This window comes from Amphiprion ocellaris, chromosome 9 (assembly GCF_022539595.1).
Source record: "Amphiprion ocellaris isolate individual 3 ecotype Okinawa chromosome 9, ASM2253959v1, whole genome shotgun sequence".
NCBI classification, from domain to species: domain Eukaryota; kingdom Metazoa; phylum Chordata; class Actinopteri; family Pomacentridae; genus Amphiprion; species Amphiprion ocellaris.
Genome location: NC_072774.1, coordinates 3,525,958 through 3,597,142, shown reverse-complemented (window position 1 = coordinate 3,597,142; position 71,185 = coordinate 3,525,958). Strand labels below are relative to the sequence as shown.

Below are 71,185 nucleotides of genomic sequence, written 5' to 3'. Positions count from 1 at the left end.
ATACTGTAAAAACACACTTAGTTGTACTTACTTCAAGCAGGTTTAACATTTAACAGCTAGACTGGATATTTATTGCAGATATTTGTAATTTAATTAGTCAAAAAGAACATTATCATTAGCATTATTTAATAAAAATAAAGACACTTTCACAGTTTAAGTGTTTCTGTAGCTGAACTGTGACTGGTTTTAATTCCACTTTGATATTTGTACAGTTTAACTCTAAGTTTTTTGACTTTTTGACCATAACGCAGATAAAAAAAAAAGCTATTATATTTAGCTATTTTCATTCTTCTTGCTTTTTTTTGTTTTCACTATTTATTGTGATTCTACAGACCAGACAACTAAACAGTTAATCCAGAATATTACTTACAGGTAAATCGATGTCCCCTTTTCCTTTGTTTTCATGTTTAGTTAAGGAGATGTGGTGCAAAAATACTTAATGTACTTATAGAAAAGAGTCTCAAAGTGTAAAATTGTACGAAGTTTCATGCCACATCTGTTCCTCTCCATTATTTTTTGGCTATTTTGATGTTTATTTTCATTTCTGCACACACAAACCTCAACTTGATATCATCACATTTACCTGGAAGCTTCATTATCATAAAATCACACTCACCTGTGGTTCTCGACTCAAACGTCCGCCCTCCATCGGCTCGTCCTCTCACCTTCACCTCCTCCTTCTCCTCCTCTTCCTCCTTCTCCTCCCACTCTCGGCCCATCGTCCACAGGCTGCTGTCGCTGACCGAGCAGCCCATCTTCTGCGACGGGCACAGCTCCGGCCGGCCTCCCTCCTCGTCGGCCCTCTGGAGCATCTCCTTCAGGGCGGCCATGGAGGTGAGGGCCGGCGGCGGCTGCATGAACAGGGCCTGGGCCTGGGAGGTGTACTCCCACTGGATGCCGTCGCTGCCGATCGTCTCCCGCCTCCATTTCAGGTTGTAGAGGATGTCCGGGTCCGGGGTGATGACCGTGGGGTCGGGGTCGGGCTCGGTGATCACCTTCGTCGGAGGGGAGGCGCTCTTGTTGCGGAATCGCAGCTCCTTGAACGTCGTGACCTTCGGAGCTGGAGGGCTGGGCTTCTTCTGCTGGGTCTCCGCGTGGGATCTTCTCTTTTCTAGCAACGGAAGCTGTGGCGGGGCTTCGCACTCGGGTGTGAAGGCGATGAGCCAGTCGAAGCGCTCCGGTTGCTCGGAGTTGGCGGGTAGAGTGCTGACTTTAAGGGACGGTAAAGATGGCGGAATCGGGGGTAAAGGGCGAGGAGGTGGAGGAGGCGGAGGCGAATCTGGTACCTCGGTGGGGTAATGGAAAGTCTCGTAGCTCTTTGCTTTAGTTTCATGTGTGAAACTGGTGGTGTAGTAGTGGTCGGACGGCACAGCAGTGTTCCTCTTCCTTCTTCTCGCCATCTCCGTGAAGGAGGTGGTTCTTTGGGTGTCTTTGCTCTCGTCTTTCTTTTTGTCGTTGTCCCCTACATCCGCTTTCCCATCAAACTTCTGCGACCTACCTGTGTCACCCTCCTCCCCACTTTCTCGCAGTCTGAAGCTTTGCGACTCTACGGATCGAGGGAAGTTATCTCCGTTGTCCTCCAGTCCCCCGACGCAGACGCCCAACTCCGGGCTGAGCTTGAGGAGCTCCGCTTGGGTCAATCCGGCCAACATGAGCAGCTTCCGTATCTCTACGTCCAGAGCGTGGAAGGACGGAGGGGGAGGCAGGGCTGGGGGAGGCGGTATGGCAGGGGGTGAGGAGGAGGAGATGGAGATGACGGGCGGGGGAGGAAGAGGCGGAGGTCGGGTGGTGGGAGGCGGCAGGGACAGCGGCGTCTTTTCCTGTTCGGCCTGAAGGGCGGCGAGGCGTTGGGCTTCCTTCCGGGCGAGGTGGCGCCTCCGAGGGGGAGGGATGGGAGGAGTCGGGGTGGGGATGGCCGGCAGGGGAGATGGGGTGGTGTAGAGGGTGAGGTAAGGGACCGGTTTAGAGGCGGGGAGGGGAGGGATGGATGGGGGAGTCGGAGGCGGGGATTTCTCGCATCTGAAGGTGGTGAATGTTGGTGAGGAGGAGTTGGGGGAGAAGGTGGTCAGCGTGGGGGAGGTGGAGACGGCCATGGAGGTGGTCTCCCTACTGATGTTGATGTAGGTGTGGAGGTCCGAGTTCACGCTGGCATGACGTGCCGGAGGCTTCGGGGGCCTCGGCGGTGGCTCGACGGGGGAAGGCGTGAGGGAGTCTGGAGCAAGAGGATCCTCGCAGTCCGACGGAGCCGTGAGGTCGACGCCGGCGTCCGAAAACTCCTGAGAGTCTCCCATTGACCCGCCGCGGTTTTTATATAACTTCCAGGGAATGTCGATGTTCCCCATCTCGTCCATGACGTCCGAGAGGTCCTGCTCCTCCAGATCTCCGAGGTCAAACCCCTTCTCGTGGAGTCTGGCGACGTAGGCCAGCTTCACCTCCCGGTTCACCTTCTCCAAGCGATCCAGGTGATCCAAGCGATCCCGCAGGACGTCCCAGTGCTGCTCCCCCTCCAGGTCCCAGCGAGCCACCTGGATCACCTGGCTGAAGCGCTCCATTTTCCCAAACTCCCCCACCGACTCCAGGAAGTCGAGCAGGCCCAGTTTGGCGACCTCAGAGTCACCTTTGACTCCCAAGTAGTCAGGAGAAGGGGAGTCCAGAGCACACGGGTAGCCTTCGTCCGGGGAACAGGGGGCAACTGGGGAATGCGACGTCAAGACGAAAGGGTTTCGGTTGAGAGGAAGTGATGGAGGTGAGCGAGCAGGAGGCTGCAGCTCGGGGTGGTCTTTGGGGGAAAGATTGTCGCAGATGGAGGCAGATTGATCTGCACAGTCGGACTCCAGATCAGAGCAGGAGCTGATGGAGGTGGAGGACGAGGAGGTCGAGGAGGACAGCGAGAACTCCAGGAGGGATGGGGGGCAGTCGCAACATGAAGGTACCAGAGTGTCGTCATCATCGTCGTCATCATCATTATCATCAATATCAATATCTCCGCTGCTTTCGTCATCGTCGTCTTCCACCTCCAGCTTCTTCTTGTTGTCCAGCTCCCTCTTCTCTTCCAGATTGGCAGCAGGCCGGGCAGGGGGCTCCAGCTGGGCCTGAGCCGGCGACGGAGGCTCCTTGGATCCGGTCCCATCCTTCCTCAGGGGCATGGAGGGCGGAGGAGGCGGGAGCTGCATCTGCTGCCGAAGGGAGATGGTGTTGTTGTTGTTGTGGTTGTGGTTGAACATGCTGTTGTTGTCCTGCGGGGAGCGTCCATCGCAGCACAGGCACGGCAGGCTCGGCTCGTTGCAGTTCGGGTCGAGGGGGAGGACGGAGGGAAGCGCAGGAGGCGGAGAAGCGGCGGCGGCGTTGGCAACGTTGGCGGGCGCGATCTGGTTTGCTGCTGACGCACGGGCGTTCTTCGGTTTGGGTTTGGTCGATTTGGAGACGGTGGAGGACGCCTGTTTCTGTGAGCTCAGCCTGGATTGGCTCACCGGGGCTCGAGGCGGCACCCTGGTTCTGGACAGAGCCGCCGGGGTCTTAGTCGCCCGCCGAGGGGAGGGCGCAGCGATGGTGTTCATGTTTTTATCCTCCCTCTGGAAAGCGTTTGACTTTGGCCCCGCCGAGGCGTTGGTCCGCCTGCTGACGTCGAAGCGTCGTGGCTTGGGAGGCTGAGAGGAGCAGCTGGAGGACTGCATGGTGGGACTTCTTAGGATACGCTGATATCTCTGTTGCTATGGAAACAAGGCCGAACTGATCCAAACTATGACGTGGCGTGACAGTCACATCTTGGCTTGACTCCCGAGATCCTGCAACATCAAAGGAGACACACGGTGAATAATAACTACGAGCAATTTTCTTACTCTACACATGTTTTCATTCCAGTCTTTGAAGTTCATCTGGACCAATCATTAAAACTCAGCTGCTCCGAGGCTTTTTTTTCCTGTTTTATAATCATCGAGTCCTGTGAGGACACCCACCATGACTCACACTGAAGGAAAAAACATCACCGTTCACAATGAATATACGTAAAACTATTAGTCAGTTAATAAATTGACAGAAAATGTGAAATTTAAATCATAAAAATGCTAAATGGGGTTGCAAATAATGATTATTTTCTGCATGAATCCATTAGTTGTTTGGTCAGAAAATGGTGAAAAATGTTGATCAGAGTTGACAAATGTCTTGTTTTGTCCAAATATGTCCAGTTTACTGTCATGGAGGAGGAAAGAAACCAGAAAATATTCATATTTAAGAGGCTGCAATATCAAAATTTGGATTTTTTTGCTTAAATTACTGCTTAAACTGATAAATTGACTAGCTGTTTAATAAATAAAGATACAGAAAATTGACCAAAAGGGTAAAAAATGTTGATCAGTGTGTCCTAGAGATGACAAATTTGTCGTTTTGTCAAAAAAATTCAGTTTATTGTCACAGAGGAGGAAAGAAACCAGAAATATTCACATTTAAGAAGCTGTATTCAGAGAGTTTAGACTTTTTTTCTTCAAAAATCGTTCAAACTGATTGATCTATTACTAAAATAGCTCATGACTCATTTAACATTTGACATATGAAATAATCACATAATGCCAAATATTGTACATGTTCCAGATTTTTATATGTGAATATCATTTGCTTGTTTCATATTTATGACAATAAATATTTAGGTTAGCTGGAGCTACAACAATTGATCAATTAATCAATTAGTGTTCAACTATTAAATTCATTATTTCGATTACTGATGAATCGGTTTGAGTAATTTTATTTTTTTTTACCCTTTTGACCAAACAGAAAATTGAATAATATAGTTGCAGCCGTAGTCCTTGTGAAATTTTCCAAATTTTCTGTCATTTTTTTTAAGCCAAACAGTCGATTAAAGCAAAAAATATCTATATATCTTTGAATATTATATTTATTTAACTGTGTAGATCTGTTAAACTACTTTCTGACATTTTATTGACCAAACAACTAGTCAATTAATTGGTTGTAGTGTTTTTTTAAGTCTAAATTCTCTGATTTCAGCTTCTTAAACATGAATATTTTCTGCTTTATTTTCTCCTCAATGACAGTAAATTGTACATATGTGAACATTTTTCACTATTTTCTGACATATTATTGAACAACATCGAATCGACTTATTGGTTTAAGCAATTATTTAAAGCAAACAAGACATTTTCTGACATTTTATAGACCAAATAGCTAGCTAGTTAGAGTTATTTAAGCAAAAAAAAGACACTTTTTTTTAAAATTGCAGCTGCTTAAATGTGAATATTTCTGATTTCTATGACAGTAAACTGAATATCTGGGGTTTTTTTTCATTTTATAGACCAAACAGCTGGTTGATTTTTTTAAGGAAAACTGTCCAAATTCTGTAATTCCAGCTCCATAAATAGGAAAATTTCTGGTTTCTATAACAGTAAACTGAATATCTTTGGACAAAAAAAGACATTTTGTGACATTTTATCAACCAAACCACTGGTCAATTACCTGTTTTGAGACGATTTTTAAGGAAAACAGTCTAAATTCTGTTATTTCATCTCTGTATATGTGAATATTTTCTTGTTTCTATGACAGTAAACTGAGTATCTTTGCATAAAAAAAGATATTTTCTGATATTTTATAGAGCAAACAGCGAGTCGATTACTCATTCTGAGACAATTTTTAAGGAAAACAGTCGAATTTTTTTTATTTTGGCTTCTTACATGTGAAAATGTTCTGGTTTCTATGACAGTAAACTGAATATCTTTGCATAAAAAAGATATTTTCTGACATTTTATAGTTGATAAATGGTTTGGGCGATTTTTTGTTGAAAAAAAGTCTAAATTCAGTTTTTCAGCTCTGCAAATGTGAAAATTTCTGGTTTCTATGACAGTAAACTGAATATCTTTGCACAAAAAATACATTTTGTGACATTTTATAGATCAAACCACTGGTCAATTACCTGTTTTGAGACAATTTTTAAAGAAAAAATTCCAAATTCTGTTTGGTCAGCTCCATAAATGTGAATATTTTCTGATTTCGCTCCACTTCTATGACAGTAAACTGAATATCTTTGCACAGAAAAAGACATTTTCTGTCATTTTATAGACCAAACAGCTGGTCGATTACTCATTTTGAGGAAAAAAGTCTAAATTCTTCAATTTAAGCTCCATAAATGTGAATATTTTCAGATTTCTCTCCTCCTCTATGACACTAAACTGAACATCTGTGCATAAAACAAGACATTTTCTGTCATTTTATCGCCCAGACAGCTAATAGAACTCGTGGACAATAAAAACCAAACACCATCTGCAGCGGTGTTCCTGCTGGTGTCCTGAACGCTCAGAGACCTCCTCCGTTAGGCTGCCGGGTCTCTGCAGGACACCTGGTAGCGACTCTCTGCTTTCACATGACATTTAATTATTATTATACATTGCACCCACACTGAGGGAGCGACACCCCGTCCACGCTAAATAATCGCCAGCTAATTTCACAGCCTGATCACTGTCACTCCTCATCTGCTCTGCCGGTGAGTTTAGAGTGGAAATAAGACCCTGGAGCATGAAGGAATGAGGCGGAACAACAAGGATGCTGCCTGTTTGGAGCTTCCACTGCCCTTCACACCACTGAGGAGCAGGAACCAGTGTTTACTCCAGGGCCCTGGACACAAAAAAAGCTCACAAATCAGGGCTAAAAAGGCAGCAGATGTGGAAGTGCAGCCAGCATTGAAGCCTGCAGGTATTGATCCTCGGAGCTGATGGAGAGGGATAGAGGGATGGATGGATGGATGGATGGATGGACGGATGGACGGATGGACGGGTGGATGGGTGGAGGAGGGAAGGAGGAGGTTCCTGCATCCCATCCAGCACATCCAGGCAGCCGCATCAATCCCACAAACACACAAATAAACACTAAATATCACACATAATACCCATATAATACACCCAAAACGCGTTATTGTCATATTTACAGCCCGACGTTGCAGCAGGATTGCAGCATTTCTTCAATCTGCGCAGCCTCCGTGCGCCAAAAGCAGCATTTTATTTATTTTTAAAATCCCCGCAGCTTCGGTGTATCATTAGAAATATTCATCTTAATACATGTGGTGGAATCAGAGGAGATAAAACGGACTCACCAGCAGATCGACGTAAAGATGGATGAAGGTCTCCATCTCGTCCATCCCAGTCCGAGCGAATGTGAATCCCGACAGCATCAGCAGCTGTCTTCTCGCGAGCGTCTAGCATCTCCTCCTCTTCCTCCTCCTCCTCTTCCTCCCTCCTCCCCGCTCCAGCAGAACAAACCAAACCACACCCCTCATCTCCTCATCGTCACGTGGAGTTCTTCCTCTTCCTCACTCATGTTCACGTTCACCTCCTGCAGGAATTCATGGAGAGAATGAAGAAGAAGACACTTTCATTTATATGGATATAAAATAATATAACATAATATGATATATGATATGATATGATATGATATGATATGATATGATATGATATGATATGATATGATATGATATAATATAATATAATCATATCATATCATATCATATCATATCATATCATATCATATCATATCATATCATATCATATCATATCATATCATATCATATATCATATCATATCACATAATATACATCTATGCATTATATTATGACATTAGATGACATTATACTATATTTTACTATATTGTACGATATTATATATGATGCTATATTATAATATACTACATTGCATATTACATGTGTTCTATTTTAATTTATTTGATTATCCTCCATTCAACTTTGTTTTAAATTAATATAATGTGTGTGTATACATTTATATATGTGTGTGTGCAATTTTGTTTCATTAGATTTATTTATTCTATTTTATTTTTTGCTTGTTTTCATTTCCTATATTTTAATTTAATTTTTTAATTTATATATATATATATATATATATATATATATATATATATATATATATATATATATATATATATATATTATAAAAATGATACTTTGTTTCATTAGATTTTTTTATTCAATTTTCTTTTTGATTTATTTTATTCATTAATTTAAATTTTAATTTAATAATATAATAAAATACATGCTATTGTCTTGTATTATATTATATTATACATTATATTACACATTTTTCAGTCTACTTAACTATTTAAAATAATATTTATATATATATATATATATATATCATTAGATTTTTTATTCTATTTTATTTTTTTCAATAAATTTAAATTTTATTTTATTTTATTTGAGAATTATGATGCTCCTCTATTTTAATGTTTGTTGATTTTATATTTGAAGTGTTTTTTAGTGTTTTGAAATGTCCTATATAAATAAAAGTATTTTTATTATTTTTTATTAAGAACATTGAAGTGTTGTTGGGATTTTGACACATTTGGGGTCTCAGGGAAATTTTATTTTTAACATTTTAATCCGATAACTGAACCGTTTCCAGATTAATCCAGAGTAAAATGAATGCAGTCAATGATAAGTCAGTTCATCAAACTTTTTCTGTCCTCAACCTCCACGATTCAAGAACTGTTTTCATTAATTTTATTGAATTTAATCGCATTTTTTTCTGTCTGACCTTTTAAAATAGTCCAGGAGAAGAGATGCAAGACCAAATCATCTGTTTTTAAAGATTCAAAAACATCAGTTCAGGATGCTGTTTGTGGTCACTGATTTTTCATTGATCGTTTTACTGTGTTAATTGAATTTTACTGTGCCTGTAAAATGTCAGAAAACAGCTCAAAACTGTACAGAGCGCAGATTTATGACTTTAAACTGCCTGTTTAATGCAATAAAAACACAAATAAATGTTCAGTCCCATAAAGTCTGGAGTCAGTTTTTGTAATTTTGCAGATTTAAAGTATTAAAAATAATCAGTTTTACTTATAATTACATTAGTTTGTCTAATTGGTTCTGAGCCTGTGAAAATGTAGGAACAATGTTAAAAACATGGTGATAATTCCTGAATACTTAAAACAGGATTTTTGTCAAAGCTCTTAAATTAAATCTGACAGTTTGCTCTTCACTTACATCTTCTTCAAGAGTCCAGTTTCCTTTTTATTAGATTATTGGAGCTGATTTATGCATTTATTCATCAGGATTAAGGAGAACAAACCCAGAAACAGACGACTACAGCTGCTTATTTTCATTCTTCATTAATCTTTTGACTGTTTTCTCTGTTATTTTATCTTTATTATTGATTTTAGAACCTAAAAATAGCTAAAAACCATCATAATTGTCCAGGCTGGGACGATTCCTCACAAGGTCTCATTAATTTACCTTCAAGGGTCTAATTTCCTTTTATCAGATTCATGCATTTATTCATCAGACAAACAGTCGACTGCTGCTGCTGCTGTTTGGGATTATTTTCATTCCTTATTACCTTCATTGTTAAGCTTAAAAGGAAAAAAATGCTTAAAATTGATAGTTGAATCTAATTAAAAGTCCAAATAAGGTTAAAATCACCAACAGGTCTAATTAAAATCTAATTAAAAGTGACATTTTTTATGACTTTGCAGAAGCAAATTTTGTTTGAAATGAAGCATCCAGATGAGATTAGAGCATTAAAAATAATCCTTATATTAGTTTTTAGTCGGTAAAAAGTTAACAATGATGTAAAAATGACTGTCATTTGTAAACAATGCAATATTTTTGTTAAAATCCTTAAAGCTGAAAATCTGCTCTATAGTTAAATCTTAAAGAATCCATTTTCCTCTCATTTGTGTGAAATAACCTGAGTGTTTTCCTGCATTTATTCATCAGAATTAAGGAAAATAAACTACTAGAGCTGCTGTTTGTGGTAATTTCTGCAATATATTTGTCAAACCCCTTGAAATAAAGCTAAAAATCGACACTTGATTCATATATTTATCCGCTGTGGTGACGTTAAAAAGGCTAAAGTGTCCAAATATTTGCTGTACGCCAAAGAAAAGCATCAAATTTCTGCACAGGAGAGGCAGAAAGCAGCAAGAATTTGGCGTTTAATATAAAAACAGCTGCAGGTAAATGTCCTGCTTTTGTCTAATTTGATTCTGGATCAGTTAATAGACACAAAAAAAGATTAAAAACACTAGCAATATATTATTTATTTAAAGCAACAGCATCCAGGCAAGTACAGACATTTATAGCAGCAGTATATAAAACGATTTGGAACCAACAGAGCTGATGAGTTTCCCGCCTGGATGCATTCACTTTTTACACACTTGTTTCTGTTAGGAATTAAAAAATAAATTTATTTCTACAAAATCAGAAGTATGCCGTGCGTTAAAACCTGCTGAATTCCTCTGACTGGAGACCGTAATGAGCCAACACAGAACAAATTCACAACCAAACATCTACAAAAAGTTCCGTCTTTTCAGCGTTGAACCTGAAAAAATCCCCGTTTCTAAAAGTGAGAGAACTCAGTCTGTGCATCAATGGAGCCTCTCACTTGTTCCTCTTGTAGATTTTCTTGGCGAAGTTGAGGAAGATGGAGTGAGGGAGGTTCTGGGCGTGGCGGCCGATGAGTTTCTGCAGCCGCTGGTAGCTCTCCTCCTCGTAGTCGTGGTAACGCCTCGGCATCTGCAGCGAGTCGTACAGAGCTTTGACCTTTCTAACGCTGGCCTCGTCTTTACGGCCGTAAGAAACCTGCAGAGGGCACGAAAAAAGAACGTTTGTGAGACCTGCAAGCAACGATTTGACTCATTTTTATTATTTTCTTAATCAATTTGTTTTTGAATAGTATGTATGTTTGCATGTAACAGTATGTTTCATTCTCTTTAAACTGGCTCCAAGTATGTTTTTAATGTCTTTAAACTGGTTCCCAGCATGTTTCAGCCTCTTTAAACTGGTTCCCAGTATGTTTAAACCTTATTAAACTGGTTCCCAGTATGTTTAAACCTTATTAAACTGGTTCCCAGTATGTTTTTAATGTCTTTAAACTGGTTCCCATTTAGTTTCATCCTCTTTAAACTGGTTCCCAGTATGTTTAAACCTTATTAAACTGGTTCCCAGTATGTTTAAACCTTATTAAACTAGTTCCTAGTATGTTTTAACCTTATTAAACTGGTTCCCAGTACCTTTTAACCTTAATAAACTGGTTCCCAGTATGTTTAAACCTTATTAAACTGGTTCCCAGTATGTTTAAACCTTATTAAACTGGTTCCCAGTATGTTTAAACCTTATTGAACTAGTTCCTAGTATGTTTTAACCTTATTAAACTGGTTCCCAGTACCTTTTAACCTTATTAAACTGGTTCCCAGTATGTTTAAACCTTATTAAACTAGTTCCTAGTATGTTTTAACCTTATTAAACTGGTTCCCAGTACCTTTTAACCTTAATAAACTGGTTCCCAGTATGTTTCAGCCTCTTTACACTGCACAAAAAATATTAATAGAATCCTGTCAATAAAATAATATCTAATTATGTGATGTAATTATTTTCGTAATCAATTTGTTTTTGGTTCATAAAATGTTACAAAATGGTCAATCAGTGCCTCCAGAAGATGAGAAAAACTCAGTTTACTGTCATAAAGAGGGAAATAAATCAGAAAATATTCACATTCAAGAAGCTGCAATCAGGAAATTCAGGCTTTTTTTCCTTAAAAAAACAACAACACTAAAGTGATGGAATGGCTATGTATTTGGTCTACTGTCCTCCTCAGATTCTCTGGTGTCTAATTTAAATTGCAAACAGTCAGACTGTGCTGCTAAATGTTCAGACTTCTCTCCCACACAGTGCTCCTCCATATGTGAGGAGCTGAGATGCAGTCCCACCTCCAGCTCGGCTCTCTGCTCCGGACTCATCACCTCCAGCGCCGTCACCACCAGCCAGCTGCACTTGTTGTCCTGGATGTCGGTTCCAATCTTCCCGGTGACGGCCGGGTCTCCGTAGCAGTCCAGGTAGTCGTCCTGCAGCGACGATTCAACAGCTGCTCAGTGAGGAACGTTAACAGGAGAAATATGGACAGAAGTACAGAGAGAGTTCTGACCTGGATCTGGAAGAACTCCCCCATCTCCAGCAGGATGTGTTTGGCATTACTGTGTTCCTCTTCACTGCTGATTCCTGCCTGCAGAGAGGAAAGCATCGGTACGGTTAGAAGAAGGAGTGTGTGGTGTAATGTTTCTAATTAAATTAACCTGTAAAGACACAGAGACCATTTTTACAGCTTTCATCTCATCACTGACGCAGTCTTTTTACCAGTAAGGCCTAAAAATCTATTGATCGAATCCAGACTGTCAGGATTTTAAGATTCAAGAAATAAAATCACATCATTGTTGTTCTAGTCTCTTTAAATTGGTTCCCAGTATGTTTTCAAAGCCTTTAAACTGGCTGCCAGTATGTTTCAGCTTCTTTAAACTGGTTCCCAGTATGTTTTTAATGTCTTTAAACTGGTTCCCAGTATGTTTTCAAAGCCTTTAAACTGGCTGCCAGTATGTTTCAGCTTCTTTAAACTGGTTCCCAGTATGTTTTAGTCTCTTTAAACTGAACAAAAAATATCAATAGGATCCTGAAAATAAAATAATGTCTCATAAATGAGATAAATAAAATGTCAATAAAAAGAAATATGGCAAAATTATTCCTAAAACGTTCAAAAGATGTGAATGAAATGTCCAAGAGCTGCTAGAAAAGGAGATTTCTGGATCAGATTAAGAGGAAAAAGCTGATTTTGTGAAATTCACTTGAACTCACCATGAACATCGCCGCCGCCACCGGGAGGTAGAAGGAGTAGAAGGCCGTCTTGTATTTTACGATGGCTTTGTACCTGAAAGACGAGAAGATTCAGAATTATTCATTTAGATTGTTCATTTTAAACTCTTCTCCTCTGATCTTCTCACCTCTCCATGGTGAATCTGTTGAGGTCGATCCGACCAGGAGGAGCCGTTATTAAGTCCAGAGCTTGACCCAGTTCTGTCTGGTAGGCCGTCTGAAACGCACAGAAGGGAAATAAAAACCTGCGCTTCCTCCAGTATTCGTGTTAAAACTAAAATATAGAGAATATGTTGGAGGTGTCACTTTATTCTGGTGAATTTTCTGCATCAGATTCAGACAAAAATCGGGTGAGTTGACCAAACTGTTGTACACAAATAGACAGACAATATAAACAAATACTAGACAATATAAAATGTAAATATATAGACAATATAAAACCAGTGAAATCAAAATGAAATAGAAATAAATACTAAAAGAACTGGCAAAGAGGAGAGCAACTTGTAAGGTGAATTTTTATAAATAAAATTTAAATATCCGGCCATTAAGAGCCTCCAAAAGTCATAGAAAATATCTTGTACATCTTGAGTTTTTTCTTGAAAAAAATAAACTCCTGTAGTTTGATCGCTTAGATTCAGTCAGATTTCTGCTCATATGGCAGTTAATTCATCTGCAACTGGTTTAATTCATCTTTGAAGACGTTTTTAGGCACAAATGACAAAACTTGGTTGAATATTTGCATCTAAAATGAATAAATTTAGGTTTTGGGCTGTTGGCTCAAGGAAACTGTGATGCATATTTTTTATCATTTGATACCAAAGGAGATATTTATTTCAGTATTGTTTTAACCTCTTTAAACTGGTTCCCAGTATGTTTTTGTCATCTTTAAACTGGCTCCCAGTATGTTTTACTCTCTTCAAATTGGTTCCCAGTACGTTTCAGCCTCTTGAAACTGGCTCCCAATATGTTTTAACTTCTTTAAACTGGTTTCCAGTATGTTTAAACCTCTTTAAATTGGCTCCCAGTATGTTTCAGTCTCTTTAAACTATCTCCCAGTATGTTTTAACCTCTTTCAACTGGTTCCCAGTAAGTTCCAGCCTCTTGAAACTGGCTCACAGTACGTTTCAGCCTCTATAAACTGGTTCCCAGTATGTTTGGGCCTTTTTAAACCAGTGCTGTTGGCTTAAGGAAACTGTGATGCATATTTTTTATTAATTAGTTTTGTAGGAAATGTTTATTTTTGTTGTTTTTATGCTCACCACCAAATGAAAGTTTGTTCTTTTGGGTAACTGAGAACGTCTGGAGGACCAGGTGGATTAGTTTCAGGTCTATTTCTATTTAATTGCTGAGTAAGATCAGTAACTGTATATCAAATACGAAGCTTGTTAATGAAAATTGGGCCTTTTGACTGAAAACAGACATTTGTCTAGTTCTCCTAAAGCAGCCCCTCAGCGGCTTTTACATATAGGAAGAAGTCAGCATAAATAACTCATTAATTAAGATGAAAAATAAGCAACAAAAGTTAAATCTCACCTCATTAAACAGCTCCAGTAGGTGAACATAGTAGGGCTGATCCCTGCAGTGTCGGCGGAGGAGTCTGTAGATGGTAGATTCCAGGAGAAAAGCATCGTTGATGGCGTCCAGACCGATTCCATCCTTAAAGAACAAACAGGAAGGATTTAGTGGGAAACTGAGGACAATTTAAAAAGTCATCATTTTAAATCTTTGATTTGTTTATGTTTAAGGCAAAAGAGCTCAGAAATATCTTCAGTGCAGCATAACATGATTAGAATGACCAAAATCATTTCTGATTCATTGTGAGACAGCGGCACGGCGTCACTGTAACCGTGACAACAAGTGAACACTACATCAGCTGCCTGCTGATGATCACATGATTGTGATCCTACTACAAATCCACCACTGAGGACTTATCAGGACTTATCAGTCAGAAATGATACAAGGAACAACTGATTAAATTGTGGGGGTGTTTCTGAGTCCCATCAATTCCTGCCGCCTGCTACATATTTAGGTCACGTGATTCGGTATCCGTACATAACGTACACATGTATAACACACGACTGTGCTCAGCGCAAGGTCATTGTGTTTGTGGATTCATCTATATTAAATGGACACATTCTATGGTGCTGTGATTTCTGATCATCAATAACTAATGAACAAATGCTGCATTTCTGCCATATGGGGGAATGAGCAGCCTTGGAGGAGGACTGCGCTCTCTGAGTGCTTGCCTAGTTTAAAAATGCACCAATATTAAAACCCTTTTCCCCTCCACCAGATCATAATGCAGAGGAAGATGTCTGGAGTGATTTAGAAACAGTGTCAGAGAACATGCAGCGCAAAGTTGAGCACTGTCTTCACAGTAAACTGCCAAATAGACACTGCTAAAAAATAAACAATCACCCTTTATTTTCCCTCTAAGAAAACCCTGACCAGGCATTTTTCCAGACCAACATCAAGCCTCACCATCTTGTACCAGCACGGCTGTCCTCTCCGAGTCAGTGATGCGTCCATGATATCGTCGGCTACCAGGAAAAACGCCTGAATCTGCAAGAGACAGAGACACAGTGGAAACACTTTAATCAGAGATCATAACACCGTTAAAAACTGTCAGCGTGAGTCTGCGCTGTGGGGTGACGTGGGATAGAAACTTAGTATTTTACTGCTGACACTGGGGGTGATAGTATTTTGCATAATTCATATAATGACAGTGTGTTCTTGTATCAGCTGGAGCCTGACACTTTGGAGGACTTATCTTGTGTCTACAAATATTTCTGCTGAGGCCTTGAAGTGTCTCGCTAGTGGCAAAATAACAAAAGCCTGACCCCTACATTATTCATATCCCTGTCAAATTTTGATTCACAATGAATTTTTATTTGTGCAACAGGTTTCTTCTGACTGGAAATGACATAAACAAGAGACAAAAGATGGTAAAACATTGTGTTAGAGATGTTAACGATGAATTTTAACTATTTAGAAACCTTAATCAAAAATGCATGTCAAAAATATTTATTACTGCTTGAAATTGTTTCCAGATTTTGAGAAAATGCAGCTTCTATGCAATTTCAGGTGTTCCTGCTAACTTCTACCATGTTCTAGAGCGTTCTAATACACTATAAACTGAGAACAGATGACGCCATATTTCTCTAATCAGTTCCAAGTCATGACTGAAATCAAAGACCTAAGTAAGAACCTCCAGTTGAACATTCTGGATTCTCACAAGACCTTTAAAGGCTGTTATTATTATTATTATCAATTTATTTAAAAAGGGACGATGTACAATATTAAACATAAATGTTTCCATTTGATGTATTGCACCAGAGTTAGCTTTAAGCTAATTTCCATCTGCAGTCCCTTGGCAGGTCACAATAAAAACATCAGCCATATCCATCAAGGCTATAAAGTCATATCCAAGTGTTCTCAAGGTCCAGTGTCCACAGTTTGAAGCTTCATGAAAAAGTCCAAGGAGCTCCATACCAAAAACACTAAAAGCACATGGTCAAAATGACTTATACTCCTTGAAATTGTTGCCAGTTTGCGACAAAATGCAGCTTATGTGTGATTTCAAAGGTTCAAGATTTGTGCAGTGGAGACTTCTATGCTGGAAAAATGTCTAAATTCTGCAAATGTCTCCAAAATATGTTGAGAACTAGAGAGCAGAAGAAAGTTTGTCATTAATGTTAAGAAATATGTCATCAGCATATGTTTAAACTATCTAGTGCTAATGACAGAAATGTCAAAAAATAGTTTTACTCCTTGAAATTGTCAGTTATTGAAAAAATGCAGCTTTTATCTCATTCCAAATGTTCCTGGTAATTCCTACCATGTTCTAGAGCGTTCTAATCCACTATAAACTTCCACAGTCAGTTCCAAATCATGAAACCAAAAAGTTCAGTGAGAACCTCCAGTTTCACACTGTTGCTGCTCACAAGACATTTAAAGTCTATAAAGTCATATCCAAGTGTTTTCAAGGTCCAGTGTCCACAGTTTGAAGCTTCATGAAAAAGTCCAAGGAGTTCCACACTGTGAAACATGTCAAAGGGCTGCTAGGAAGACAGATGTGAGCCCTGCACTGGAAGAATGGTAGAGGACAAGAAGAATCCAAGGATCAGCACCAAGAGCATCCTGATGAATGTGAGCAGTTCTGGTAGCAACATGTCCATCAGACACTCCATCAGACCAAGAACAAGGCTGGTCTCCATGGATCAGACCAAGGAGGACTCCACTTCTCCAAGACAGACACACTAAAGCTCAGCTGGACCTGCAGCACTTCTCTACTCACTTACTGCTCAGTTACAAGTCATGTCTGAAGGAAACGGCATCATGAGAAAAGAGGAAACATGGAGATTGTGGAGGAGAACATCAGGCAGTCTGCAGAAAAACTGCTCCTTGGGCAGCATTGGAGCTTCCAACAAGACAATGATGTGAAACATGGAGCCGACGTGGTGAAGAAATGGTGAAGAAAAAACAATGAGAAGATGTTGGAGCCTCCCAGCCAGAGTCCAGACCTGAATCCATCCAGAATGTGTGGAGGAACTGAAGAGCAGAGTGATGGAGAGGAAGCCTTCAAAGAGCTGGAGATGGACACTTGGAGGAACTAAATCCCAGTGGAGACCTGAAGAAAGACTGTTGGACACTAGAACTACTGATGGACTGATGGAAAACCTGTCGACAATCTGTAGTAACCAAGATTTGACAGGGTGATGAATAATTTTGGGTCTTAACTGTTGCGTTGACATGTGTGAACAAATCCTCACCAGCTCAGTGCACCAGCCAATCACCAGAGCCCTCTGCACTATGTCCTGGGTGAGTTCAGCAGGTGGAAGAAGCTCTCGCAGTGAACCAATCACAGACAGCCCTCGGTTCCTCTTGCCTCCAGGTGCATTGTACACCAAAACCTGAAGAAAAGATGGACATATGAACTACGTTAAATTACTGCAGACACTTTTTATAGCCCAAAGTTAATTTAATTAAGAAAACTAGTAACCCAATAGTTAAAAACATGGTTAAGGTATGGTGTAATGTAAAAAGGTATATTCAAGAACCAGTTATTTTATCACGGCTGACCCCGATTTGGGGAAATCAGGACTTTAGCCCTGGGAGAGGTGCTGCAGTGTTTAAGCAATGGGCTCTGAATGGACTGGAGAAAATACAAGAGCTATACCTAACAAGCTCAGACTACATGATGTCATTAGATGTGTTCAGGCATATACACAATATTGAGAGGAAATATTTCTTCAAATATCTTCAACTAAGAAGTTATATTGGAGCAAAACAAAATAATTTATCAAAACCACCCAGCTTGAAGTAAGAAGAAATGATCAGTAAAAATAGTTTAAAAAGGGAACAATATCAGAATTTTATAAGTTATTACTATCAAATTCCACAGATAATTCAGCCTCAAAATTAGAAGCATGGAAGAAAGATTTAGAACTTGTCATTCAAGGAATGGGAATTTGTTTGTAAAACAGCCCATGAGCACACTGTTAATTCTCGGCTGAGGTTATTACAATACAAATGGCTTATGCATGTTTATGTCACTCCTGTAAAATTAAACCAATACAATCCAAATATTCCAGACGTGCACAAAGATTGGAGAAGAAAAGGGAACTCTGTTTCATTTTATTTGGGAATGTAGGGAAATTACAACATTTTTGGTTTTAATAAAGCAAACTGTGAAATATATTATTTCCAAAGACTTACCATTGGAACCTTCTTTTATAATTTTAGGTTTATATCCCAAGAACTCTAGATTTACAAAAAGTGAGCAGCTTTTAATTGATATTTGCTTATTACCAGTAAAAAAGACTGATTGCATCGCATTGGAAAAACATAAGTAGACCAAGTGTTGAACAGTGGCTTAACCCTCCTGTTGTCTTCATTTACGGGCACCAAAAAATATTGTTTCCTTTTTTGAAAAAAATCCAAAAATTCAGCAAAAAAATTCCCCAAATTTCTGAAAACTTTCAAAACCTTCACGAAGAAAATTCCAATAATTCCTTAAGTTTCCCTGAAAAGTTTTATTGTAAAAAAAAAAAAAAAAAAAATCCCTAAAATTTGGCAAGAAATTCTTTTAAATATTTTCAGAAAAATAATAAAAATCTTCCAAAAAAATCCTAAAAATATTTGAAGTGATTCCATACATATCAGTAAAACTTCTAATATTTTCTTGAAGAACATTCACATAAAATTCAACCAAATTCCAGTGAATTTCACTGGATTTTGGTGGATTTTTTTGTGAATGTTCCTAAGAAACATTTTTAACATTTCTTTTTTTCCACCAAAAAATGTTCAAAGATTTCCCAAAAATGTTGAAAATGTGGACATCAGAAGTTTTACTGTGAAAATACAGATTTTTTCCACATTTTCAAACTTTAAAACGGGTCAATTTTGACTCGCAGGACAACACGAGGGTTAAACAGATGCTGGGTACACTTCCATTGGAACGAATCACTTAGCTGCTGAGAGGAAAAAAGTACCTGTTTGAAAGTATTTGGAGACCTTTTATAGCCTATGCAGAAGGCTCTGACCTAACTGAAGATCGAGAGAAAGATGACACCTAAGAGCTGCTTTACAGACATAGACTGTATATATTTCTGCATATATTTATATATCTTTATATACAGTCGATGTTTATAGATGATGATCAGCTTGATGAACCAAAAATAGTCTCTGTTTACTTGTATTAGGGGACATTACTCTGGAAATGTATTTTGTGTCTGCCAGGCTGTTCTGTTAAAAGTTTGTACATGTCACTTAAAATTATAAAATACAATTAAACATATTGTTGGGGAGGAAAAAGTAGGTGTTTTGGGGACAACATAAGGATTTGGGGGGAGGAAAGCATTACAAAATGTGAATGCAACATTGAGAAAGACTCGTGTTGTTCCACCCCTGGTTAGAGAAAACCCAACGTACCTTTCTGAGCCTGCTCAGGGCGTCAGCCAGCACCGGGTCGGTCAGGTCTCTCTCCGTTAGCTCCGTCAGCAGCTCCTCGAACTGAGCTTCGAACAGCTGCGGGTCCGACAGCAGAGGCTTCTTGCTGAGCGTCCGGTTGCAGACTTGATCCACCTGCAGGGACAAGGAGGAGGAGGAGCACAGCAGAACCGAGGGGTGAATTAACCCGAGCGGTGACGCAGTCAGCCGCACGGTCCGGACCGTTTTATGGCCCAAACTCAGGAGGCGTCTCGTCCCCATGATCCAACCTGCGGGTCAAACCTGCTGCTCTCTACCAGCAGCTACTCAGAAACACCACGCAGCCGTGCTAACTTGTTCCGGTTGAACCAAAGTAGCAAAAATATTTACATCCATGGAGTCCTCTGAGCTCAGTCCTGATTAGAGAGAATTACTGCTGCGAGCTAAACACTTCCCCTGTCAGGAAAAGAAGCGTTAGCTGACGTTAGCTTACATTGTTATCCTGCTTCCACTCGGTTAGCTAAACTAGCTATAGCAAAATGAATCACAATTTACTCTGTTCACACACAAACCTTTACATACCATAATGACGCTGTCCTTTTTCATCAAACTGCTCGGTACAATACAGAAAAACTTCCGCCTTTCCGATTTTTCGTCTTGTTCTCCAACTGAAGTCTGTGAACGTCTCCTTAAACCAGGATACACAGGTTGTAGTTCGCCGGCCCGCCGCCGCCCGTTTTAATACACAGCAGCCGAACTAAAAGTCCCGACATTCCTTGCGAGCGGTTGCGTGTGGGCGTGGATTATAGCGGCTCCATTTGACATTGAGCATTTTCATTGGCTGCTCGCATCGAACCAGGATGGGCTTTCACGCCCGCTGACCAATAGGATACGAGCAGAGGCGGGGCTCCGGTGGAGCGGCGAGATACAGCAGTGAAATGAATGGACGCGACTGTAAAGCTGATAATTGTGGATTTTAGTGAGTAGAAAAGATTGAAACAGCGGAGGTGGAGCAAAGTGGTGGTCTTACACAACCAAATTAGATTTTCTAGGGTCTTAAACTTCATTAAAAAAAAATCTAAATTAGTCAGGTAATTTGTCAGAGTGTACAAAATTATAGGGTCCTAACCAATGTTCCCTCTAATTTTTCATGGGTCTGAGCAAACACACAAACTCCCTGAGCGTCCCTTGGACCACTGTGAGCAACATCAGACGTGTGCACTGTGGTCACACCAGCATCACATCCATTCAAGTTACATGGTTCATTAAAAGAATCAAATTACAGCATTTACATTTCTGTTAAAACACTTTGTCAACAGGAGCCAGTTGAAGGCTGCAGTGATTTTAGTGACGCTACAATGTATAAGAGTGAAGTTATTGAATATTTGTCTCTCTTTACTGTTGCAGTGGTTTTGCAAATTGCAGACGGACCCTGTTCACTCCATAGACACCAATGTTATTCCTGTAGCTTGAAAGACAGCTACTTTTGATAAAACTGGGCTTGTAGCACATTGTCTGCCTTGCAACAATGGGAAAGAGGCACCGTTTATGTTTTGACAACCTATATCTAATGAGTTATTGATGCTGGAAGTCCGAATCTGTGAATATCTTTCCAACTTTACTGAACTTGGGGCCACTACCACCTAAGGAGTGATATATTTAATTTTGAAAAAAGCATTTAGCCATACTTAAAGCTTTAAGTGCTTTATTAACACGGAACTAAAAATTTTGTATTGTTTTATTATCACAGGTTCTGTCTGAAAAGAGGTGGCATCATTTTAAACAGTGAAATCAAACTAACAAAATGTAATGACCAACCAGTGAGTAATACTGGATTCTGCAAAAACATAAACAACTTTTTAAAAATCTAAATCTTATCTTAACACAGTTAATGTATTAACTTATTTTTGTGTGTATGCATGTATTTATTGATTTATTTAGTACTGTTAACATATCAGATTTCTGAGTGAGTTTTTCTTAAGATAGGCAAAGGCCATTTATTGATTACATATAGGCTCTTAAATGTTTATTAAAAACTAAAAAGCATTTTAAAAAAAACAACTTAGGCATTTATTGAGTCACTAAAATACTGTAGAGTACAGACCACATCAGCATGATTATAAGCATCCTCTGGTAAAGTAACAACCAGATACTGATGTCTCTCCCCATATGGACTTCAGGAGATGACTAGATGATGATAAACTGTGACCTACTGGTTGGGTTCTCTCTGTTCTCATGTTTCTTACATGTTTGTCCCCTGACAGCAGGGTCCTAATGTTTTTTGAGCAACACACCATACTATGATGTTTTTACAATGAGGGTTCTACTATGGAACCAGTTTGACATGTTCAGGTGTTCTTTGTGTGAAAACTCAGAGATTTCAGGTATCAGAAGGTGGTTTTCAACTTTCTTTGTTAACTTTCTGCTTCAACTTTAAACTAAATTTCCTTCACTAACCCAGCCCTCTGGACTTCCAGGAAGCTGTGTTCCTATTGGCTGTCCAGGTGGCTGCTTGGTGTTATCAGGAACACCTGAGCAGCTCAGTGTCTTCCTGCTTTATTTAGCTGCAGACAAACATTTCCTCTGCTTCTCTTCACCACTGAACCGGGTTTGGTTCCATTGCTTTACTTTGTTCTTTAGGTGTTGGCTTGCAGCTTCCAGCAGTAAAATAGACTTTAATGTGTTTCTTGGTGTGTTTTAGGGCTTTGTACTGGATAGTTGTCTTGGTAAATGTGGTTCTTCAGCCACAGTGAGCACATGGTGCTAATGTGTGCAGTGATTAGTGGATTTGGTGCAGCTGAGTTGTGTCTTTATCTTGGCTGTAGTGAGTCTTTAGAGGTTTTTGGTCAGACACATTCTGTATTCTTGTTTGTGAACCAATGCTGGTTGTCCAGAAGGTAAGAGTTCCTGTCCTGATTCTCTGTTCTCAGAGGTTCTCTGGTAGGCTGCAGGAGACTTTAGTGTTTGGGTTGTACTAGTTTGGTTTTTGTATGGTTTCATTTGGATGACTATCTTGAGGCCCCTCCATGTGGTTTAGTGAGGTTTTCTGGAACAGTTCTACAAAGCAACCTGCAGCAGAAGAGACTTTGAGAGTTTTTAGGAAGTTCTGGAGACCAGACTTTAGAGCAGCAGAAACATTTGTCAGCAGTTTGAGCAGGAGAAGGTGAGCTTCAGAGTAGAAATGAGACAGAAACCTTCTTGACCCGTGTGGTGAGGTCCTGTACCAAGAGTTTGAGCAGGTTGTGAAGAGTCTGTAGTTCTTTGGTCTGAAAGCACAAGAAGAGTCGACTCATTAAAGGAGAAAACAGGAGATATTGTTGGTTCTTCTGTCGCTCTGCAGTTTCCTTAGACTGAATATCAAGTTTATATTTTAAATGATTTCCCATGTGAGCCCAAGAAGACTTCAATAAACTCCCTCCATCCCCTGGACACAACACATTTTATTACCATGTTAAATCTTTTTTTTTTGTAAATGTTTGAGTTTTAATCATAGTTTCAGCATAGTTTTTTCTCTTTGCTTGTTTAGTTTTGTCATGTGTGTAAAAGGTGCAAAACAAATAAAGCTGAATTGATAAACTGAATAATTGACGAACTCATGATTGTGACAACAGAAGTATTTTCATTGTGATTTAAGGGTTTATTTCATTTTTAAGGTTGGGGTTAAAATCTTGACAGAAAAACAAGATTAAAGAAATAAACTACATAACAAAAAGCAATTAAATCAAAGGAAAAAAAATAATACAATAAAACTTTTAAAAAGTTTTATTATTAAAAAGATTATGTAAAACAATTAAAAGAATTATCTAATTCAATATTTTGTCTGTTTAATATAGTTAAACATGAAATACAATTAAATTAAATTAAACAGACAAAATATTGAATTAGATAATTCAACAAGATACAATACATGTCCTTATGAAATTAAAGAAAATTTTTAAAATACAAATATAAAAAATTACAGATAAAATATTTTCCATCATTAAACATTTAAAAAATACAATTAAACAAGAAGAATATTAAATGTTTTAAAAAATGCAAAACATTTAATTAGATTATTAAACCTTTAAAAAGACAAAACATTTAATTAAAAAATTCAGAATCAGAATGAGTTTTATTGCCATTGTTCATGAGGTTCACAAACGAGGAATTTGACTCGGTGCAATGCTGCTACATTAAACATTTAACAAATAGTAGAGATAAAAATAAAGTAAATACTATAATAAAAGCTAACATCTATATTAAAGATAAAAATAAAGTAAACACTATAATAAAAGCTAACATCTATATTAAAGATAAAAATGTCTTGGGGATGGTTAAAGTGACCAGTAGCAGCAGGTGGTGGGGGCCACCACATAGTGCAAATATTGTAGTGTATTGTAATTCAATGTTTAATTAGAAAATTACATCTTAAAGACAATAAAACTTCAAATAGGAATTACACAGAAAATACAATGAAGCATTTAAAAGGAAAATTAAACATTAAAAGGTGGTAAAACATTTAAAAAGAAGAACCTTAAAGATTTAATCGAAACATTAAATATTGGGAAAGAAAAAGAAACTCAAACAAGTCGATAAAACATTTGAAAAAAGAATTAAACATTAAAATGACAAAACATTTGGAAATCAAATCAGACATTAGAAAAGAACAAAAGGTGAGAAAAGAGCAAAACTAAACGTTTAAGAAGAATCAAACTAAAGACAAAACATTTGAAAAGATACCAGTTAGACTTTAGAAGATCAAATTAAACAGAAGAGACAATAAAACGATCAAAAAGTGCAAAAACAGATAAAAGTCAAAGCGTTTTCTAGTCTGAAACGAAAACATCAAGTTGTTTCTTCAAACATTTCCTCTTTCTATGTTCTTGGTTTGATTGTGGACAGATTTACTAAGAACTCATTTCAGAAAACTGCTTTCTGGATAAAGTCTACTAGTAGTTGAAGGCATTTATCAAACTAATGTTACCTTCTGAGCTCCACAAACTTTACTGTTCAGTGAAGAGAATCAAAGTTTGTTGAGGATTTCTAAAAAAACCCACAGGTGAAGGTCTGAGAAGAACTCAGATGGATGATCTAAATGTGAAATCAAGACTCATGGTCACAAGTTTTAAGGCTTCTGTTCACCAGAAAGTTCAAACTAACAGAGAAGTACTGAGAAACTTTTAAAACTTCAGTCCTCAGACTGTCTAAAGGTTCAAACTAACAGAGAACTACTCAGGAACTAAGAAAATTTCAGTCCTCAGACTGTCTGAAGGTTCAAACTAACAGAGAACTACTCAAGAACTTCTAAAATTTCAGTCCTCAGACTGTCTGAAGGTTCAAACTAACAGAGAAGTACTGAGAAACTTTGAAAATTTCAGTCCTCAGACTGTCTGAAGGTTCAAACTAACAGAGAACTACTCAAGAACTTTTAAGATTTCAGTCCTCTGACTGTCTAAAGGTTCAAACTAACGGAGAACTACTCAGGAACTTAGAAGATATCAGTCCTTGGACTGTCTGAAAGTTAAATCTAACAGAGAACTACTGTGGGACTTAGAAAATGTCAGCCCTCAGACTGTCTGAAGGTTCAAACTAACAGAGAACTACTCAGGAACTTAGAGGATATCAGTCCTTGGACTGTCTGAAAGTTCAATGTAACAGAGAACTACTGTGGAACTTAGAAAATTTCAGCCCTCAGACTGTGTGAAAGCTCAGGTCCTGAGGACTCGGGAGGTGTGGAGGCTTTGGAAAGTCTTGGAACTGAGGGCTCCACCCTCCAGCACAAAGGCTGAAGTCCAACCTCCTGAGAAAAACGGTCGAGTCGAGACTCGAGTTAAAAAAAAAACTCGAAAACGACAAAAAATAGATGATAAATGCGCAAAAAAAAGAAGAACTAGTATCTGAGCAAGTAGCTCAGGGGGATAAGAAGAGGACTACCAAGCGGAGGGTCGCAGGTTCAAGACCCGCCACTGGCAGTTTTCTTTCTTTGTCTTTGTCAGGATTTTGAGAAAAGTTTAAGAACTGTCTGGTCTTGAACCAGCAACCTGCAGCTCCATAGGCAAATCCTTAACTCACTGAGCTACAGATCAGATGAAAAGAAATAATTTCGTCGTCCCTTTGACATCGTGGATCCTGAAGTGACCACATGGGCAGGTCAAGGCGGAGTCTGGGTGGAGTCAGGGCGGAGAGTAGGCGGGGAGGTGGGTGGCGGCCTCCCCCCTCTACTCCCCCACCGCCCACCACACCTTCCCCCGCCCGACAAGTTCTTCGAGTTTCCACGAGTTCTTCGAGTCTCGACAGGTTTTCCCGAGTTTCTGGAGTTTCCACCAGGTCCGAGGCAGAACAAGTTGTCATGAAGAGGTGTTGAAGTCGGCCAGGATGGACTGACTTTTTACAGCGACTAGAAGGAAGACCACTAGAAGAGCAGGTCTTTAACCACCATCCATAAAATCCATGGAGTCGCTCCAGAGAAATGAAGGGAGGCCAACTTTTATCAACCTCCATCCAGATGTTCAACTTGATATCTTTACTTGGACATTTTTAGCACCACAAACCTTTAGTATCACACCTTATCATCATTTATTCGGACTTTAATGGAATCCATCAGCAGATTTAGTTTTTGTTCACAAACTTCATTCTTGTCGTCGTGGGACTGCAGTATTTAAAACTCTTCCTTCTATTTGACCTCATGTTTATTAGTTTTAGTGGAGAAAGTTCTTTTAATTATCAGTCTATTAAAAACCAAATAATAAACTGGATTAGTCAAGAGGGTTAATTTCTTACTTTGACATATTTCAGATATGACAAAAAAATAAATAAAAATACAGCATCTTGAGACAATTTGACCTGTAATTGGCGTTATATAAATAAAATTGAATTCAAATTGTATGTATCTTGTAATGTTGGAGTAGTTCAGCCATATATGTTGGAAAACACATTTTCTTTGTCGATTAATCTGTTCATTGTTTTCTCCACTAATTCATTTCTTGTTTTGGTTTATAATATGTCAAACCCAAATATATTCAGTTTACTGTCATAAAAACCAAAAAGATTTACATTTATGATGCAGGAATCAGGCAGTTTTTCACTTTTTATCTTAGTTTAGTCAGAAAGATAGTTGATAATGTGTGAATTGTTGCAGCTTGTGAGCCGTAAAAGGTTTTAATCTTTGGGGCCGAGTGTCAGAAAACATTTAGAAACCAACATCAACAAAACACTCAAAGATTTGAACATCATTGAAGGGAAATCCAACTTTTGCATGACAATGTCTAATTACAGGACATTTATTTCCAACGTAAATGTGTGATATTCATCCTCTGGAGATTTCTCTTCACATCCTCTTCCACCTGGACTGGTTTGGTCGGGAACATGTGCAACAAACATTTGAAAAACTGCACTTTAACATCAATGAATGACACTGAAGTTTAATCTCTACATAAATGAGACTGAGAATTCACAGACTTTTCTCTGTGAATTCTGAGAAATAATTTCCTATTTAATGACAGAGCTACACATCTTAACTCAGTCTCATGAAAACAGACTCTAATTCAGTGTCATCCATCCATATTAAAGTGCACTTACCCAAAATGTTTGTTGCATGAGCTCCAACAAAACCTGTCCAGGTAGAAGGCCACTTTGACAAACAGGAAGTGGACGATTCCAAGCAGATTTATAGAAGGGGGAACCGGACTGTACTAAGTGTGGCCGAGCATAGAGGGGTGTTTTGTGGGTTTTTAAGGCTAATACTGATTATTGGTGAGACATTTGGAGTAGATATTCATTTACAGTCAATGAAAGTATTTAAAATCTTGGAGTTAAACTTAGAAGAACACAAACTCTAACAAAAAACTTTGTTGATACGTTTTTGTTTTCTTTACAGATGTTAAGTTAAAGGAGTTTTATTCATGACGTATAACCAATCAAATCACTCCAGAAGACAGAGCGACCACAGGTAGATAAAGGTTCAGAGCCAAAGTAGCGCCATTTTTAAATTTATTTATTACCGTAAATCAGTAAAAAATAAAATACTGCTAATCAGTAAATCAGTCAGCCCACAATTACTACAATTCTACAATGTATGTCTCTTTCCTTTGACTTGTTATTTGTACAATATACGATGTAAATGATGGTGTTTTTTCATACCAAAGGCTATACTATGATGTTTTCTAAGAGACATACGATGCTACTCTGGTTGTTCTGGCCGCTGCACTCCTCCTCTGTTGTTTTCTGGATTGTACTCAGCTGCATGCCTTCGTCCATCCGGCCTCCGTTGACTCGTCCCGCCTGCCGTCTCTGGAACTGAAGCTGGATTAGAACAGACCAAAGTACAGTCCAATCACGATGCCAGCTGCCTCTCAAAAGGCTCCTTCATCTGGCAGGTGGCGCCACTTCTTCTGAGGGGAAGCTGAGCTGGTCCAGCAGAACTATGGAGATGTGTTCCAGTGGTTGGTGGATGTGAGGGGAGATAGAGAGGGACCTTTGAATTGTTCACAAAGGAAAACAAGGAACCCATTGGTAGTTTTAGTTTAGGATGCTACTGCGGTGTGTTTTTGGGTTTTAAGAGGTGAACAGGAAGAGTTTTTTTTCGTATTGATTATCTTTTACTTTGTTCCTGGTTGGAATGCCCATCAATGTCAACATGAAGTTCGCTTTTAGTTGTGTTTATTTATTTTTATTTTACTAACACCCATTTGTTTTTAACCCCCTCACATGTTGTGTTGTTGTAAACTTACTCTTTCAAATAAATTCTTGTCTAACCCTCTGGAAACCAGTGTTTGGACTGTTTTTGTGTTGCTCCTCACCTACTGACAGCTGTGGACTAAAGGCTATACTGTGACGTTTTTAGAGCGACATGCTATACTATGATGTTTGTTGGGTGACATGCTATACTATAGGCTTTTTTTAACTGACATATTACTGTGACTTTTTTTTGTTTTAGTTTTTTTTTTTTTTAAGCAACATATAAGAATTCGAACAGTTTTAAAAGTTACTATACTTTTACTTGTGCAATGAAATTATTATTCTATGGCATTTTTTAGATGACATATTATACTCTGATGTTTTCTTGAATTACATACTATTTTGACAATATACTGCACTATGACATTTTTTGAACCACATATCATACATGACAATTTTAGGCAACATCCTATCATTTTGCGCTTTTTGAACCACATAATAATCTATGTTTTGTTTTTTTCTTGCCAACATGCTATACTATGAACTACAGGCCATACTATGTTATTCTTGAGTAAAGCATACTATACTTTGACATTTTCTGAACTACATCCTATACTATGGCGTTATACACAGAGTGCTTTGGTTACATGTTGATTTATAATCTAGATTTTTTTCTGTTTTGTTTTTTGACAGGATTACCACAGACCTGACTATGAACACTGTTGACACCCACCTCAGGGAGACGCTGCCTAAGATCTCAAGGCTGCTTGGTCGTGGTCTTTCTGGCACGTACTCTTCCAAGATGAGCCGGGAAGTTTAACACTGACGGAATGACACCAGGTCTAAGCCGACAAACTTCCACTTCCTCCTCAACCCATAGTCTCTGGGAAACCTACATGGAGTAAGAAAAGTAGACAGAGAAGTAATTAAGTCTGTACACAACATATTAAAAAGAAATCATGCTAATAAATTAAGTACAAAGAACCGAATTCGCCAATATACTGGAGACCAGAGCTATTTAATTTGATAAGTATAACCTTGTTTAGTAACATTTCAATTATTTGAGAGCAGTCCTAAAGAACTGCCTGTAATCTGAATCATAAAATGGGTTTGGAGGAAGAACATAGATGATAATCTGGATATACATGAGTTAGGCTTTATAACTACTATTGGTAGTATTGGTGGTAGTAATAGCAATGTGACTACTACTAGTACTAGTGGTGGTAGTAAACTACTGCTGCTGATACTGGCACTGCTACTACAACTTGTAATACTATTACAAATGCTGATACTACTTCTACGACTCTAACAGCTGTTTATACTACTACTGCTGCTTGTACTTTTAGTATTATTACTACTTCTTGTACAACTATACTACAGCTACTATTAATCGTCTGGTATTTGCTTGTCAAGCTGCTAGCTCGCCTTAGCGTTTTGCTAGTGGCTAACTAGTTAGCTCTCATAGACTGGAAGCTCTCAACAAGATTTCATAATGAAAAAAGAGCCAAAAACTATTCTTACCTATGAAAAGTCATTCCAAGTTTCCTTGTCTCAATCGTACGACGTAGTGTGTAATTGTATGCAGCACAGTGAGCCGGCATACTTGTTGTTTACGTTTTCACGCCGTCTACATCCACGGAATGCACTGAAACTTTGGCCCCACTAGCTTAGCCTCGCTGTAGCACGCAGCTCAAAGGGGCGTGTCCTATCTACTCATTCATATCTATGAGAACAACGATGGCTGCACATAAGGACGCCTGACGTTGATTAGCTGCGTAAATACCATTATATACAGTCTATGGTAAATACGTATGTGAATCGCATCATTGGCTGCAGCAGCCAGTCACCGGTCACTCACTGACTCACATTGAAAAATAGCACAGAATGAATTGTTACGTGTTTATTTTATTTACAATTTAGGTTGGATTTCTTTTTTGTCATCCTGTGGGTCAAAATTGACCCATTTTAAAGTTTGAAAATGTGGGAAAAAAAAAATTCACAGTGAAACTTCTGATGTCCACATTTTCAACACTTTTGGGAAATCTTTGAACATTTTTTGGTGGAAAAAAAGAAATGTTAAAAATGTTTCTTAAGAACATTCACAAAAAAATCAACCAAAATCCAGCGAATTTCGCTGGAATTTGGTTGATTTTTATGTGAATGTTTTTAAAGAAAATTTTAGAAGTTTTACTGATAAATATGCAATCACTTTAGATATTTTTAGGATTTTTTGGAAGATTTTTACTCAATTTTTGAAAATATTTTCTTTCAAATTTGTGGGATTTTTAAAAAATAAAACTTTTAAGGAAAACTTATTGAAATAAAGGAATTATTGGAATTTTCTTCCTGAAGGTTTTGCAAATTTTCAGAAATTTGGGGAATTTTTTTGCTGAAATTTTAGATTTTTTTTCCTGACAAGGAAACAATATTTTTTGGTGCCCGTAAATGAAGACAACAGGAGGGTTAACAAGGGGGGTGATTACTTTTTTACACAGGGCCTGGTAGGTTTGGAAAGCTTTTTACCCTTAAATTAAATCGTCATTTAAAAACAGCATTTTGTGTTTACTTCAGTTATCTCTGTCTAATACTTAAATTAGTTTGATGGTCTTAAACATTTAAGTGTGGGAAATATTCAAAAAAATAAGAATTTGAGAAGGGGCAAATACTTTTTCACTGCACCGTATATTGCAGTCTATCTGCAAAAGCAAATGTTATAAACTACTCTTTGACCTGCAGGTATTTGATGAAAACAAAAGACATTTTTCGTCGCTAAATAACTGAAAAAAGCACAAAACAACAAAAATGACCGTATTTCATGGTATTGTTTGTCCTCCATAAGATGCACACAACATCAACACATGGCTATTGTCATTTTTACATTTGTCATTTATTTCATTTGTTGAAATACATAACTTGCATTGAAAGTTTTTGCTATTGACACTGCATTTTAAAATCTGGAATAGGTGCCATATTTAGAATACATTTAATTAATCAGGTTTCAAGGCTCTATCCTGCTCGGCCCGCCATACAGATATACATTTCTTCAAATAAATAACGTTTTTTATGCAAGACAGGAGGTAGAAACACAGCTCAGTGCCTTCATCGGGGAGGGGGAAGTGTTCGCCTGTTGTGTTTAAAATTACTGACATACGCGTGAGTGTATCCAAAATGTGCCTTCAGTGATCTTCAATCTCATACAAATATATTAATACACTTTGAAACTCCAGAGCCGCCGGACCCGCCTTGTGTTCGACACACAAAGCAGCCTGACCGCATAATAAAATCATCTGTACATTTACTGCATGTAACCGTGCACTTTAGACCTCTTTAACTTCCAGGACCGGCATCACGGATGTGCTCTTGAAACCCTATTGAAATCAAATTAGGGATGCAGAGGCCGCATCTTTGGAGCCATCTGGCAGGGAAAAACTATTGGGAGCGCTGCACGTCTTTTTTTACAATCCCTTTTCCTTCAGCTAAAACACTTGAAAGTGGCTACTATCATGGGGCTCAGGGGTGCAAGAGGAAAAAGAAGCATCGTCAAAACATGCAGATAGAGACATTCGGAGGACTTAGATACACAGACGGTCGGGAGCTAATGCACAAAGTTTCCTGCTTTATCGCGGCAAAAACATGCACAAATGAAACCGCCGTGTCCCGGGGAGGAACGGGCCACCCACGGAGAGAGTTCGTTTCAAAGACTGTGGCGTGCAATAATGTTAGAAAGCTGTCGTGTAGGTGGACAAAAGAAAGAAAAAACGAAATTAGCAACTCTTCTTCAGTGTTCGTCCTCGCCGGTTTATCTTACACCGTTCCCTTGATTATTGAGATGCATTTTTTCTTTTTTTTTCAATCAATGGAAGACAAAATGATCCGTGATCGCCTCACTTGGAGCGATCCCAAGGATGCAAATGTACAAAGGAGGCCGGAAGCAACCCATAACTGACTGAATGTACGTGAGTGGTCAGTCGTCGTAGCGATGAAGGGATGAGTTCTGTCCATCCGGAAGAAGGAGAAAAGATGCTTCTGGTAGGCTGGTCTGATAGAAGAGGAGGTAAAGCATCTAGTCGAACCAGACGGAGCTCCAGGCTGATGTTCGGATGACAAAGAGCACCACTGAATAAGGCCATTTGCTCTGTTGGCTGCGGGAAATGGAGGCAAAAAGGAGGAAACAATTTCACCAGACTGGATGTTTTCCTTTCACTCCCCGCATCCCTGCCTCCCGTTCCCCTCCTCCTCACAGCACCGACTCTGAATATAGAGCTCCGGATGAACCGTGCGGCGGATGAGGCGTCACCAGCCGGCGCAGCGAGGCCGAGGATGAGGAGCTTAAATCCCCACAGCTGCGCAGGTGGATGCCCTCCGGCGACCGGCTGCCGTGGTGCCGGTTGTGTCGGCTGTCGCTGTGGGAGTGGTGGTGCCCGCGGTGGTGGGGGTGGTGGGGGTGGTGGTTGGCGTGTCCTCGGCTGGTGCTCCAAGGAGTCCGCAACACCTGGAGGGTATTTTAACGCGTTTACGTCTAGTTAAATGCAACGAACTGGAGATAACACGGAGGTGAGGTGTTGTCGTACCTGCTCCAAAGGTAGGTGGTTGGTGGTGGCGCCCTCGGTTCCACTCCTCCTCTTGGGCCCCTGACCCGGACTCCCAGCATGCTCGGAGGAAGGTGACAGGTTGCGTTTGGAGCGCTGCAGGAAGCGAGCCACCAGAACTCGAGTAACCTGAAGGAAAACACAAGACAGTATGTATGTGTCTTCTTCCAGCTTCTGCAGACTGGGAATCATCTTGTTTATCCTCAGACATTCATCTAGAAATGTCATCAACACCTTCTGACCTCATGCAGCCCCATATCATCATACTTCCACCTCCATGCTTCACTGTCAGGACTATGCATCCACTGTGGTAGTCCTGGTCAGGTTCACACCAAACATGCTGGACTCCATCTGAGAACAACTCATTTATCTTCATCTGACCAAAGAATGTTCTCCAACATTCATCAGGCTTCTTTTCATGCATTTTAGCTAAGTTTAACTTGTCTTCTTGTACCAAAAAAAGTGTTTTTTGATGTTCTTCACTGTCTGGGCTTTGTAGAAACTCTGATTTCCATTGATAACTCCTGTACCGAGTGTGAAACAGCTGCTGTCTGTTTTTCACAGCTGGATTGTGAAAGTAGTTCACTGTCTGTGGAGTCATTTTAGGAGGACAACCACTGCAGCCATGATTAGTGCTACTATGACTCCTTCTAAGGAGGTATCCTGATTACTGCTGACTGTGTTTCATAGATTTTTTCTGATCTTCCTGGATCATTTTCCATCTCTGTGAAGACTCACAATCAGATTCTTCAGTTTCTAATGATTCTTTTCCATGTGGAGCCATTATGCAGATAGACACAAAAGTAGAACCAAAACTCAAAGTCCAGGACTGCAGCCCTGATTAGTGGCACTGTGGCTCCTTCTATACCTCCTGACTACTGCTGACACCTGGTTTCATAGATTTTTTTTCTGATCTTCCTGGATTCTTTTCCATCTTTGTGAAGTCTCACAGTCAGACTTTTCAGATCCTCTGTACAATACATTTCCATGTGGAGCCATGATGCAGACATAGATAGACGCAGTCCATAAAACTGAGAGAGATTATTTCGAACCATGTTCATGCAGATAGATTGATTGGAAATCACATTTTCTCTCACCGATTATCTACTTTGGGCCCTGAATTTTCAATATAGATTTCCAAACTATTTGTTTTTGACAAATAAGAAGGAATACTTGACCGTTCAACTAAGAAATAGTGCGGTTATTAAGAGGCGTATCTTCCATCTACAGTTGTGTGACGTACCTTGAGGTCTCCGAGGGATCGGTGGCAGTCTTTAGGTAAACGTAGTGGTGAGGATGGAGCAGGTTTGGAGGGAACCTGGACTCCTGCAGCTGCAGACTTCATGCTGCCTTTTCTGGGCAAAGCTGCGGCAGGAGGCAAAGAAGTTCTGGGCAACAGACAGGCCTCAGAGGACGGACCTGGTAGTTAGAAAAAAGATAAGAATTTAATCACAAATTCTTATAACTGGTCAACTGCAGAAGTATGCTGAAGTCTGCAAATGAGGCGTTATCTCATTAATTTACAGAGCAGAAATCAGAATATTGGAAAGATTACTTAAATGACTGTCAGTAGCCAGGAAAAATCTATTTTCTCCATGTTTTGTAGAAATAAAATATTCTATAAATCCATTTTTAGATGATATATGAACAAAATCCTCTGTAAAAACCTTCAGAATACAGACAAGAATACATTTGGAATGTTTGGTGGATGCAAGAGCTGCTAAAATGGAGATTTCTGGATAAGAAGAGTGAAAAGTAACTTAATATTGTAAAATTTTGTACATTTTCATTGAGAAAACACTGTTTTCAAGTTAAAAAAAATCATAATGAAACCTCCCCAGCTGATTGCTTACACATGTGCAATGTCCATAATAGACAATATGTAGTAAAATAAACACCTTAATATGTATTTTCAACTTTTTGCTTCCACTTTGTTTGAGAGAAGACCTGGTGTGGAAGCAAAATGTCTCTCAAAACTGACCATTGCAATCAAAAATAGGACATTTGTGCCTGCAGTGTTTTGCCGTAATGGTAAATATTCTTTCTATCTGTATTTTTCTTGTAGAATAAAAGTCAAAATTGACCAGTGCATGAAAAAATCAGTTTTTTTACTTGCAGTATTTCATCTTAATGGCAGATATTTTTCTATTTGATCGATCTATCTCTGTATGTTTCTTGTAAAATAAAAGGTTTTAACCGATATTCCTCAGATGTATTTATGATGCAGTATTTTAGGGTAACAAATATTAATAAAGACACTGATCATACAGAAATACAGAGAAGTTTTATCAGATTGTTTCCTGTTGGTTTGGAGTCATTTGTGAGAATAATGTGGTTTTAGTTGAAGCTAAAATAAGACTAGAACATTTTAGAATCAATCTTTTCAACTTTCCCCAAACACGACTTAAAACATTTTAAATTAGATTTTCTTTTCAATTTGTAATATTTTGACTGAGATATAAACCTGTCTACTGCAGTGAATTTAATACATGAGCCATTTAAAATACATTTTAAAGCAAAAATTTTACACATAGAAAGGGTATAAAACTTCCCCAGTTGATTATTAATGTCTTAATAACACTGAGACTCTTGAATATCATCTTTAAGTTCAATAAATATGAACTCCTACCTGTGTCTATAGATGCTTTGCTGCCTCCGGAGCCAAAGTCGACTGCAGAACAGACGATAAAAGAAGAAATGATTAAATTACACTAATGTGACGGATGTATTAATGAGTCCTGGACTCACCTGTGTCGGTGGAGGATCCGAGGCCCGGCTCGCTGTGAGACCTCACCAGGCGTAAGAACCCGTCGCCGTCCACCTTCACGTTCTCTCCATCCTTCTCGCTCCGTCCGGCCGTCCGTCGAAGGTACAGCGGCTGACGAGGAAGCTGATCGCCGGCAACAGAGGAGGCCGAACCCGGGAGAACCGAGGAGGCTCCCTGGCCGGACGGGGTGGAGGGTCGGACCCGGATCTCTGGGATGAAACTCTGCTGAGGAGACGTGGAGGCTCCGATGGCCTCCAGCTGGGAGCAGCTGCTGGCCAACATGGCCTGACGACGAAGCACCGGAGACCTGGAGGACCGGACAGGAGAGCAGAAGGTAAGACTTCCTGCAAGAGTTTAATCTCAAACTTAGCTAGATTCTCCAACAATAGTGCAGAAATAATCTGCCTGTCCAAAAAAAAGTCCCCACTTGGATATAAATAAGCAAATAGTTAAGATCCTTCCATTGGATAATTACTGCAGTGATCAAACAACTTATTTAACCCTAGCTGATGCAGTGAGGAGCTTCTCATTTCTTAAATGTTGGAAGACATATCCTGTGGTCATGGAAAGGATGTTAATCTGTCTCAGAAGGGTCAAATTATTGGCCTGCATCAAGCAAAGAAAACAACTAAGGAGATTTCTGAAACTACTAAAATCAGGTTAAGAACCATCCAACACATCATTAAAACCTGAAGAATAATCTATAATGAAATAACTGAGATAGATGCATCGTTTCTTCTGGAGACTCACTCTGTTCTTTTTCCTGCTGTGTAAAGTGGATTATTGTGGGGAATTTTTCGAATTCTGCTGCTCAAATGCAATAATATTTGTAGTTTTTACTAGAAGACTGGAACTGATTTGATCACTGAAGTGCAGTAAAATCCGCCCACTAATGTCAGCGTGATTTATTATATTATATCATAATATTATATTTGGTGTATAAGCTGCTGCAGAATGTTTGGTTAACTCGGTACGTCCAGCAGGACCATCGGTGTTTCCTGAACCATCAATTACAGGCAATCTGAATGTACCCTACTGTTCAAAAGTTTGGGGTCACCCAGATAATTCCATCTTTACCCATGTGCTAACATAACTGTACAAGGGTTTTATAATCATCAATGGGCCTTTCAACACCATTAGCTGACACAATGTAGCATTAGAACACAGGAGTGATGGTTGCTGGAAATGTTCCTCTGTACCTCTATGGAGATATTCCATTAAAAATCAGCTGTTTAATTGTCATTTATCACACTAACAATGTCTACACTGGATTTATCATTCATTTAATGTTATCTTCATTGTAAAAAAAATGGTTTTCTTTCAAAAATAAGGACATTTCTAAGTGACCCTAAACTTTTGAATGGCAGTGTATGTTGGAGGTTTAATCGGTCATCCAGGTCAGTAGGTGGCGCTGTGGTGAAAAAACAAGGGTCCTAGAAATGTGGTCCTGAAACCAAAGCTGAGATTTGGTTAATTTTCACTCAAGGAACCATATGTCACATACAATCAGTTCAAGGACAATCGGAAAGTTGGAGATTGTTTCTGTTCCTACAGTTTCTGACGGGTAGATGGTCTCATTTTGGTGATATCCTTCAAGAAATACACCTTTAAAATTGACTGGAGGTTTTGGGGTTCAACACCTTCTTTGAATCAAACCTCAAAAAGTCTTGTTTTGGTGGAAATTGAATTTAAAAACTGCCAAAACCTGGTTTAAGACAATTTGTCCAGCTGCAGCTGTTGTGATGTTTCAGTCTGAAGAGATTTATCTCTGTTTATTTTAGCAAACAAAAGTCTTTGAGCGTAAAATGTGATGCTGATGATGTCACTCTACCTTGATGATGCGTAGTTTACCCCCTGATGATGTCACTCTACCTGTAGGTGGTGGTGGCGGTGCTGGGGGAGGAACAGGAGTTGGACCTCTCCCCCCTGATGAACCTTCTGGCCTTTGGTCCTCCAGCCAGCGGACTCTCCGGTGTTTGACACAGCGGCCCTCTGAAGCTGAAGTACTCCCCTCCGTCTCCCCCGTCTCCCGCCTCGCCGGCACTCCTGCTGCCTCCCCCGTGGTGCCTCAGGCCCACCTCCATCAGACAGGAGTCCTCGGAGGGGGACGAGTCGTCGGGGATGTCCACGATCTCAGACATCAGCAGAGAGCCGCTGTCCATGGACACTGGAGAGGAGAAACCTGAGCTTTTAATATCAGTTTGGAGCATTTCTGTACTATTTCCTGAATATTTTTTAAACTGTTGTTTTCAGATAACTAGTAAATCAGACAAAAAAGTGATAATGTACATGTTAACCATCAAAAAAGAAAATTGTGACTAAACTGTAAAAAATGTCAAACATTTTGTATATTAAATATAAATGGTATATTATTGTTTGTTTGTTTTTTTTTTTTACAATGTTGGACCATAAATTTTTCCTTTGAAAAAAAATATTTAAATTTGATGTTTATTCTACAGACTTTAAAAATGACAAAGTATTTTTTTAAACTGTGATTTTCACATCATAACTAGCAGAAATTAGAGAGTAAAGTATAAATCTACATGTTGGGGAAAAAAAAAACTTTTTAAACAATGTTTGACCCAAAAATTCTACTTTGTTTTGTTGCTGCTGTTGTTAAATTAGAAAAAAAAAATACATTTAAAAAAAAAAAAAAAAAATGGTTGCTATTATTTGAAGAAAAAAAAACTGTAAGGACTGGAAAAATGGTAAATAATTAAATTTTGTACTTTGACTGTTTCCCTGTTTTAACTGAATTACAGATATCCAGTACTTGAATCGTAAAAACGCCATTATTTTACAGGTATTTACTGTTATTTTCACAGTTTTTGAACTTTACAGTATTCCATGGCTTTTCAATGTATTCTTTTTTGTCACATTTTAAGTTTTACTGACTGATTTTTCTATTTAAAGTCAGAAAATTGTCAGGAATAATTACTAGTTTCCACCAATAAAACAAATAAAACCAGAAACATCCTCACTCTTGAGGTGGAGCTGATATTAAACATGATGATTAAATAATGTGTAATATGTCTTCAGACTAACTTCCAGTCTATTGATTAATCAATAAATGCCTCTTTAACATCGCGAGATGTTTTCAAACCTTCTCCGCTGAAGGCAGTCGACGTTCCTCGTTCTCCAGACAGTTCGGTGCCGTGAGGGTCGAACACAGTCGTCTTTATGTCCAAAAACACACAAAGATCAGCATTTTTCAGACACAACTCACAAAAATACTTAAAATCAACGCCAGAATCATTCAAAGTCATGGAAAATTTAGATTTACAGACAATTTATATTTGAGCATTAGGCTTCTTCTGGTTGGAAATCACATAAAGCAGCGGCAAACGACACAAACGAGACAAAAAATGTCAAAAGCGGGAAACAAAACAGCAAATAAGTAGACAACCAACACAAGTGAGAGAAAAAAACACAAAACGACAACAATGAGAAACAAAACGACAAAAGTCAGACAAAAAAACAACAAAAACAAGACAAAATATTATAAAAATGAGACACAAAATGGCAAAAAAAATTAGACAAACAACACGAAACAAAACAAAAAAGAGACAAAAAATTTGACAAAAAAAGTTACAAAGCAATAAAAAAATTGCCAAATGACAAAAACGAGAAACAAAACAACAACGTGAAACAAATGACAAAAGTCAGACAAAAAAAATACAAAAAACAACACAGACAAGACAAAATATTACAAAAATGAGACACAAAATTACAAAAAAATGAGAAAAACGAGAAGCAAAACTAGACAAAAAGATTACAAAGCGACACAAAAATGGACACAAACAAGACAAAAAAATGACAAAAAAAAGGGAACAAAACAACAAAAAATAGACAAAAAAACCCCACATGCGAGACAGAAAGGAAACACAAAGCAACAAAAATGAGAAACAAAATGACAAAAACATGAGAAAAACATCAAAAGTCAGACAAAAAAATACAAAAAAACAACAAAAACAAGTCAAAATATTAAAAAAAAGAGACAAAAAATGACAAAAGAACAATGAACAATCTAGTATTTTACTTTATGATCCAAACAACTTGTCATGGTCTAGAAATTATTTTAATTTTATAGTTTTACAAATTTACAATCTGCAGTTAATGTCTTCTCTGGAATTTTTACACTTTACAAAGTCGGGCCGGATTTGGGCCACGGGCCGCATGTTTGTTCTCGATGGATTCGGGTCTGGGCAACAATTTCTAAGGTAAAAATGTAAAATAAACACATAGAAATAAGTAAAATTCCTCTTTCACACCTCTAACATGATGTGTTACTGTATTTTGTTGCTAGTTTTTGTCATTTCCAATCAGAATAAACCAACTGGTGACATAAAAATTCTCTACAAATCTGAATTTCGCACTGAGATGAATAATTTAGGGTTTAATTTGTACTAATACTCACCTGGCTGGCAGCTCGTTTTCCCATCACAGCTTCGTAAGGAGGAGGGCAGTCGGTCGGATAAAGAGGAACAGGACTCTCCATGGAGCCGTTATACGTGATGCTAGATTCAAAAATATCATTAATATTTTTATTTTCTTACAGTCTGCTGTTGAATCGTGTAAATTCAGAGCTACAGGAGTGATAATAATTCATTTTAGGTGTCCGTTCGGTACCTCTGAGCGTCGGTCTCGGAGCTGCAGGTGTATTCTGGAGGGTAGTACGGCGGCGGAGGGATGGGCGGAACAAACTCCTCAAAGTCCATGATGTTGGTGAGGAAGGCGTCCTGAGGAGTGGTGCATTCTGGGTTGACAGAGCGAGAGCGATGAGGCGCCAGCTGGACGGAAACAGACAGAGACGAGTCAAGATCCACAACAAATAGACTCTGGGAAATCTCTCCTAACCCTCCGAACAACAGAGCCCACTGCCAGGCACGCTATTTTTAAAAAATCTGCAAAAATACACCGATTGTCACAGAGAGAAAGTTTGAAAACAGTAAAAAAAAAATGTGGATTTTGAACTTTAGGACGAGCCTTTAATGTATATCATGTGTGACATGTGGTTCTGTCGGGTAAATTAACCAAATCTAAGCTTAAAATCATCAGATTTTATTTTTAAAAAGCCATATTCTACACATTTTATTTGACCCTCCTGTTGTCCTCAGTTACTGGCACCAAAAAATAATGTTTCCGTGTCTGAAAAAAATCCAAAAATTCAGAAAACAAATTCCCCAAATTTCGGAAAATTTGCAAAACCTTCAGGAAGAAAATTCCAATAATTCCTTAAAAGTTTGGGAAATCTTTGAGCATTTTTGGTGGAAAAAAAGAAATGTTAAAAATGTTTCTCAAGAACATTCACAAAAAAAAAAAAAATCCACCAAAATTCAGCAAATTTCGCTGGATTTTGGTGGATTTTTTTGTGAATGCTCTTAAAGAAAATATTTGAAGTTTTACTGATATATATGGAATCATTTTAGATATTTTTAGGATTTTTTTTGGAAGATCTTTACTCAATTTTTGAAAATATTTACAAGAATTTGGGGGATTTTTTAAAAATAAAACTTTCTAGGGAAACTTTTAAGGGATTACTGGAATTTTCTTCCTGAAGGTTTTGCAAATTTTCAGAAATTTGTGGAATTTTTTTGCTGCATTTTTGGATTTTTTTCAGACAAGGTGCCCGTAAATGAAGACAACAGGAAGGTTAAGCTTCTATATGTGGGAATAAAAGAATAAATATCCAGCCTCAGTAAGGAAAAATGTCACAGGAGCAAAGAAAACGCACAGAAACTGAATCTTCTAAACTGTGACGGCAGCAGAAAGGAGCTGATTTGCAGAGCAGCTGTGACGGTAAAGAAAAAAGCCGGCCGGTTCCATGTGAAACGTGCAGAAATGTGCTGCGTGTCGGAGCTCACCAGGTGCACCAGGTCCAGGGAGAATATGTGGATGCTGCAGGTCACGGTGGACAGCGTGCAGATGATGGTGGACAGAATGCTGAGACCACAAGCACTGAACAGAAGGTCCTGCAGCGAGACAGGCGACCGGGAAAGAAGGATATTTAGCAAGAAAAATGATACATTTTATTTGTGCCTGACATACAAGGACGCTTTACAAGAAAAACAAATACAACAGAACAGATAAAAACTATACATACAAGAAAGAGGCAATAACAGAGAATAAATTGAACAACTGAGTTTTGAGTCTGGATTTGAAAAGAGGCAGAAAGTTGATGTTCCGGATGTGAACTGCAGGCAGTGTTCACACAAAACGAAGATTTGTAAAAGTATGTTGTAAAATATCTACAGTATGAAAGCAATAACACCTCTGGACACTTGGAAAAAAAGTTGGACAATGTTTGTGAAATAAATATATAATTTTGATTACACAAAACAACCAAAGTGAGAAAAATGACACATAAATAAAGAACAGAAATGAAGCAAAAACAACCAAGAGACAAAAAAACAACATAAACGTGACCAAAAAAACAACCGACACGAGACACAAAATGACCACAAAGTGAAAAAAACTGTCCTTGAGACAGGTTAAGCAACCAAAAAGAGACGCATTCGTCACATAACTCAGCTGCATTCCTTGGCGGAGTAATGAATGTTGTGTTTACAGAAGATACAGCCAAAAGAAAAGATGTAGGGGCCCCAGGACAAACTTTAAAACGGGTTAATCTGACCCACAGGACGACACGAGGGTTCAGCTTATTTTGAGTTTTCTTGTAAAATTCAACTCAAAACAAGACAATTTCAAGATTGTTTGACTTAACAAGATATTTAAGATGCATTGTCTTAAAACAAGTCCCTCCATCTGCTGAAATGTCTCTTGTTAAGTGAATTTATCTTAAATCAAGTGGGACGAGACATTTTGACTAAAAATAAGACAAACAGACTTGGTAGGATTTAGAGTTTTTGCAGTGAGAGATATGAATAAAAGCAGTCCAGGTGATACCAATGGAGGACAGCCTACTGAGGAGGATGGAGTGAGAAACTGTCGAAGGGACTTCAGCTGCTGAAATGTGTAACCTCTGATGTGGATTCTCAGTACCTTGAGCTGATGGCGGACTGAGTGGCAGTCTGCGTTCAGGTAGAGGACCAGAGTTTCCTCCTCGGTGATGGAGCAGGGATGAGTCGGTGCGCAGCAAACGCACAATCCGTTCTCCACCTGCACCCAGTTAAAAACGAGAAACATAAAATTCACGGCTATTCCTAACACGTTCCTAGTGCACCTGGCTGGAAGGACAACAGTAGCGAGACGCCTGTACCTGGCAGGTGAGCATCGACTTGACCATCTGTGCGTTCTGACAGGAGAGCATCGAACCGGCCAGACTCAGGATCACACACACAGCAGACAGCAGCATGAACAGAGACACCTGTGCAGGTAAACATACACACAGAGACGGCTGTTTAAAGGTTGAACCACGGTGAGTTTACAGGCAGAAACTACAGCAGGACATTAACCCTCATGTCGTCCTGCGGGTCAAATTGACCCGTTTTAAAGTTTGAAAGTGTGAAAAAAATTATATTTTCACAGTGAAACTTCTGATGTCCCCATTTTCAACATTTTTGGGAAATCTTTGAACATTTTTGGTGGAAAAAAAGAAATGTGTCTTAACCCCCTCTGTTGTCCTCATTTACGGGCACCAAAAAATATTGGTTTCCTGTCTGAAAAAAAATCCCAAAATTCAGCAAAAAAATTCCCCAAATTTCTGAAAATTTGCAAAACCTTCAGGAAGAAAATTCCAATAATTCCTTAAAAGTTTCCCTTAAAAGTTTTATTTTTAAAAAATCCCCCAAATTTGGCAAGAAAATTCTTGTAAATATTTTCAAAAAATGACTAAAAATCTTCAAAAAAAATCCTGAAAATATCTAAAGTGATTCCACATATATCAGTAAAACTTCTACTATTTTCTTTAAGAACATTCACAAAAAAATCAACCAAAATCCAGTGAATTTCGCTGGATTTTGGTTGATTTATATGTGAATGTTCTTAAAGAAAACATTAGCGGTAGAAGAATGCATGCTGAGCCAACAGTTCTTTCCTTCTATTTTTCATTTTTCCTTGAGATTTAGTAAATCTCAACCGGACTCTGTATTTTGAACTTTTTTTTTTTTTTTTTAATTGTCTGATTATGTTTTGAACTTAGAGGACTGAATTGTATTGGTTTGCATAAATTAGATACTTTCTATTTTATTTTATTATTTTGTGGTCTTTTCATTTAATTAACTGTATTTGCTGTTTTCCTTGATTTACATTGAGTGTTTTTGTTTTGATACATTCGGTTAAAAAAGAACTTCGTGTTGTTTCTGTTGTTTCATTAGTTTTCCTCCACCTCCAAAAGCCGTAACTAACCAAACAAACAAGCCCTGTTCTGTAATTAATTTTTTATCAATAATATCAATTAAATATCACATCATATGTGTTACACAAAGTATTTAAAAAATGTAAAAAAAATCTATAAATCAAAATACAATCAACAGGTACAAATTTAAATAAATTAATAAATAAAAAATTTAAAATATTTAAAAACAGCATAGACATAAATAAAAATAAAAATAAAAATAAAATATATAAATAATTATAATATATATATATTTAAAAAGATATATATATATATATATATATATATATATATATATATATATATATATATATATATATATATATATATATATATATTATCTAAAATCTAAAAACATTATAGATTTTATATAAAGATATGTAAATGTTTGAACCACAGAGAGTTTACAGCCAAAAACTGCAGAAGGATATTGACTGGCGTGTCATTTTTGACCCTTAGGACAGAATATTAAGACCACACGAGGGTTAATGATGATTCTTCCACTTACAGTAGAGTTAGTTCTGGAGTTCCACAGGGTTCTGTTCTAGGTCCAATTTTCTGAGGCAATATTAGTAGGAAACACTGCATAAATGTCAATTGTTAGGTGGATGACACCCACTTATAACTGGGTGTCATCTGCATAACAACTGAATTTATGCAGTTGTTACGCAGATGACACCCAGTTATATTTATCTATAAACCAACCAGTCAGTTAGACAAACTCCAGGTTTGTCTAAAGGACGTAAAAGCCTGAATGACTTGTAATTTTCTTCATTTAAATTCAGACAAAACCGAGGTTACTGTGTTTGGCAGAAGCTAACTGTCTAACCAGATAGTTATTTTCGATGACACTGTCTCAGCCTCCAGGTTCCTTTAACATCCCCAGAGTTCCTTGAGGTTCTACTGGTTCTATTATGATAACATTATGGTTATCTGTTCACTTATCAGAATCAGCTTTATCGCACAAGGAATTTGTCTTGATAAATGAAACCTACAGTGCTCACGACAAGTCAGACAATTAGTACTACATAAAAGTATAAAAAGATCGATGAACAGGTGAAAAATATACTCTCACAGGTGTGTAGTTTACGTACCACCAGCGTCAGAGGTCTCCTCCATGAGATTATTCCAACTATCCCTGATGCCACCACCTGGAAAGCAGCAGCAGAAACCATCCAATCAGAACCTCTGTTCTTACACTGTGAAGGTTTTATGATTTCACTCAGATTTCAACTTACAAAGAATCCGGCCCAGAACGGACAGGACTGCCTAACCCGGGCTGAGGAGGTGAAGGCCATGCTGGTGAAGGAGAAGGCCAGGACCATGGCTCCCAGGCCCAGGTGGCACAGGCCCAGGTAGAGGAGCAGCCGGGCCCCGCCGGGACCCCGACCGGACATCCCCCTCCGGCTGTCCGACCAGCCTCGAGACCCCGAGGCCGAGGCCACGCTGCTGGAGTCGGAGGGCGAAGGCATGGCCGGTCGGTGTGGAGGAGCGGGTTAGAGCTGGGATCAGGACACTATGGAGGCTGAGCTGCACTATTATGCACCAAAGCGGCCGCTGGCAGGTGCAGCGGCTTCTGCGCAGCGTCCCGACATGCTGCGCACTAACAGTCCGGCTCAGTCCAAGAACTTTGTCAGCAGAAAGTTGAGAAAGGAGCCGCTACAGAGCCCCGGCTCCGTACTCACCTGAGGAAGCCGTCAGCCGGAGAACAGTCCGTCCTCCTGCTCGCTCATTCTCTGTTCTCTCCGCCGGATCTTCACATCATCGCCGCTCTAACTCGCTCTCCGTCCTCCCTCCTCTCGCCCCGTGGCATTGCGGTAACCGGAGAGCAGAGCAGGCCGCAGATTCTGAAGCATCCCAGAGAAAAGAAGCAGAACCGACATGTGGCGGTCGGTCTGTCTGTCGGTCGGTCGGTCGGTCCGTGCGTAAAGTCCGGAGGAGCGTCCGACCTTCCGCCAGGTCCGAGAGGAAAAGAAGATCACAGTAGGAGGAGGAAGAAGCTCGACACGAAGAGACAACAAATATCTGTCATCGATTTACAAACTGCACCAAAAATAGCAGCCAGGCGGGGCGAAGCTTTCCTCTCCGGGCTTCTATCTTTGACTCGCTCCGGGTTTTGTGGTGGTTCTCCCGCACCTTCTCCTCCTCCTCCTCCTCCTCCGCCGCTTCTCTCCTCCCTGCAGTCACGCGGGCATCCCGTTCAGCCCGTGTGTGTGTGTGTGTGTGTGTGTGTGTGTGTGTGTGTGTGTGTACCGGACGTTTACCTCACCGCCTCCCACCACACGTCACATGAACGCGGCAGCAGCAGCAGCTTCTCGTGCCTCTGTGCGTCCGGATGAATCCGTCCAGAGTTCTGCTCCGTTCCTCAGACAGACGGACGGACGGACGGACGGACGGACGGAGGCTGCGAACCACAACCTGCCCTGCGTGATGACAAGGCACGCAGGACGTGCGGGTAGCTCGGGGATGCAGCAGAGAGCGCGCACACGGCGGCGGCACGGAGGTGGAGGTGGTGCTGATGCTGGGAGGGAGGGGTGGTTGCCTAGCGACAGGCTCCGGCTCCTGCTGCTGCAGCATCGATGGAAAAAAATAAAGCAAACTGTAGAGGCTGCATCGATGGGAGAGAAGTTAGAGAAGCAGCAGGAGGTTGTTAGCGTTTAACCACCAGGACTAGTCAGAACCAGGGACACTAAAGACGTGGTGTTAAATTACAGACAATAACCAGTAAAATGAAGTTAAAGAAAATATACTTTTTTGGTAAAATAATAAAATGTTTTAGGTTTCAAAATATAGATTTTTGATATGGATATTACCTACAGTTTTGGACAGTTTTTTCAGTCAACATGTAAATGAAAAAACAGGGAAAATCTGTAAAACAGCCGCAATTTGTTTTTTCAGTTCTTAATTCTTTCAATGATTTCCAGCAATTAAAAATTCAAATAAAAGCAGACATTTGTTAAAAAAGGCTGATTTATTTATTTTTGTTAAATATAGTACAAAGAGTATTGTAATGTTATATTTTTCTTTTTTTAAATTCTTTTTTCCTGTGGTTTTAATAGATATTGTTGGTAATTTAACAAAACAGGGAAAATCTGTATAACAGCCATTAAAAAAAACAAACTTTTCAATTCTTAATAAACATTAAGTTTCTTTCAAATTAAAAATTCACATTAAAACAAATATCTGTTAAATAATGATCATTTATTTGTTAAATACAGTAAAAAATATATATATATCTTCATACATATTATATCTTCAATATAGCACTTTTTTGCGTAAATAAAAACTGCATTACAAATAAAATATAATAATATTATTATTATTATTATTATTATTATTATTATAAAATCTACTGTAATTTTATATTTTTCATGTGAACATTAAGTGCAGTTTTGGCCTGTTTATTTTTGTAATAAATTATTTTCTGTGATTGTAACAGACTTTGTTGATAATTTAACAAAACAGGAAAAATCTGTAAGACAGATGTTAATTTTTTCAATCATTTTTCAATCCTTAATAAACTTTATTCTCTTTCAAATAAAAGCAAAAATCTGTTAAATAAGGCTGATTTTATTTTTTATTTTTGATAAACACAGTAAAAAAATAGTGTTATTTTATATGTTTGATCTTTGATTTTTGAACATAAGGTGCAGTTTTGGCCTGTTATTTTTTATTAATACATTTTTCTGTAATTTTAACAGATATTGTTGGTAATTTAACAAAACATGGAAAATCTATAAAATAATTACATATTTTTTGAAATTTTTGTTCAAAATCATTCATTTTTATTAAGTATCATGCATGTTTTGAATGTTGAAATTAAAAACACAAACACTGCATTTACTGTTCTTTTTTGCGTTTATATTCATCAAGCAGGTCTGTAAACTAACAAAATCCAGGAGTGTCTCAGCTCTACAAAGAAGTGACGGAAACCCAACAGAGAGGAAAAATAAAAACCAAACTTGAACACCTGTAATGACAGAAGAAGCATCGGCTGCAGCTGCTGCAGTAAAAGACTTTCTGAAGAGGCTCCAAGGATAAAAGCCACTAAATCTCTCTCACTTCCTGTCAGTCCTTCATCCAACACTCATCTTCTCATATTGCACTTATCTCTGCTCTGTCTTCCACTTTCTCCATCCACTAAAACAAACTGTTTGTTCGACTCTCGTTAATGTGAGGTTTGGTTTTCATCTGTCGGAGCGTCTCAGCGTTTCTCAGCCATAAATATTTAGAGCTTCATGTCTCAATCATTTATTTACTGAAAAACTAAATGCTTTCATGACTTTTAATTATCATGAATAAATTTAGCATCTCCTAGGAGCTTCAGTAAAAAAGGACCTCACATTTAGGCTTTTTGAGGATGTCTTTGCCGCTAATTCAAGAAGCTTCATGGGTTAAATTACACATAAAAACTGAAATAATTCCTAATAAAAGGCAGTTTATTTGAGGCCGTTAAAAAATATGTACATTAAGGCCTGGAAAATTGGTTAATAACTTTTAAAATGTCAATATTTTACAGATATTTGCAGTAATTTTCATTTTTAAACAGGAGTTACCATTTTTCAACACTTTTTACAGTGCAAATCAGCCACACTGTAAAAAATGAATGGGCATCAACATTTAGTAATTTGTAAATTTTTTAAAAACCAATTTATTATTTCGAAGATGCTCCTTTAATTAAATGACATACAAAAACTGAAATAATTCAGATAAAAATGCAATTTTTTTAACATTTAGTTTTTTTTGTTGTTTTTAACAGGATTTACCATTTTTCCCAACACCTTTTACAGTGTAAACCAGCTACACTGTAAAAAAAATGGTATTAACAACATTTAACTGTAGTTTTTTAAAATAATTTATTTCAGAGCTTTAAATTACAATGACTGAAATAAAAATTATTTTTTATGGATATTTGCACTCATCAAAAAATATATGTATATTAAGGCTTGAAAAATTTGGCAAATAACTTAAAATGTTATATTACAGATATTTGCAGTAATTTTTTTTAATTTTTAATAGTATTTACCTTTTTTTTCCAACACCTTTTACGGTGTAAACCAGCTACACTGTAAAAAATGAATGGGTAGCAACAACGGTTAACTAATATTTTTGGATTTTTTTGAAGAATTTATTTCAGAGGTTTATTGGATTAAATTACAGATAATAACTATAATAATTTAAATAGAAATACAATTTTAACAGATATTTGCAGTCTCCAAAAAAATATGTATATGAAGGAGTGAAAATTTGGTAAATGTTTTTTTTTGTTTGTTTGTTTAGCAATTTAGTGTTGTTTTGATAATCCTGCTTGGATTCAATTACAGACAAAAATTGAAATAATTAAGATAAAAATGTTTTTTTTTACAGATATTTTCAGTAAAACAAAACAAATGTATATTAAGTTCTGGAAAATTGAAAATAATGTTTAAAATGTCCCTATTTTACAGATAAGAGCTTTCACTGGATATTTTTACAGTGTAAATCAGTTAGAAACAAACAGGTTATCTGTCATTTTTAAAAGCAATTTTGAGTTATTTCCAAGAAGCTTCTTGGATTCAGATCAAAACTGAAAAAATTCATATATATATATATATATGTGTGTGTGTGTGTGTGTGTGTGTGTGTGTGTGTGTGTGTGTGTGTGTGTGTGTGTGTGTGTGTGTGTGTGTGTTAGAGATATTTGCAGTAATACAAAAATTGATGTATTAAGTGGCGAAAAATGGTAAATAATTTTAAAAATATTATTTTACCTTTTTTTTTCTTTGTAAAATTTTTTTTTCTGGCTCCCTTGCTGTCAGATTTACACTGTTTTATTTATTTATCTATTTTTATTTTTGTTCACAGTGTAAACCTGCCACACTGTAAAAAAAAATTAGTAACTGATAGTTTTGAACTGTATATTTTTTTTGAACAATTTAGTGTTAAGAAGCTTCTTGGATTAATAGTGAAATGTTATCATGAACAAAAAAAAAAGTTCAGTTGTTCTTTTACAGAAGTTTTTAAGCTGGCAAATTCTAAATAAATTAATATTCTGACCTTAAATTGAAGAAAAATTTTGTTACTAAGCCAATTTCCTGAAGTTACGTCAACATAAATTTAGTTTTACATCAATTAAGGAAGAAATTTGAGATTAAATTACATTAAATATCAAATTGATGCAACATTATTATTAATGTTTGCAACTTAAATTCAATTTTAATCAGTAAATTACACTTTTTTAAAGCTGTAATCATGCATGTAATGAGCTGGTGGTGAGTTTACTGAAGCTCCTGGGATTAACTGTGAGTCTGCACAGATGATTTTAACGTTTTCCCTACACATTTAAAACCATTTAACACCTTCTCTGCTGCTCCTTAAATCTGAAATAAACACAACCATCATCACGTCTGTACATGAATCATTTTACACTCAACGCTGCTGCTGCTGCTGCTGCTGCTCACACACAGGAAGTGAATAAAAGGTGACATTAAAAACACAGACGAGGTTCTGGAAAGGAAATAAACACTGATGAACCAGAAACACAGCGTGGAAATAAAAAAAAAAAAAAAAAACAGGTTCTGGGAATGTTTTAGGGCTTCAGAGACTCTAAAACTCCGACTTTTCATGGCATTAACGCTCTCACAGCAGATTTCACAGAACTTAAGTTCAGTCTGAACATGTGGAGAGAGGATTTATATATTATTAAAGGGCACAGTACCACTTTTATGGAATTTAATGTTGGCGTAAAAACAGACTTTGAGCACCTGTAAGCTCCAAAATTACTCATATCAAGGCCAAATTTTGATTCATAGTGGATTTATAGTGGTTTCTTCTGGTTGGAAATGACATAAAAACACAGTCAGACATTGTTTTACAGATGTTAATGATGAATTTTAACTATTTCTATGTCGTTATTTAAGATTTTTACTAAAACTGGAACATCCAGAAACATTCACACGCCTTGAAATTGTCACAAATTTTGATAAAAACTGGATTTTTTGTGTATCTAAACACTCTAGTAATTAACAGAACCATTTGGAATGACAGAAGTTGCATTTTCTCACATTTAGGCAACTATTTCAAGGGATATCAACAGTTCAAGACATGGAATTGTCCGCAAAAATGCAAAAAATACTATCATTAACATCTCTGAAACCATATTTTACTGTCTTTTCTCATTTGTTTATGCCATTTCCAGCCAGAAGAAACCTGTTATTCGAATTAAAAACTAACTTTAAATCAGCGTTTGACTGTATTTGACATTTTGGCCCACCAGCTGGAGACACAAAACTTGTTGCATTTTATTTTCCTGTGGTCGTCAGTCTAGAGAAGAACACATTTGGAGGATTTTTTCTCTGTGCTGCTGGTGATTTTCACCTCCCGACCCGTCGGACCCTGGAAAACAAGCACAAGACCAGAAATTAGAAGCTTATCTAGAACAAGTTGTGTTTAACCCTCCTGTTGTCCTCATTTATGGCACCAAAAAATATTATTTCCTTGTCTGAAAAAATCCAAATGTTCAGCAATAATTCCCCAGATTTATAAAAATTTGCAAAATCTTCAGGAAGAAAATTCCTTGAAAGTTTCCCTTAAAAGTTTTATTTAAAAAAAAATCCTAAAAATATCTAAAGTGATTCCATATATATCAGTAAAACTTCTAATATTTTCTTTAAGAACATTCGTGGAAAAAAATCAACCAAAATCCAGTGAAACTTGCTGGATTTTGGTTGATTTTTTTGTGAATGTTCTTAAGAAACATTTTTTTAAAATTTCTTTTTTTCCACCAAAAAATGTTCAAAAATTTCCCAAAAATGTTGAAAATGTGGAAGTTTTCACTGTGAAAATATATATATTTTTCCACATTTTCAATTTTCGGAAGGGTTAACAAGCAACAAATAGTCCTTATAGGTTAATCTCACCCTCTTGATAGCACTCCCAAGCATTTATTTTTGGACCAAATCTATTTAAATGAATAATTAAAGAGCCATAACTGCACTTTAAATGGACATGAAAGCTGTCAAATCTGGCAAAAAACGCTTAAAAAGTTGGGTGATTTCATCCCAAAATAAGGTTTGAAAGTGTTTTCTTGCACATGGTTTCATGATACCATGCTGGCATCCGTGCAACAATTCACCTTGTTTCTGGAGTTTCCTGCTGGTTAGGAGGGAATATTGTGAGTAATGCAGCTTAATTTGAATTTTGAATCTCCATATTTGGTAATATTCAGTACTCTGTTGTGACTTACTGGCTTCTTGCTGGATTTCTGTAGTATGTCTCGTGCCAAAGCCAGAAAAGACTGCAGCACGGATGGATTTAAACATGGAAAAAACACAAAAAACACCCATGAACACAAGAGTCACAGTAAAACATATAGAGCTGATGAAGTTGGTTCGCTGCAGCTCACCTCCTCGACGTTAATGCTGGACTTTGCACTCGTCTCAAAGAACCTGATGCCGTGATCTTTAGCCAACTGTAAAACCAACAGCGGATCAGGGTGTGGACCATAACAACAGCTGCCTCCTACTTCTTATCTAAAGTCAATTTAAAGCTGGTGCATCAGACAACACCTCCCTCTTAAATCTAACGTCCTGTCCCACTATAAAACCTTTTTCTTATCTGCTACTTCCTGAATCATCCTTTCAGAACTCCACCGGTACAAATCAGACGTCTCACCTTTTCTCCCGTCTCCTTGGTAACTTTCCTCTTTGCCTCGATGTCGCACTTATTGCCTAGTAACATCCGACTGACCCCGGCTGATGCATTCTGGGAGAGAGGGGATGAGGTGACTTGATCAGAACAAATTGAAGGCAGAAATGTTTGATTAACCCTCCTGTTGTCCTCATTTACGGGCACCAAAAAATACTGTTTCCTTGTCTGAAAAAAAATCCCAAAATTCAGCAAAAAAATTCCCCAAATTTCTGAAAATTTGCAAAACCTTCAGGAAGAAAATTCCAATAATTCCTTAAAAGTTTCCCTTAAAAGTTTCATTTAAAAAAAATCCCCAAATTTGGCAAGAAAATTCTTGTAAAAATTTTCAAAAAATGAGTAAAACGCTTCCAAAAAAATTCTAAAAATATCTAAAGTGATTCCACATATATCGGTAAAACTTCTAATATTTTCTTTAACCCTCGTGTCGTCCTGCGGGTCAAATTGACCCGGTTTAAAGTTTGAAAATGTGGAAAAAAAAAAAAAAGTTTTCACAGTGAAACTTCTGATGTCCACATTTTTGGGAAATCTTTCAACATTTTTGGTGGAAAAAAAATGTTAAAAATGTTTCTTAAGAACATTATGTGAATGTTCTTAAAGAAAATAGAAGTTTTACTGATATATATGCAATCACTTTAGATATTTTTAGGATTTTTTAAAAAGATTTTTACTCAATTTTTAAAAAAATATTTACAAGAATTTTCTTGCCAAATTTGGGGATTTTTTTCAAATAAAACTTTTAAGGGAAACTTTTACGGAATTATTGAAAATTTTTTGTGACTGTGTGCAACATTACTCAAAAACGGACAAACGGATTTGGATGAAATTTTCAGTGAAGGTCAGAAATGACACAAGGACCAATTGATTAGATTTTGGCAGTGATGCAGCTTATAGTCTGGATGCATGGATTTGTTAAAGATTTCTGCATCATTACCAGATAGCAGCACGGCGTCACTGTAACCATGACAACAAGTGAACTATACGTCAGCTGCCTGCTGATGATCACATGATTGTGATCCTACTACAAATCCACCACTGATGATTTATCAGGACTTATCTGACAGAAATGATACAAGGAACAACTGATTAAATTGTGGGGGTGTTTCTGAGTTCCATCAATTCCCGTCGTAGGTCACATGATTCGGTATCCGTACATAACCTACATATGCATATCACACGCCTGTGCTCAGTGCAAGGTCATTTTGTTTGTGGTTACATCTATATTAAATGGACACATTCTATGTTGCTGTGATTTCTGATCATCAATAACTAATAAACAAATTCTGCATTTCTAACATATGAGGGAATGAGCAGCCTTGGAGGAGTTCTGCGCTCTCTGAGTGCTCTTCTTGTTTGCCACTGTTTTAACACTTTTTAAATATCCCAGAGTTCCACTGCTCATGTATATCTTTCTGGCAGCCTTATTGCAAGATTTTTACTGAATTTATGTTATTTCTTTCACAATTGTCACAGCTATCTTTGTTGTCTGAATAAGCGGAAATGGTCTCACTTCTTTGATGCTCTTCATCCAGTTCTGGATGTTTTCGAAGGACTTCTCGTCTGTGATGTCGTACACCAGGATGATGCCCTGGAACACAGACAGAGATTTAAGGATCTGCTCTGATTATCGGCCTGTCGGATCCTGCAGGCATCCTGAACTCACCATGGCTCCTCTGTAGTAGGCCGTCGTAATGGTCTTGAACCTCTCCTGCCCCGCTGTGTCCCTGCACAAAGTCACAAACTCTCACTGAGGCGTGCATCTCTTAGAACTTCTTTAACCCTCGTGTCATCCTGCAGGTCAAATTGACCCGTTTTAAAGTTTGAAAATGTGGAGAAAAAAAAATATTTTCACTGTAAAAACGTCCACATTTCAATATTTTCGGGGAAATTTTTGAACATTTTTTTGATGGAAAAAAGAAATGTTAAAAAAAATGTTTCTTTAAGAATATCTGGAAAAAAAATCAACCAAAATCCAGCAAATTTCGCTGAATTTTGGTAGATTTTCTTCTGAATGTTCTTATATATAAATATTTACAGTTTTTATTTTTTTTATTTTTGAAATGTCAAATTCTTGCCAAATTTGGGGATTTTTAAAAAAAAAAATCAAACTTTTAAGTGAAACTTTTAAGGAATTTTTGGAATTTTCTTCCTGAAGAATTTGCTAATTTTTATAAATTTGGGGAATTTTTTTGCTGAATTTTTGCATTTTTTTCAGAGAAAGGAACGATATTTTTTGGTTCCCATAAATGAGGACAACAGGAGGGTTAAATCACATGTAGCAAAGAGAAAGCTAGAGATGTACCATAAAGTGGGACGATGCATTCAAAGACGTGCTGGTTTTCTGTAAGTACACTGAACTCTGTGATAAAGTCCTGATTTGGGGAACAACAGGGAGGTTCCTCCTTCCTCTCAGGAAAACAAGCCAGTAAGAGGAAGATATGAATCAGTGTTTATCTGTTTCAGCTAATTGTAAAACAGTGTTTGCACACAAGCAAGCGGCTGCCGGGTCTTACCAGACTTGTAGTTTCACTTTCTTCCCGTCCACCTCGATGGTTTTTACTTTAAAGTCGATGCCTGAGAGAGTGGAGAGACTTCATTAAATACCATTCGAAAGACCTTGCAGGAAGGGCGTAGGTTTGGTTTGGATAAAATTCCTAGCAGCAAACACTTCATTTCATGCAATCTGGTGAATTTTTATGAATAAATTTGTTCCTTTCGACATCAATTTATGGTGCAAATTGGTGAAAACACAATATTAAGCAGGTGAAAATTCAACAACATTACAGAAAATACAGCATTGACATGTCAAATGATTAAAAACTGCATCACCTCTCAATAACTGTATTATTTCTAAGATGTAAGTAGTAAAAATTCAGGTCCCAGAGTAGACAGACAATACTAGTTCACTTGTGATTTCCAATTAGTCTAACTGCATGAACATGGTTCTAAAATGAGCTGTGAACAGCAGAACTTTCTCAGTTTTGGACCTATGGGCTGTGTCTATGTCTACATCATGGTTCCACGTGGAAAAAATTTACAGAGAAACTGAAAAAAATCTGACTGTGAGCCTTGACAAAGATGGAAAAGGCCAGAGGAAGATGAATAAGAAGAAGAACCACAGTGTCAGCAGTAATCAGGAGGTATAGAAGGAGTCATAGTAGCACTAATCATGGCTGCAGTGGTCGTCCTCATAAAATGACTCCACAGACAGTAGTTCTAAAGTAGAAACTCAATGCTACAAAAGATAATCAATCTGTGATCATCTGTGATTTCTATTCAGCTTAACTACATTAACATAGTTCTAAAATGAGCTCTGAACAGCAGAACTTTCTCAGTTTTGGACCTATGGACCGTGTCTATGTCTGCATCATGGTTCCACTTCAAAAAGACTGACAGATGAACTGAAAAAAATCTGATTGTGAGATTTCACATTGATGGAAACAGATACAGGAAGATGAATAAGAAGTAGAAATACAGTGTCAGCAGAAATCAGGAGGTATAGAAGGAGTCATAGTAGCACTAATCATGGCTGCAGTGGTCGTCCTCCTAAATGACTCCACAGACACTGAACTACTTTCACAATCTAGCTGTGAAAACCAGACAGCAGCTGCTTCAGACTTGATACAGGAGTTATCAATGGAAACCAGAGTTAGTGTGAAGCTCAGACAGTGAAGGACACTTCAGAACATCCACCTCTATGGATAGAGGACAAGAAAAAAAAACACTTTTGTGGCGTAAAAAGGCAAGTTAAACTTAGTTAAAATGCATGAAAAGAAGCCTGATGAATGTTGGGAGAACATTCTTTGGTCAGATGAAGATAAATGAGTTGGTCTCAGATGGAGTCCAGCATGTTTGGTGTGAACCTGACCAGGACTACCACAGTGGATGCATAGTCCTGACAGTGAAGCACGGAGGTGGAAGTGTGATGATATGGAGCTGAATGAGGTAAACATTTATAGATGCACCATGAATGTTTGAGGATAAATCAAAATACTGACTGACAAGAAGCTGGAAGAAGAGGAATATTCCATCCAAAGAACAAAATTACCAAAAAAAAAGAACAATTTTTAACCTATTCGAGTTTATATGTGGCACCGTTTTACACTGTTTATCTATAAACTGCTGCTGGACGTTATTAGGTCACGTCCATAACTTTCTCCACATTCCAAACATATCTGCTTCAGATAAGCGGAAGGAAAACGAATCAATCCGCCTGTCCACTGTCATGGTCAATGGGATGGACACGCTGACAGATGGAGAGACAGAGGGACAGCAGAGGAAGGAGGCTGTCCACAGCAGAAAACGTTGCATGCCAGAGAGCCAGCTATTCTTCTGGGAACGTGGAGATGTTAAAAGAGATAGGAATGAGGGTGGGTGGACCTTCAGAGAGCCCAGAGAGGAATGAGCTCTGAGGGGGAGATGGGGGAGAGAGGGTCACGGTGGGGGGAGAGACAGCGCTCACATTCAACCGGGAGAAGAAAAAAATAAACACAAGGAAAAACCAGAGACTAGTTGAGGCATGAAATCAGCCCGAGAAACCAGTTTCTGAACACACAACAAATAGAGGAAACTGGAAATGTCAGCAAACATTCATGCGTAAAAGTTTGGCGCAGAAACGAAAAGTAGCAGAATTTAATTCACACATTAAAAATGTAAAAAAAAAAATAAATAAATAAATTAAACAACCCAGAAATGTACCGATGGTGGAGATGTACGTGGAGTTGAAGTTGTCCTCAGCAAAGCGGATGATCAGACATGTTTTGCCCACTCCGCTGTCCCCGATGAGCAGCAGTTTGAAGAGGAAATCATACTTTTTCGCCATGATTTGGAGCTTTGTTTTTACGCAGAGGGCAGAAAAGTGTCTCTTAGCAGGAAATCCTTCTTCCTTTCTTTCTTGTGGCTAAAAACAAACAAGTTTCTCAAAAAGTGGAGCCGCTCTTTTCCTTTTTTTTCTCCTCCTCCTCTCTCTGACTTGTCACCGGTAAATTCCGATCCCCCTCAGAGCCTCAGTTTGGATAAAGAAACTAAACTCCATCCAACAGTCGATCCGTCCACCTCTGGATGAGTTACGCGTTCATTCTGCTGCCCTGGGACACTTAAATCCCTCCGCTTTCACAGTCACCGGGGCGTTTTTTCCCAGGCTGCACTCAGAAAAAGTTTGCTGTCGGCCCAAATCCCACATCGGCTGGAAGGCTACGTAGTGTGGAAGTGCTTCATGGGAGTGTTCGGAGCTGCAAGGGCGCAGTTTGGACACCAGAGGGCCGCATCTGACCACGAACACCCCTTTAATGCTCATGTAGGGAGCAAATAAGGAGGTAAAACCTGGTCATCACATAAAAACTATGTAATAGCCTAAATAAAGGCCAAAAAACGCCACTTTTTGTGTAGATTCTGGATAGATTAAGAAGGCTGGGCAACAATTTCAGAATTAAATATGCAAAAGAAATAGTCAAAATTCATCGTTAGCATCTCTAACACCATGTTTTACTTGTTTATGTCAATTTCAACCAGTAGAACACTGCTGGTCAAATAAAAATCCACCGTAAATCAAAATTTGACCTGTCAGTCTGATTTACAGTGAGTTTTTATTCGATCAACAGGTTTCCTGTGACTGAAAATGACAAACAAGGGACAAAAAACAGTCCAACATTGTGTAAGAGATAATAATGATGAAAGTGACTGAAAGTTTGTCAAAAATTTGTTCACAGTGACTCAAAATTCTTCCAAAATTAGTCCACTATTACTCAATGTGTCCAAAATGACTCAAAATCTGTCAAAAAATTTGTACAAAATGACTGCAAATCTGTCCGAAATGTGTCCACTCTGACTCAAAGTATGTCCAGAATTTGTCGTGACTCAAAATTCTTCCAGTTATTCGGTCTGTCCAAAATGACTCAAAATCTGTCCAAAATAAGTCAAAATTAATCCACAATGACTCAAAATTTGTCCACAATTAGTCAAAATATGCCCAAATTGACTCAGAATCTGGGTTTACTCGTATTTTACATTTTATCTGTATAAAGTTTTCACAGTATTTTACAATAGCACACCATAGAACATGGTATAAATTACCAGGAACATTTAGAAAAGCTGCATTTTCTAAAAACAAAGCAAACAAACAAACAAAAACAGACAATTTCAGTGGATAAGAGACATTCTGGACATTAAATGTTTTAGTAAAAATGACAAACGCTACTGGAAAGTTCTTTAAAACCATTAACATGTCTAACACAATGTTTTACTGAGTCTTATGACTATTTAATAGAATTTCCAGTCAGAATAAACCTGTTAGTTCAATAAAAATCGCTATAAATCTACTTTTTTCCTGGATAATCTGGGTTTAGTTGTATTTTAGGTTTCATTAGTTGGTATATTTCCAGTAATATGAGGTTTTTCTCTTATTTCCCCCTCCTTCCTGACAGTAACACGCAGAGCTGCTGGTTCCTCCTCCGGATCTTCCTCCATCATTATCCGGTCGCAGCAGCCGATCAGACGCGCAGAGATGCCAGTAAGTCCCGTTACCGTCTTTAACCGTCTAAACCAGCCGGTAAACGGTGTCCGCGCTCACCGGAAACAGTGTGATTTGGTGTCTTCTTGTGTTTAGTTCGTGTTGCAACCCGCGGTTTGTTGATTTTATGATTTAAATGCGTAAAAAGCGAAGAGACGCAAATGGCGAAACACGTGGAGGAGCGCAGCCCACGAGGTTCCTTCTCTGTCCGAACACCAAAAAAACGGGTTTTATTCTGTTATTATCCGGAATAAATCAGCTTAAACTCGATTAGTGGCTTTAAAACAGAGCTGTAGCTTTAAATTATGTCATTATTGATCTGGTTTATTATATTTTTGGAGGATAAAGGATCAACTTTCCAGATAAAATCCAGTTTATCTTCAGTTTTGCTTTCTTTTTTCTCTCGTTTTCTCATTTGAAAACTACAATTAAATCTCAACCTTTGGTTTTCTACAGTCATGTTGTAAATGTTTAGGCTACTGAAGTAATTTAGCTGGACTGTAAAATGCAATATGGTTTAAACCTTTAATATTTAACCTAAATGTGAATAATAAACTCTGTTGGGTTCTAAACATCGTGTTTAAACAGTCAAGTTGGTCTATATTTGTCTATGAAGTGATTTTATAGGGTTTTAGCTATTTAACTTATTTAAGAACATTTCTATCATATATATATATATATGTACATATATACATATATATATATATATATATATATGTACATATATATATATATATATATATATATATATGTACATATATACATATATATATATATATATATATATATATATATATATATATATATATATATATGTATATATGTATGTATATATATATATATATATATATATATATATATATATATATATATGTATATATATATATATATATATATATATATATATATATATATAAAAAAAACACAGGTCTTAAACCTAACATTTGCCTCAGTCACTTAGTCTAAATGTGTGTAATACAAAATGTTATGAGGTTTAAACCTTAATATTTAACCTAAATTTATTGTAAACTTGCTACTAAAGTAATTTGGTATGACTAATATATACAGTATTATGGGGTTTAGACCTTAATGTTTAACTTATATTTGTATAATAAACACTTTTGGGTCCTAAACATAGTGTTTAACTCGGCCAGGTAGGTCTGTATTTCTGTATTAAGTGATATTTTAGGGTCTTAGCCTTAAAATTTAACTTATTCAGATCAATGTTTTCTTCTCTGAGGTCTTAAACCTATTATTTACCTTTGTCATGCTGGTCTAAATAGGTGTAATATTTATTATTACGAAGTTTTAACTTTAATATTTAACCTACATTTGCATAATAAACACTGTTGGGTCTCAAAACTAATATTTAACTGAGGCCAGAATTTCAGATGTCTATAAAATGTGGGTCATAAGCATAAGAACAAATGTGCAAATGCTCCAGTTCTGTGCTTAATTATTACTTATTTATGTAGTAGGTTGAAGCACATTTAGTTTCAGCATTTGAATATGTTATTTAATGACATAACTTATGATTTTAACTTACTGTTTTCCATTTGTATGGTACATTTCTTGCCTTTATGTGTTGCCCTTCCATTGTTTCCTTCATGTTTGGGGTGTCAAATAAGGCAAACAGTGACACTTGTAGTTGTTGGTAAAGTGAGTTTCAGTCGACTCGTTTTACGTAAACAGCTGCAAGGACACAATATTTTAACATAAAATTCATAAACTTCATCATATATAACACTTTAGGGTCTTAAATTTAATATTAACTTTGTCAAAAAGGTATAAATGTGTGTAATAAAGGATATAAAAGGGTCTTAAAACCTAATAAACTAAATCAGATAGATTTATACAACAAATAACACTGATGGATCTTAAATAATTTAACATAAGTAATAATTATATTGTAGGGACTTCAATTTAATCAATTTAGGCACATTTCTATCATAAATAATATAAATGACAGAATCTGTAGGTTTCCTGTTGGGGTGGGAGACGAAACAGGAAGTCAGAGTTGCTGCTGTGGCAGGTTTTTCATGACTAACGCTTAAAAAAAAAAAAAACATTCTGAGGAATTAATGACAAGTTCTGTATTTGCCAACTTCTTGGGGCTAAAAAATCTGTAATAATGATACCGCTTAGTTCAAAGTGGAACTGAAAAGAACTGGTCCACAGTGAATCAAAATGTGTCTAATATTAGTCCAAAATTTGTCGAAATATGTCACTCAAAATTTGTCCAATATTAGTCAAAATCTGTCCAAAATTAGTCAAACATTTGTCCACAATGACTCAAAATATGTCCAAAATGACACAATATTTGTCCACAATGACTCAAAATGGTCCAATATTAGTCATAATTTGTCCAAAATTTGTCCACAGTGCCTTAAAATTTGTTCAAAATTAATCAAAATAAAAAACTGGTCCAAATGTGTCCAAAATTTGTCAAAATGTCTAAAATGACTGTCTAAAATTAGTCAAAATTAGTCCAAAATTACTCAAAATTTGTCTACAGTGACGAGCAAAGCTACCAAACATTCTGCTGTTGGCTGTTAGAGTGAACACAAAAGTCTTCATGCACTCAAACCGAACTGACTTGAAACTCATTCAGAATTAGCCAATGTGTTCACAGTGACTTAAAATTTGCCCCAAATGATTCAAAATGTGTCAAGAATGAGTCAAAATTTGATGCCTTAGTGTGTCTTAGTTAAAAAACCTAGATTCATCTCTCAGTATGTTTTTTTTAAAGCATTGGTGATAAAAAATGGCTACAGTGATGCCACAGAACTGTTCTAAAATCTTTTTCTGAGGGATTCCTCAAAGAACCATTCTGAGCTTAAAAGGTTCATAGTGGTGAAGAAGTTCATCTTAAACGTTAATATTTTCTGGTTTCTTTCCTCCTCCATGACGGTAAACTAAAAATCTTTCAGTTGTGGACAAAACAAGAACAATAACAGACTGATTAATGGATTATTTACAGTTGAAATAAGTATTGATGCTACAAATCCAGCTAATTAGTCTCCAAGCGCTGACTACAACAGATATTATTTTATTCTACTTTCATCCCTCTCTGGTTGACGTTTAATCCAGGTTTAGATTACTGTTTAGCTTACTGTTGTTGGTGTTTTTCCTTCAGCTTGCTAAAGATCTTCTACATCCCACTCCTGAGGAGGAGAAGAGGAGACACAAGAAGAAACGTCTCGTTCAGAGTCCAAACTCCTACTTCATGGACGTCAAATGTCCAGGTCAGTTTGTTTATCCGCTAATAAGACCAGACCTTGAGGTTTATATCAAATGTGGGTCATGGAAATTTGTTGAATTTGACTAAACATTTAGCAAAAATTAACCATAATTTTTCTAAAATTGGCCGCAATTTGGCCACAGTGACTCAAAATCTGCCCAAAATCAGTCACAATTTGTCAAAAATTGCAAAAAAAAATTTCCCAAAATTTGGCCATAAACAGGAAGTCAATTGACTTCCTGTTTGTGACAATGACAAAAAAATGTCCAGAATGACACAAATTTGTCTAGTGACTAAAAATAGGTCAAAATTGACTCAACATTTAGGAAACATTTGCCACAACTTTTCCAAAATTAGCCAGTGATTCCACATTTGCCCAAAATCAATTAAAAAATGTCCACAATGACTCTAAAATTGTCAAAAATTACTAAAAAATTTGTCCAAAAATGACTAGAAATGTCCACAAAGAGTCAAAATTGATTAACTGAAGTCAAGCTTTGTCCAAAATGACGAAAAACATCCAAAATGACACAAAATTTGTCAAAAAATGACTAGAAATGCCACAAAGACTCAAAATTGGTCAAAATTTGTTGACAGTGACTCAAAATCTGTCAACAATGACTAAAAGCAAATGTTGTTTTTCTATATGTACAGTACATTTCTTGCCTTTATGTGTTGCCCTTTCATTGCTTCCTTCATGTTTGGGGTGTCAAATAAGGCAAACAGAGACACTTGCGGCTGTGGGTAAAGCGAGTTTCCACCGACTGGTTTTACGTAAACAGCTGCACGGACACAGCAGTAACCAGGAGGGATTGTGTAACGGTTGTTTGGCAGCCGGCCGTTGTTTTCTCCGTGCACCGGTTTCACGGTTGTCTCATCGAACGTTTGGCTCCTGCAGGTTGCTACAAGATCACCACCGTGTTCAGTCACGCTCAGACCGTGGTGTTGTGTGTCGGCTGCTCCACGGTGCTCTGCCAGCCGACGGGAGGCAAAGCTCGCCTGACAGAAGGTACAAAAAGCAGCTTTAAATACACATGCAGCAGCTCCACACGCCCACATGAAGAACATTCAAACATGCTGCACATCATACTTAACGTGGAATTTTCCAGCGTCTATTTGTGCTGCGGATGTTCCAATAGTTGATTCCGTTTTATTGGGTTTATATAAAACAACATGACAAATGCACCGACGTGTGCATGAGCCTCAATCTGTCTCTATTTACTCGGCTGAACCTGCTAAATTTGCATAATCCCGCCCACTCACTGCCTCCAGGTGAACCATTCAGCTTCCTCGTCAGGTTTGTTTACTCGCTAGAGCTGCTTCTGTAAACTTTCAAATGTCTGAACCACCAGAAAACAATCACCAAATGTTCGTCCGAAATCATTTAAAATTTGTCCAAATTGACTCGAGACTCAAAAAAAAAAGTCTCATCCATGAGCAAAGCTGCCAAATGTTCTGCTGCACGAGTGAACACAAGAGTCTTCATTCACTCAAAACCCATCCAGTATGACTAAAAATCAGTCCAGAATTACTCAAAATTAGTCCCAAAGGACTCAAAACCTCTGAAGTTTCATCCATGAGTAAAGCTACCAACTGTTCTGCTGCTGGCTGCAAGACTAAACACAAAAGTCTTCATACACTCAAAACTTGTCCAAAATAACTCGAAACATGTTCAAAATTAGCAAGCCAAAATTTGTCTGAAATAGCTTACAATTTATACCAATTTTTCCCTGAGAAACTCAAGACAGTGTCTCATTCTCGAGCAAAGCTGCCAAATGTTCTGCTGAAAGAGTGAACACAAGGGGCTTCATGCACTCAAAACTTGTCCAAATGAGTCAAAATGTATTCAAAATGGTGTAAAACTTGTCCAAAGTTAGTCAAAATGTGTTCAGACCGACTCAAAATTTGTCCAAAATTACTTAAAATTAGTCTAAATGGCCTTGGAAATTGACTTATCCACAAGCAATGCTACCGAATGTTCCGCCGTTGGCTGCAAGAGTGAATTAAAATGACTCAAAATTGGTACAAAATTACCCAAAAGTTGTAGTTTCATTTGAAAACTCCTAAACACAAAGTGTTGCAAGTGCAAAACAAGAAGTGTGTTATGTATTCAGATACATACACTTCAGATTTAAAGCTGCTACTGTAGTTAGACAATTACACAATAATTAGAATTACATAATAGAAATTTGGATTTCCGACTCAGATAAGATTAGATAATATCTTTTATTAATTTATTAAAATCCTGTTGTCATTTTAACTCGACAGTTAGTACTGTGCTGCTTTCATACACATATTTTAGGTATACAGTCTGTCAAAATAAAAGAAATTGGAAGGAAATTGTCTTTATTTTCCTTTTTTTGGAGGAAAATGAACCATTTAAATGAATCAGTTAGTCTGTAAAATAGTCAATAGATTAATCAATAGAAATACAGTTGTTGGTGGAAACTCTTAGAGTCCTGTCTTGGTTGTATTTATTTCTTTAAAAAAAAAAAATTAGGCGTTAAACTCTGCAGTTTTTTATTTTAATATACAAACATTTGTTTCGATTTCATACTGAGCTGCTTTATACAGTTTGTCAGAATGAGTTTAACTTAAATAAAATGGTCTTTTTGCAGTTTTTGGAGCAAAATTTGTCATTTAGATGAATTAGCTGATCTGTAAAATAGTAGATTTATATAAAATAAAATGGCAGAATTAAGCGTCTTCATATTTTCACCATTTATTAGTAGGTCAGCAGCTGTTATTTTGCCTCCTGCAGGTTAAACCGGATGTGAAAACAGATTTGTGAGTTTTTGCATCAGAAAACGTAGTAATTTTCTGTACAGGTGTGTTAACCTGTGCGACCTGTACGTATCGGCCTCTCATCGAGCTCCGATCAGTTTCCACTGATTAGTTTCGTTCGCTGATAGTTTCAGGACAGTTTTTTCCATCTGAGAGAGAATGAAAGAAAAAGAATCACATCAGCAGTCAGAGAACATAAAAACTAGTATTACTACTCTTTCTATACCGTGCGTAACGTAGCGAGGTCAAGGTTTGTGTTTACCGACACCCACTCCATCCTCTGGCTCGGCTGCCGTGGCAACCGAGGGCTTCTCTCCGTTACTATGGGTGCAGCTGCAAACCTTTGGCGCTCGTTTGGAAGCGATTCAGTCTGAAAAGGCAGATGGCAGCGGGAGTTTTAGTGTTCCTCTTATCTCCTCATCGGAGTCAGTTTGTGTTGCAGCTAATCCAAAGTACACATTAAAGTCGACTCAACAGTTCCACCTTTACCAGGGTCAAAATACACACAAGTTAGATAATAATGAAGCTTTAAAGTTCACTCTCCACCTCAGAAATAAGATAAGATGCGATTTTATCTAATCCTGAAGGAAATTCTTCCACCAGATAGAAAAAAATATATATGAGCATAAATGCAGTATATACCAGAAAAACTATCAAATCTGAGCTTAAAGCCAATCAGTCAGAATAACTTTATTCTAAATGCCTCAATTAAGAAACTTAATGTAAAATAAATCATTTGCTTTAATGACATTCTATAAAAACAAAAAATTCTGCTGTCCTCAGGTTAACCTAGAAGTTATGAATGACTCAGCTGAGACCAACAGTCATGCAACAAAAATTGTGGAAGTTTTTAGGTTGAACTGCAAGCAGTGTTTCCACAAACAAAGCTACTGGATGAATAAAATACATGCAGCATGACTCACAAACAGTGAACAGAGGAGCAAGTTGTTGGAGATCCATTCATCATGGTGAAACATCTTTCTACTGATGATGAGCAGAGTAGAGAGGAAAAGTCTGGAAACATGGAGATAGAAAAACATCTACAGCATGAGGAGACAACAGAGACACAGAACGACAAAAATGAGACATGAAATTACAAAACCGAGACACAAAATGACAAAAACGAGACACAATTACACAAGTAAGACACAAAATGGAGACAAGAGAGACAGGAAAATCAAAGCTACTGGATCAATAAAATAAATGCAGCATGGCTCAGAAACAGTGAACAGAGGAGCAAGTTGTTGAAGATACATAAAGCATGGTGAAATATCTTGGAGCATGTGGAGCCTCCATGTTTTCTCAGTATTAGTAACACTTGTGGACACTTGGAAATGTTGATTGTGTTGTTTCCAGGACTTCATATTGCAGTGAAAAATGAAACTGGAGCTAAAAAACTCCTAGAAGCTTAACGTACCTTCTTAACTGTATCCGTTTCCCTCTGTTCCCAGGATGCTCTTTCAGGAGGAAACAGCACTAGTCGGACCAGATGAGGCTGGAAGCTTTAGAGGAGGAAAAGCTTGATGGACATCGAGCGACACTGCCATGAACCGATGGACGACCAAACGGAACAAATCATGTAAAATAACAAGTCGTCCGTCTACAGAATATGCACAGAGGAATGACTGCGCTTGTTTACACCCCACCGACGACCCACATCTGTTAATAATTCACAATAAATGTGCTGTTTTAATGAAATAATCTTACGTTCACCATCCAGTTCATCTCTTAAAGGGTCCTGAACCCTTTACAGTGAAGTTGTTCGTTGATTACATGCACATTTACAGAACGGTGAGGGTCAAAGATGAGGGTCGGCGCCGTAGATTTATGCAAATTTCCTTTGAAAACATTCGACCTGTTCTGGGAAAGAGTTGCAAATTACATCAAAGAATCAGAGTTTTACTATGTAACAGCAGCACTCTGCATAATTAAATATTGATTAATGCACATTAGAGCTGCTAACACTTGCAAGAATTCATACTTACAGTTTATCTTATAGTCGATATTTAACTATGATGTCATAAATGCTGCAGGATTCCCTCTGGAGAAGGGCAGATTCAGGGAAAAGTCACAGATTTGTGATGCTAAATGACAAAAACAACTTGGTGTTTTCTTGCACATTTCCTGCAGAAATAATGTGATAAATTCTTAGGGAGAGAAGAAGAAAAATCACAGCAGGAATTGGAATAATTCCAGATTCGTGGCCTGCAGAAGGTCACAGCTTCTGTTTCGGCTCGTTGAGTCTCTGTGTGATCAAGTTGAACACTGAATAAAGACAAATCAGGGACATGGAGTGATTCAATAACTTTCTAGCTGCTATGGTTACGTTGTTCTTTCTTCTCGTGTCTTGCTTGTATAATGGACACTAATTCCAAATAAAATCATAGTGAACATGAAGATGATTCTGTTGTGCTTCCTTCTTATTGATATTTCAAATTTAATCCAGTGTTTTAATTCACATTTTGAATTATAATGTCATCTTGGATTAACAGAAAATGTTGATATGCCCGCCACTTGTTGTGTAATTTATAGTTAAGCCTCAAATTATTCCTCTCTAGGCTAAATTTCTGCAACTACATCAAATTTTAAGACATATTAGTTAAAATATAATCCTTAACACAACTTTTTGTGACTTGTTTATGTAACTTCCAACCTGCTGCTCAAATAAAAATTTACTTTAAATCAAAATTTGGCATACGGACGAAAAATTTGGGGGCTTATATATGCAAAAGTGTGTAAATTCAGACTCTACTTTCCAATATTAACTTACTTTAAAAGGCCACTTTAGGACAATGCTGTATTTGCTGTTTATATCACATTAAAACTACATATTAAATCAACATAAAACAGGTCGTTTGAATGTGTTAAATTGTGGAAATGTGTGTTTTTAACCTTTCAATGCACATTTGCGTCAATTTCAAGGGTATGAATAATTTTGGACATAGCATTATAGTAAAACTGAAGAAAAACCACATAGAAATAGTTAAAATTCAACATTAGCAAATCAAACCCGATGTTTTACTGCATTTTAATCACTTGTTTATGTCATTTCCGGCCAAAAAAGAACTTGTAGCTCAAATAAAACTTCAAAATAGACCAAAACTCGTCTGTATCAAGTAAAAATGAAAGCGTAGTCGAAGTTTCCAAACAGTCTGGCCCTGCTTCCTGTTAAAGCAGATAAATTCAACAGGAGAAGCCGAGACCAGCAGACGTGTGGCTGTCAGAAGGTCAGCGAGTGCTTTGATGTGTTTTTCTTTGCAGTAATTACACCGCTGGAGATGAGACGAGGTGTGAACGAGGTGCTGGTGACGGACAGCGATACAGAAAAGGTTGTCTGAGCTGTGGAAATGAACTCTGTGTTCATGTCCACACATGAAAACCAAAAACCAGTCAGACACGAAACCAACCGATATCTGTCCTCCACCTCAAAGAGTTTTTTTGGTGACAGCTTCCTGCCCCGAGTTCTTCCTAGTCGTGTCAAATTTCGATTTATATTGAATTTTTATTCGACTAAAAGGTTCTTTTCTGGCTGTAAATGACATAAACAAGCAACAAAACTCAGTCAGACATCGTATCAGAGATTAACGAACTTTTTTGTGTTAAAACGGCATGTAAAAAATTATTTACACCCTTGACAGCAGTTAAACTTTTGAGACAATGCAGTTTTTATGTCATTCTTTATGTTACTGTTTATTCTTACCATGTTCTAGAGTGTATTATTGTAAAATATTGTGAAAACTTTCAACAAACAAACTTTTAAATACAGGTAAACTCAGATTATTATATATACCAAATTTAGATTCATAGTGAGTTTTTAAGTTAAGGCAGGTTAATTCTGGCTAGAAATGACATTAAAAGCGATAAAGTGATTAAAGTGATATTTTTTTTAGTATTTATACGTTTTTTTTTTTTTTTTTTAAACTTTAAACTAAAAATGATATGTCCACAACTTACTTTACTGTCTTTTGTCACTCGTTTATATAATTTTTAACCAGAAGAAACCTGGTGATTGATTAAAAACTGATTATAAATTAAAATCTGGAACGGGGGATGAATAATTTTGGGCCTCAAAGAGCTGGAGATGGACACTTGGAGGAGATAAATCCCAGTGGAGACCTGCAGAAACACTGTTTGACACTAGAATTACTGATGTGGAGGAAAATATTGATTACTGAGGAAGAGGAGGAGGAAGTCTGGACATGTATATATATGGATGGATCCATGTTTCCTATTAAAAATACAGACTAACATTAGTAGAATTTAATGTGTGGCGAGTATGGAAAGACAGGGTCCTTTTTTTTTTTTTTTAGATATTTTGACTGGTAGTCTGTCTAAAGTTACTCAAAATGTCTCAAAATTCGTCAAAATTGAGTTGAAACTTGTACAAAAATGTGTCTAAAATAAGATAAACACTGTTCAAAGAGACTCAGTTGTCTAAAATGACAAGAACAAATAATTATGTGAGCTTTAAATGGGAAAAAAATCCAAAATTTTCAATCAAGGGCAGTATTTGGACTCCAGGAAGTTCCTGTAAGTGTGTATATTTATGGATGAATCCATTTTTCTGACAAAAAAATACAGTCTTTGGTCGACATTTCACCAATCTTTGAGGCTCTAACATCAGAAGAATTTGATGTGTGGCAAGTTTGTCAAGAAAATGTTTGAGATTTTTGATTTTGTGATCTAAATCCTGTCCTAAATTCTTCAAAATGTACCCAAAGTGTCTGAAAAATTTGTCCAAAATTACTTAAATTTATCAAAAATGAGTTGAAACATTCCCAAAATATTTACATTAAAAAAAAAAAAAAAAAAAAGTCCAACAAACATACGGTCCAAAGTTACTCAAAATTGTCCAAAATGACAATAATTATTTGGCCCATTTTTTTCAAACTAAGGGTGGTATTGGGGTTCCAGAAAGTTCCTGTAAATGTATATCTATGGATGGATCCGTATTTCCTACTAAAAATATAATCTGTGGTCAGTATTTCACCAATTTTTGAGGCTCTGACATCAGTAGGATTTGATGTGTGGTGAGTATGGCAAGACAAGGTTCTTGTTTTTAGATATTTTGACTTGCAATCTGCATAAAATTACTGAAAATGTTTGAGACAAGCACTGTCCGAAGTGAAGAGGAGGAAGAAGTTTGGACATGAAGTAAAAATACAGAAAACTAATTTTATCACTGGACAAACTGGGGCTATAAACAGCATTTCTGTCTGTAAAATGATCAACTCATGTCAAAGCAGTAGAAGGCCAGATTTCATAGCAGCTTCTTGGACCTCTCAGGTGTTTATGTAGAGTCTGGATGTTTTTTCGCTGTATGTTTGAGTCTGAAGCACCTCCAGGCTGCGACAGAAAGCCGGCTGACCCCACAAAAGAAGCATGAGGAGCAGCTGGTTTCAACAGACGGTCGACATCTGCACACATCTGCAGGGAACGGAGGCTGGAAGCTGAGAACACTTTATCACTGCGGTGGAATATTAAACGGTAGGTAGGGGGCGCTACTGGACAGCATCTCAGGGTGAAGCTTCACTCTGTTTCTGCACAGGGTGCATGAGGCTGACGGATAAACACTGAGAGCACTGACTGGAGTGTTTCTCAGGTGTTAGAGTGTTTCAGATTGGTGTTGAATTTCTTGGGAAAAGACTGGATTGGCAAGAATAGCAGGACAAGGTTCCAGTGTTCTGATATTTTGACTTGCAACCTGTCCACTATTACTAAAAATGTCTCAAAATATGTCCCAAATAGCTTCAATTTGTTCAAAACAAGTCAAAACTTAAACGAAATTAGTCAAAAATGTGTCCAAAATGTCTTGAAAATTGCACATAATGACTTGAAATTGCCTAAAATTAGTTTAAACTTATCTAAAATGCAAATAAATATGACCAAAATAACGCAAAACTGTCCAAAATCACTCAAAAATGTGTCCAAAATGACTTAAAATTGTCTAAAATGACAATAATAAACAATTAATGGCACTCAAAATGGGGAAAGATGCAAAATTTATGTGGTATTTGGTATCCAGAATGTTCCTGTAAGTGTATATGTGAATGTATCCTCATTTCCTATTAAAGATAAAGTC

The 71,185-nt window shown here is 37.6% G+C and overlaps 5 protein-coding genes across 6 annotated transcripts in view; 1 reads left to right on the top strand and 4 right to left on the bottom strand.

The window, feature by feature from the left end:
- The window catches only part of rusc1 (RUN and SH3 domain containing 1), a 32,060-nt gene extending 24,811 nt beyond the window's left edge, over positions 1–7,249 (bottom strand). For both annotated transcript variants that reach the window (XM_035941339.2, XM_023294891.3), the window contains exons 1-2: positions 7,091–7,249; positions 617–3,785 (exon numbers count right to left, since the gene is read on the bottom strand). In XM_035941339.2, coding sequence (XP_035797232.2) covers positions 617–3,674 — 3,058 coding nt within the window. In that variant the 5' untranslated portion in view covers positions 3,675–3,785; positions 7,091–7,249. The remainder of the gene's footprint in view (positions 1–616; positions 3,786–7,090) is intronic.
- Positions 7,250–10,029: 2,780 nt separating this feature from the next.
- On the bottom strand, positions 10,030–20,320 carry fdps (farnesyl diphosphate synthase (farnesyl pyrophosphate synthetase, dimethylallyltranstransferase, geranyltranstransferase)). The gene is made up of 10 exons (XM_055013995.1): positions 20,162–20,320; positions 19,583–19,735; positions 17,422–17,562; positions 15,131–15,211; positions 14,183–14,305; positions 12,778–12,866; positions 12,632–12,704; positions 11,931–12,008; positions 11,716–11,850; positions 10,030–10,588 (listed from the first exon to the last, which is right to left on the bottom strand). Exons 1-10 carry the CDS (start codon positions 20,183–20,185, stop codon positions 10,388–10,390), a joined length of 1,098 nt encoding a protein of 365 aa, XP_054869970.1. The 5' UTR covers positions 20,186–20,320; the 3' UTR covers positions 10,030–10,387.
- A 10,779-nt stretch (positions 20,321–31,099) lies between these two features.
- Positions 31,100–46,332, bottom strand: fam189b (family with sequence similarity 189 member B). The gene is made up of 14 exons (XM_023265284.3): positions 45,125–46,332; positions 44,981–45,037; positions 42,810–42,917; positions 42,593–42,709; positions 41,455–41,562; positions 40,220–40,380; positions 40,008–40,107; positions 38,694–38,766; positions 37,463–37,757; positions 35,572–35,897; positions 35,453–35,494; positions 34,067–34,242; positions 32,806–32,952; positions 31,100–32,726 (listed from the first exon to the last, which is right to left on the bottom strand). Exons 1-14 carry the CDS (start codon positions 45,356–45,358, stop codon positions 32,472–32,474), a joined length of 2,199 nt encoding a protein of 732 aa, XP_023121052.2. The 5' UTR covers positions 45,359–46,332; the 3' UTR covers positions 31,100–32,471.
- Positions 46,333–47,725: 1,393 nt separating this feature from the next.
- rab13 (RAB13, member RAS oncogene family) lies at positions 47,726–57,776 on the bottom strand. Its single transcript, XM_023265281.3, has 8 exons — positions 57,269–57,776; positions 55,084–55,144; positions 54,234–54,294; positions 54,081–54,158; positions 52,538–52,627; positions 52,269–52,334; positions 52,110–52,160; positions 47,726–51,259 (listed from the first exon to the last, which is right to left on the bottom strand). Exons 1-8 carry the CDS (start codon positions 57,390–57,392, stop codon positions 51,188–51,190), a joined length of 603 nt encoding a protein of 200 aa, XP_023121049.1. The 5' UTR covers positions 57,393–57,776; the 3' UTR covers positions 47,726–51,187.
- Positions 57,777–59,011: 1,235 nt separating this feature from the next.
- Positions 59,012–67,500, top strand: rps27.2 (ribosomal protein S27, isoform 2). Its single transcript, XM_023265282.3, has 4 exons — positions 59,012–59,078; positions 62,215–62,323; positions 63,218–63,328; positions 66,555–67,500. The coding sequence occupies exons 1-4, from the start codon at positions 59,073–59,075 to the stop codon at positions 66,581–66,583; spliced, it is 255 nt and encodes an 84-aa protein (XP_023121050.1). The 5' UTR covers positions 59,012–59,072; the 3' UTR covers positions 66,584–67,500.
- Positions 67,501–71,185: the final 3,685 nt, after the last annotated feature.

What these genes read in the sequence shown, in the direction of transcription:
- fdps (XM_055013995.1), bottom strand. Translation starts at nt 20,185, where the DNA reads ATGAAAAAGGACAGCGTCATTATG. An exon ending in AACAGATTCACCATGGAGAG is followed by an intron (nt 12,705 to 12,777) that starts GTGAGAAGATCA and finishes CTCGTCTTTCAG; the next exon opens with GTACAAAGCCATCGTAAAAT. An exon ending in AGCAGAGAGCCGAGCTGGAG is followed by an intron (nt 10,589 to 11,715) that starts GTGGGACTGCAT and finishes TGCCCTCTGCAG; the next exon opens with GTTTCTTACGGCCGTAAAGA.
- fam189b (XM_023265284.3), bottom strand. Translation starts at nt 45,358, where the DNA reads ATGCCTTCGCCCTCCGACTCCAGCAGCGTGGCCTCGGCCTCGGGGTCT. An exon ending in CAAAGCATCTATAGACACAG is followed by an intron (nt 34,243 to 35,452) that starts GTAGGAGTTCAT and finishes TCTAACTACCAG; the next exon opens with GTCCGTCCTCTGAGGCCTGT. An exon ending in GATCCCTCGGAGACCTCAAG is followed by an intron (nt 32,953 to 34,066) that starts GTACGTCACACA and finishes GTTTTCCTTCAG; the next exon opens with GTTACTCGAGTTCTGGTGGC.
- rab13 (XM_023265281.3), bottom strand. Translation starts at nt 57,392, where the DNA reads ATGGCGAAAAAGTATGATTTCCTCTTCAAACTGCTGCTCATCGGGGAC. An exon ending in CCAAGGAGACGGGAGAAAAG is followed by an intron (nt 52,335 to 52,537) that starts GTGAGACGTCTG and finishes TTGGTTTTACAG; the next exon opens with TTGGCTAAAGATCACGGCAT. An exon ending in CCAGCATTAACGTCGAGGAG is followed by an intron (nt 52,161 to 52,268) that starts GTGAGCTGCAGC and finishes TCCGTGCTGCAG; the next exon opens with TCTTTTCTGGCTTTGGCACG.
- rps27.2 (XM_023265282.3), top strand. An exon ending in CATGGACGTCAAATGTCCAG is followed by an intron (nt 62,324 to 63,217) that starts GTCAGTTTGTTT and finishes TGGCTCCTGCAG; the next exon opens with GTTGCTACAAGATCACCACC. An exon ending in CAAAGCTCGCCTGACAGAAG is followed by an intron (nt 63,329 to 66,554) that starts GTACAAAAAGCA and finishes CTCTGTTCCCAG; the next exon opens with GATGCTCTTTCAGGAGGAAA.